Source organism: Dromiciops gliroides, chromosome 4 (genome assembly GCF_019393635.1).
Source record: "Dromiciops gliroides isolate mDroGli1 chromosome 4, mDroGli1.pri, whole genome shotgun sequence".
Taxonomy (NCBI): Eukaryota; Metazoa; Chordata; class Mammalia; order Microbiotheria; family Microbiotheriidae; genus Dromiciops; species Dromiciops gliroides.
Genome location: NC_057864.1, coordinates 190662323 through 190733834, shown reverse-complemented (window position 1 = coordinate 190733834; position 71512 = coordinate 190662323). Strand labels below are relative to the sequence as shown.

General features: G+C 43.7%; 2 protein-coding genes across 3 annotated transcripts in view; both read left to right on the top strand.

Annotated features, from left to right (window-relative positions):
* Positions 1 to 31524: 31524 nt before the first annotated feature.
* On the top strand, positions 31525 to 52367 carry KIF18B (kinesin family member 18B). 2 transcript variants are annotated; one of them, XM_044004641.1, is made up of 16 exons: positions 31525 to 31598; positions 37424 to 37753; positions 39936 to 40093; positions 41082 to 41186; positions 41449 to 41559; positions 41654 to 41851; positions 42155 to 42331; positions 42656 to 42730; positions 42900 to 43012; positions 43433 to 43625; positions 44477 to 44565; positions 46763 to 46968; positions 47334 to 47964; positions 51207 to 51296; positions 51749 to 51852; positions 52023 to 52367. In XM_044004641.1, exons 2-16 carry the CDS (start codon positions 37432 to 37434, stop codon positions 52148 to 52150), a joined length of 2700 nt encoding a protein of 899 aa, XP_043860576.1. In that variant the 5' UTR covers positions 31525 to 31598; positions 37424 to 37431; the 3' UTR covers positions 52151 to 52367. The 2 variants fall into 2 exon arrangements, with proteins under 2 accessions (XP_043860576.1, XP_043860577.1); XM_044004642.1 differs by lacking the exon at positions 41082 to 41186.
* An 18843-nt stretch (positions 52368 to 71210) lies between these two features.
* Positions 71211 to 71512, top strand: part of LOC122754279 (glial fibrillary acidic protein) — a 13344-nt gene continuing 13042 nt past the window's right edge. Inside the window, exon 1 of the mRNA XM_044002554.1 lies at positions 71211 to 71512. This exon is cut by the window's right edge and continues 247 nt beyond it. Within this exon, the coding sequence (XP_043858489.1) occupies positions 71308 to 71512 (205 nt within the window). The 5' untranslated portion in view covers positions 71211 to 71307.

The following is a 71512-nucleotide window of genomic DNA, read 5'->3' as shown; positions in this document are numbered from 1 at the left end:
TCCAGGCTAATTACACATCATTCCCCTCACTAAGATCTGGCCAGACTGTCCTACTGGCCGTTCTCAGTGCATGACCTTCTATCTCCTGATTCTGTGTCTTTGTACAAGCTGTCCCTCACGCCTGGGATGCTCTCCTTTCTCACACCCACCTTTGGAACCTGATTCACTTGAAGGCTCGGCCTAAGGGGCACCTCCTTCAAGAGGCCTTTCAGGATTCCGCTAATCATTGCATTCTCTGCCTGCCCCCTCCCAATCATGACATTATAATAATTTTTTTTTGTTTTTTTGTTTTTTGCAAGGCAATGGGTGTTAAGTGACTTGCCCAGGGTCACACAGCTAGTAAGTGTCAAGTGTATGAGGCTGGATTTGAACTCAGGTCCTCCTGAATCCAGGGCCAGTGTTTTATCCACTGCACCACCTAGCTGCCCCCAATAATTTTTTATATTTCCTAAATATGCCTATTTGTGAATATCTTATCCCCCCAATAAAGGTGACTGCCTCCTTTTTGTACTTGGATCCCTAGACCCTGGCAAAATAACTGGCATATACTCAAAAATTCAAATAGATCTGTGATCTCATAAATTCAGGAGTTCCCTCCAATGGTACAGATTGCCTCTCATCCACACCTAACCATCTTGTGTAGGTCTTGTCCACATTCTCACAAAAGTTCTCCATAGGAGATCCACTCCATATACTGGAGAGTTTCTCTTCTTCCTGATATCACTTGGGTACCAGAGGGGCACTCTAGCTTTGCATCTGCCATGCCTCATTTTTTTTGTTGGGGCAATGAGGGTTAAGTGACTTGCCCAGGGTCACATAGCTAGTGTCAAGTGTCTGAGTCTGGATTTGAACTCAGGTCCTCCTGAATCCAGGGCCAGTGCTTTATGCACTGTGCCACCTAGCTGCCCCGATACCTCATTCTCACAATGTGACCAAAGTATCTTCTCTTCCTATCTTACAATTCCTCAACAACATCCTTTACTCCTATTCTTCCAACAGCCTACTTGGTTGTTACAATCTGTTGTTCTTCCGACTCATGATGACCCATTTTGGGGATTTTCTTGGCAGAGATTCTTGGAGTGGTTTTGCCATTTCCTTCTCCAGCTCTCTTTACAGATGAAGAAACTGAGGCAAACAGGGTTAAGTGACTTGCCCAGGGTCACACAGCCAGTGTCTGAGGCTGGATTTAAACTCAGGAAGATAAGTTCCAAACCCAAAGCTCTATCCACTGAGCCATCTATTGGCCCTCACATTTGCTGTTGATAATGCCAGTTGCAGATTCAATAAAGATTCCCTCATGGGATAGCTCTTTAAAGGTGACCTCGAGATGACCTATCATCTCAAAATGGAGCCCTTCTATGATATATTAGTAATGAGCACTTGGAGTGTATTAGGATGTAGTGTGCATTATGCATCGTTGCAGTAAATTTCTATTAATAAAATGCCAGAACCAGAAAGGACCTTAGGGATATTCTGGTCCAACCCTCTTGTTTTTACAAGGGTGGAAACTGAGACCCAGGGACTTGAAAGGACTTGTCCAAGGTTGCACAATGGGGGAGTGACAGATTTTGCTTCAAGGTCTGGTTGCATAACAATGATGTCATCATTAAGATACTGCTTCTTCTTTTCTTTTCTTTTTTTTGGAAGATATTGCTTCTTAAACCCCCGAGGGCACACGTGACTGATTTCTCATTTGGCAGGAAAGAGAGACAGTATTAGTGATTACAAGCTAGTGCTTGGAGGAAGCCACAGTTGCTGATATTTCCAGTCCCAGGGGATCCAGTCATTTTTCTCCAAGTTTCAGCATCATTATCCAAGGGTACATTGAAAGCAACCATGACAATCAGCCTGTTGGAGGATGGCCTGGCAGAGATGACTCTGTATCCTAGGAACGTCTTTTTTCCCCCCTTCTTCCAATCATGGTGAATGCCTGCACACCAATGGTAGGGACTTCAACCTTCTCCTAAAAGCGGGGAAGGGGGAGGTGAGGCGGTGGCGGTATACAGTGAGGATTTGGGTATTAGAGCTGAGTTCTAATCCTACTTTGTTATTTAAGAGGCAGTGTGGTATAATGGGAGGAAGACTATTTGGAAGAAGCTAGGTTCAAAAGCCCAGGTCTGCTACTTACAATGATCCCTTCTTTCCACTCACTCATCTATCCTGCTCCAGGGCCTTCATCACCTCTCACCTGCTTTATTGCAATAGTCTACAAATTATTCTCCCTTCTTCCAGTCTTTCCCCTTTCAAATATTCCTGTCTTCCACATAGCTGCCAAATTCAAGTTTCTAATACACAGATCTGGTCTCTTTGTCAGTAGCTCCCTACTACCACTAGGATAAAATGCAAAATTGTGAGCTTGTAAAAGAGCCTAAAAGGCATGAATTTATTCTTCAGAATAAATGCCTTTAATTTGTGGGTGTTTTGTTTTGTTTTTTTGGTGAGGCTATTGGGGTTAAGTGACTTGCCCAGGGTCACATGGTAAGTGTCAAGTGTCTGAGGCCAGATTTGAACTCAGGTTCTCCTGAATCCAGGGCGGGTGCTTTATCCACTGTGCTACCTAGCTGTCCCCTATAAATGCCTTTTTTAAAAAATAAATGCCTTTTAATAATCAACAAACAAAAAGCACAATGGTGTTTTATATTCTCTACATCTTTCAGTTAATTGTGAAATAATAGCATTTACATAGGGATATAAGATTTACAAAGCACTTTACAAATATCTCCTTTGATCCTCACAATAACCTTTGGGAGATAGGTATTATTATTATTACCATTTTACATTTTCCCCAGAAACTGTGGCAGACAATTGTTAAATGACTTGCCTAGGGTACACAGTAGGTTTCTGAGTCTGGATTTGAACTCAGATCTTCTTGACTCTAGGCCCTGCTGCCTAGGAAGGCGGATGGCAGTCAAACTATGATAGCTGCTTCTCACTCTGGGTCTTGGTTTGCTGCCTTGGAAAGTGAGAGGCTTGAGCAAGATGGATTCTAAGGTCTCTTCTAGATCTAAATCATATCATTCTATCTATCTATCTATCTATCTATCTATCTATCTATCTATCTATCTATCTATCTATCTATCTATCTATCTATCTATCTATCTGCTTACTTACTTATTTGTTTGTTTATTCATTCATCTATTTGTTTATTTATTCATTCATTCATCTATTTATTTATTTAAAGTTTTGAGTTCCAAATTCTATCCCTCTCTCATTTCCTCCCTCCCTACCCTTCCCCCTCCCCAAGGTTGCAAGCAATCAGTATAGGTTATACATGTGCAATTATGTAAAACATTACCATATTAGTGAAAAATCATATCATCTCTATGCTGTAAATCATTTACTTCTCAGTAGCCCTAAATAACTTTCTTTTTTTAAATTATATTTTGTTTTTTCTAATTACATGGAAAAAACATTTTTAACATTCCTTTTTTAAAATTTCAAGTTCCAAATTCTCTCTCTCCTTCTCTTTCCTTTCCCCCCTCCTTGAGAAGGCAAGCAATTTTTTTTTTTTTGCGGGGCAATTGGGGTTAAGTGACTTGCCCAGGGTCACACAGCTAGTAAGTGTTAAGTGTCTGAGGCTGGATTTGAACTCAGGTAGTCCTGAATTCAAGGCGAGTGCTGTATCCACTGCACCATCTAGCTGCCCCAGCAAGCAATTTGATAAAAAAAAAATTATACAAGTGAGGGGCAGCTAGATGGCGCAGTGGATACAGCACTCGCCTTGAATTCAGGAGTACCTGAGTTCAAATCCAGACTCAGACACTTAACACTTACTAGCTGTGTGACCCTGGGCAAGTCACTTAACCCTCATTGCCCGCCCCCCCCACCAAAAAAAAATTATACAAGTGCCCCAGATAACTTTCTAAGACTATTATTCTGTTTATCGAGAGAATTTCCACAATGGGAAGCTCTCCCCAATTCCTGTACTCCCATACCAATGGAATCACTTTTGTTGTTGTTCAGTCATTTCAGTCCTGTCCGACTCTAAAAATAAAATCTCCTTCTCCAGCTCATTTGACAGATGAGGAAACTGAGGCAAACAGGGTTCAGTGACTTGCCCAGGGTCACACAGCTAGTGAGTGTCTGAGGCCAAATTTGAACTCAGGAAGAGGAGTCTTCTTTATTCCAGACATGCACTCTATCCACTGTACCACTTAGCTAGCTGCCCAGTAGAATTACAAGTCTGAATAAAAGAAAAAAAATCCACTGCCACCCAAAAGCATTCAACACCACTTGAAAATCGGGGTCTCTGGTAGCTTCTAATTAAGTTTGGCTGCCTAAAAGAAATTCACCAACTATCCATACCAGGACCTGTCTTACACACAACTATAAAGTAGGCCATGTGCCCCTTACTTTCCATTTCTCCTCTTCCCAAAAGCCCCCTTCCTCTCTAAGTGAATGGATAGTCTACTGCGGTCTATCCCATCAAAGAAAAGATGTTCTATAGTGGTCACATGGGCAGCACACCCCTTCAGCTGCTGAGGGAAACTGACAGAATCAGTTGCTCACATCAGAATCATAGATTGTTAGAACTGGAAGAGACTTCAGAGGCTATCAGATCCTCATCTTTACAGATGGGGAAACCGAGGCCTAGGGAGTTGATTTTCCCAAGGTTACATAGCTGAAGAGGAAGATCTGGGTCCTAAACTTAATGTGTTCTGGGGTTTTTTGTTTGTTTGTTTTTTTTACTTCAAGTTCAGTGTTCTTTCCATGATAATATTCTCCCTCTCAGAGTATTTGTATGTTGAGAGAAGGCTACAGGGAAAGGGCAATGAATACTTCCAAAAGAATGAAGCTCTACAGAACCAGGAAAACACTGTACACAGTAACAGCAACATTATGCGATGATCAACTGTGATAGACTTAGCTCTTCTCAGCAATACAATGTTCCAAGGCAATTCCAAAAGGCTCGTGATGAAAAATGCTCTCCACATACAGAAAAAGAACTATGGAGTCTGAATGCAGATCAAAGTATACTATTTTCGCTTTATTTGTAGTTATTTTTTCTTTCTTGTGGTTTTCCCCTTTTGTTCTGTTGTTCTGATTCTTCTTTTACAGCATGACTAATATGAAAATATGTATAACATAATTGTGTGTATATATTTATAAACTATATCCATTACTTGCCAGCTTGGGGTTGGAGGAAGGATGGGAGGAAGGGGGAAAAACTTGAAACTCAAAATCTTACAAAAATGAATGTTGAAAACAATCTTTACATGTAATTGGAAAACAAAATAAAATACTACCAAGAAAAAAAAAAGAATGAAGCTCTAATGGTGGCATTTCAGGCACTGTGGATTCAACCAATCAGTAAATACTTATTAAGCATCTACTATATGCCAGGCACTGTGCTAAATTCTGGGGATACAGAAGAAGAAGAAGAAGAAGAAGAAGAAGAAGAAGAAGAAGAAGAAAATGAAGCAAAAGATAGTTCCTTGCCCTCAAGGTGCTTACAATCTAATGGGGAGGGGGGCAGCTAGGTGGCACAGTGGATAAAGCACCGGCCCTGGATTCAGGAGTATCTTAGTTCAAATGTGGCCTCAGACACTTGACACTTACTAGCTGTGTGACCCTGGGCAAGTCACTTAACCCTCATTGCCCCGCAAAAAAAAAAAAAAAAGCAAATTCAAAACAATCTAATGGGGAGGGGGGAGACACAATATGAAAATAAATATATACTGTAACGATTGGAATGACGCCACCTGCTGGAGACTTACTGTAGAAGAGTTTCACCCATGAAGCGAAGGTCTTTGAGGGCAAGACCAGGAGTCTTTTCTTTGGCGTCACAGTTTAGCTAGAATTTTAGCCTTAACAGATGGCTGACCACGAAGAGGAAAGCTAAACCTCAGTCTTCTGATCTTCTGGTTGGGTAAGAAATTTCCCCTACCCTTTAAATTGCTAAGTACTGGCGCACTGGCTGTGTTTTCCTTTAAATTTTTTCAAATGGACCTTTTAAACTCCCTAATTACCCTATTTTTGATTTTAGTCTGTTTAACCAGACAAATGGGGAGATAAGATCATGTTAATGCTTTGTTTTTGTGGATTTTCTATTTTTCTTTTATTTTTGTTAAAAGAGCCAGTAACTTACTCACAGGAGGAAATATCTCTCCCTCTCCCAACCATGCTTTTTCAGAGAAACCTGAAGAGATTCCTGCTGCTTTTCCCAGTTCCAACACTAATTGTTGCTCTAATTTTGCATGCCTGGAGGCAATGACCCACCCTCTAGAAGCTTTTAATCCCCTAGCACCTGGAGGCAAAGTGGGGGAAGAGGAATCCAGGCCTGAGTTCAAAATCAAGTCGGATTCAAATTGCGCTGGTCCCTCCCCTCCTCCCCAGACCCCACCCTCTACTCCTCCTATGGCCAAGCCCATAGCTTCCCCTGCCTGGGAAGTCCAGAGATCTGATGCGCATGCTCAACTTTTTCTACCTGCATTTGCAGCTTCAGGCTCAGCCCTTCCCCGGCCTGGCTGTGCTTTTGAGACAATCTTAGAAAACTCTTTAAATTCTAGATATGCTCGTTTTGTTCATAATTTTGCTAACCTGCTTTTGTCTTTAATTAGTAATCTTATAAAGCATTTGTATGGTGAAAAGACTGACAGACAATATAAAGGGGTTAAAGAAGAAAAACTTAAGCTGAATAAGAATGACAACCATCAACATAGTTCAAGACTCCGCTTCTTTTGCCATGGAAGGGTATATATTTTACAGAAATGTAGAAGTAAGCAGCAAGGTATTGATATGAGTATTGGGGATTTTAGATATCAGAATCAAAAGTGTTCTGAATTCACTCAGAGTATTAATGTCAGTTCAGAGGTTACATAGGATTTCTATGCTATTATATATACATTTTGAAATTAATGGTATGGGTTTATTTTCATAGAGATTTTCATGCTTTTGAGATTGTGTCTTATACTTAGTTTCTAAAACAAGGAGAATATTTGTAAAAGCTTTTTATAGTCATGTGATCAAGTTTATATTTTATAATACTCTTATTGATATTAAGTTCATATTCATTTAGATTTCCTTAGTTTGAATTTCATTGTCTTTTATTGTTCCATGTGTATTTTTTTCTATTTATTCATCTCTCTAATTTTGAAACATTGCAACATGGTTTTGATTTCATAATACAATGTTAATTCTAGGAGTATTGTGCTCCCATATTCTGAGTTATTTGTTTTTGCTATTTTTTCTCAACTGATTATTTGATCAAACTCTTTAAAGTATTTCCCTGGCAAATTGTTTGCCATGGCAAGTGTAAATTGATTCTAGAAGTATTATTTTTGATAAGCATATTCAAAAAAAAAAAAAAGAGAGGAACATTTGTAAAAGTTGTCTTTGAGATTGTGTTGTGCTTTAACTTGTATTCAAATATGTTCTGATTTTTCACAAAAGTAATTGTATACTAAGTAAAAAAAAGGGGTATTATTTGAAATTGTTGCATAATTATATATTGTGTTCTGAGTCAAGATGTATTCACATTTTTTGCAATCATTTATTATCCTCAATTTTTAAATCCATATGAGATTTTAAATTATGGGAATTTATCATTTAAGACATTAATTGCCGTTATTCTGAGTTATCAGATGCCAGTTGGCCAAGATGCCATCCAATCACAAGAGGAATACGCAAGAGCAGACACTGAACTGTCACATGAGGGGAGACATGCATGAAGTCAAGGTATGGCTGAGGGAACGGCTTTTGACTAATGTTGAGGTTGGATTCTCTTGGTTTAATATTTTATTTTATTTTTCCCCACAATATTGTACAGATGGCTGGAAGTATTCATCCCACCCATCTCACTTCTACACCTGGCTTCTATGCTCCCTCCTATATGCCTGATGCCATGGACATCTCAATCCCATGCATCTGATTAAGTCTGACTCAGTTTCCTCCAATATGTTCGGTGGCATGGACATATATTCCATCCACCTATTTTAAGCCTGGCATACTGCATGGACAGTATATATTGCTCAAGTGTGGGAATGCTCATATCCCATCATTTCTCTGTTCTTTTATGGTAACCCCCATAATTATCTCAGATGTCATGATAAATAACAGTGTTGAATTTGGCCTTGACATCTGTTACCAATTATTTTAGATTTGTAATTTCTCATAATGGCATGAGGATAATTAGGCAAATGATGCAAAAGGTGATGAAACAAAGATAAAAATTATTTTTAAAAAATTAATATTGCAGCAGTTGTCTTCTCAATTACCCTCCAAAAGGGGGGACTATAGTAATATATAATTTTAAAGGATGTTTCAATTTTTGTTTTATTATATGTTTCATGTGTAACAACCAAGATTCTGAATTCCCTTAGACATGTTTTTGAGAACTTTCATTGTTTGATTTGATTATTGACAAAGCTATCTTAAAGTTGTGTTAAGCTCAATTTTGTAGGAAATTTCCTGGCTGATTACCAGCATCCACACATCAACCCCTGAAAAGACTTCCATTCCACGACTACACCTAGAGGACATCTGAGAAAAGACTTTCAGAGACTTTAAATGAACAGTTTTGATTTGTTGTTTTGTTGTTTTTTTTTTCTCTTTCTGTTATAATATACACCATCTGTAACATGTATTCTCTGCAGAGGCCCTCCCTTTGCAAGACTAATGTCAAAGCGTCGGTTCATGAGGACAAAAAAAATCGCCCCTCTGGACAAAACTTTCCTCTCTTCCTTTTCTATATTGTTGTTCACATATTATTAGTTAGCAATAGTTATTATATTCTTTTTACTGTTCCGTCAAGGAAACATTTTGTTTCTTGAGGAACAACAGGGCCAATAAATTATAAGCTTTAGCAAGAGTTAGACTTTTAAGCATTTATTAAGGAGAATAAGAATTTGGTAAAGAGAGAGAGAAAGGCCTAGATTTCTATCTATTAAGGGAGAGCACATTTTTAGCTCCCTTCTCCACCAGAGTCCAGAGGAAAGAGCGCGAGACTCAGCGCCAGTCTCTTCCTTCCTCCTCCCACTAGCCCGCGTCAGGAAGTGACGCCAAAGAAAAGACTCCTGGTCTTGCCCTCAAAGACCTTCGCTTCATGGGTGAAACTCTTCTACAGTAAGTCTCCAGCAGGTGGCGTCATTCCAATCGTTACAATACAAAGCAAGCTTTATACAGGATGAATAGGAAATGATTAACAAAGAAAGCACTAGACGGGGGCAGCTAGGTGGTGCAGTGGTTAAAGCACTGGCCCTGGATTCAGGAGGACCTGAGTTCAAATGCAGCCTCAGACAATTGACACTTACTAGCTGCGTGACCCTGGGCAAGTCACTTAACCTTCATTGCCTTGCCAAAAAAAAAAGGCACTAGAATTAAAGAGGGGTTGGCAAAAGCTTTTGTATAAGGTGGGACTTTAGTTTGGACTTAAAGGAAGCCAGGGAGTTCAGTAGTAGGAGCAGAGGGAGAGCATTTCCGGCACAGGGGACAACCAGAGAGAATGCCTGGATCCTAGAGGTGGAGTGTCTTGTTCATGGAGCAGCCAGGAGACCTGTGTCACTAGATCCAAGAGCACATGTCAGGGAGCAAGGTATAAGGAGACTGGAAAGGCAAGAGGGCTTTGAATGCCAAACAGAACATTTTGTATTTGCTTCTGGAGGCAATAGGGAGCCACCTGAGTTTGTTGATGGAGATGCGGGAGGAGAAGTGACAAGATCAGCCCGTGCTTTAGGAAAAATCATTTCAGTGGCTGAATGGAGGATGGATTGGACTTAAGGCAGGCAGACAACACCCCCCCCCCCTCCCCGCCCCAAGCAGGCTATTGCACTGGTCCAGGCATGAGGTGGTGAGAGGCTGGTGGTGGGGGTGTAACAGGAGAGAAAGGGGTATAGTCAGTAGATGTTGCAAAGATAAAATCCAAAGGCCTTGGCAACAAATTGGGGGTGGGGGTGATGAGAGATAGTGAGGAGCCCAGGATGACTCCCAGATTCTTGTCTGGAGGGGAGTCAGAAAAGAGGAAGCCTTCCCACTGATCTACCCATTATACCTCACAGGCTGCCAAATACTACAAGTGTAGAGTCAGTCCTACCCTCTGTGGTAGGGTCAGTCCCAGAAGAGTAGGGGGCATTTAAGTGCCTAGCACAAGGCCTGGAAGAGAGTAGGGGCTAAGTTATCATTGTCTCTACCAGTGAGAACATTATGCAAATGTTCTAGGCTTGAAACCTGGGTTACACTTGTTTATTGATTGATTGACCCCTCCTAACCCAGCTTTTATCATCACTGGAATGCAGTAGAGCTGTTTGCAACAGCAACCTCCTTTGATTGGTTTCTATATAGCTGTGCCCAAGGGCCTGGAACAATGGCCCTGGAATCTGGTGGAAGAACACATTTTTAGACATCTGGGAAACTTTTCTAAGTCAACAGGGCATGAGCATCATCAAAAGCCTGGTGGGAGAGTCATCAGGGATTGCTATGTGCAGACGATTCTGCCCTTGAAGTGTTCGAGACGGCCAGCAATTGGTCCTGAGAGGCTAGAGAAAGAAGCTGGAGGAAGATGGAGGTTCTGTAACTGAGCCGTCTTAGGGAGAAACTGCAGTCTGAGGTTTTCACAGGCAACTTTTTTTTTTTTTTTGGTGAGGCAATTGGGGTTAAGTGACTTGCCCAGGGTCACACATCTAGTAAGTGTTAAATGTCTGAGTCGAATTTGAACTCAGGTCCTCCTGAATCCAGGGCCGGTGCTCTATCCACTGCACCACCTAGCTACCCCCACAGGTAACTTTGAGCTGAAAGCTGTCAGAGAATTAAACAACACGCATTGGCCAATGAAATACTGACTAGGAAGGGAGGGAAGGAGGGAAGGAGGGAAAAAGGGAAGAAGGGAAGAAGAAAGGAGGTAAAGAAAGGAAGAAGGGAAGAAGGAAGGATTTATTAAGTATGTATTATATGCCAGACACTTTACAAATATCTCATTTGATCCTCTCAACAGATATGACCAATAGGAGTTATTATTATCCCCATTTTATATTTGAGGAAATTGAGGCAGAGGTTAAGTGACTCGCCTAGGGTCACGCAGTCAATAAGTATCTGAGGCTGATCCTGGCAGATAGGAGCTATTATTATCTCCATTTTCAGTTAGGAAACTTGCCCAGAGTCACAGTCAGTAACTGAGGCTCACTCCAGCCCAGCACCACATAGCTGCCATTAGTAGAATGACAAAACAGAAGAGATATGAGGAGGCTGATAACATAGGTAGGAGTAATATGTTGTTAAGCCCTAGACTAAGATAAACCAGCAATGTGTTTATTTGATGCAAGGGGAAAGAGCAATGAAATTAGAATGAGAAGATATGGATTCACTGTTTACTGCTATTCACTATTTGTGAATCTCTGCATGTTAATCTCAGTTTCATCATCTGCAAAATGAAGGGGGTGGATTATATATAACAACGCTTCTCATCTAAGCCTCATAGCAACAGATAGGTACTAGGACTATTATTATTATCTGTTTTTACAGACAAGGAAACTGAGACTTGCCCATTATCACAAAGCTACTGAATAAGAAGGGCAGCTAGGTGGCGAAGTGGATAAAACACCGGCCTTGGATTCAGGAGGACCCAAGTTCAAATGTGGCCTCAGACACTTGACACTTACTAGCTGTGTGACCCTGGACAAGTCACTTAACCCCCATTGCCTAAAACAAACAAACAAACAAAGCTACTGTTAAGGGCTAAAATTCTAGCTAAACTGTCTAAAATATTTAATGAGTGGTCGCCAATCAATTACAAGCTTTAGCAAGAGTTAGACTTTTAAGCATTTATTAAGGAGAATAAGAATTTGGTAAAGAGAGAGAGAAAGGCCTAGATTCCTATCTATTAAAGGGAGAGCACATTTCTAGCTCCCTTCTCCGCCAGCGTCCTCAGGAAAGAGCCCGAGACTCCGCGCCAGTCTCTTCCTTCCTCCTCCCACTAGTCCGCGTCACTTCCTGATACCAAAGACAAGACTCCTGGTCTTGCCCTCAAAGACCTTCGCTTCATGGGCAGAACTCTTCTACAGTTAGTATCCAGCAGGTGGCGTTATTCCAATCGTTACACTACTGAATATCAGGGACAAGATTTGAACCCAGATCTTTGGGACTCCAGATGCAGCCTTCTGTCTCTGATACTATGCCACTTTTTTTTTTTTTGCGGGGCAATGGGGGTTAAGTGACTTGCCCAGGGTCACAGCTAGTACGTGTCAAGTGTCTGAGGAGGCCGGATTTGAACTCAGGTCCTCCTGAGTCCAGGGCCAGTGCTTTATCCAATGCACCACCCAGCTGCCCCCTACTATGCCACTTTTAAGGCCCTTCCCCTCTTCTTCTTCTTTTTTTTTTTGCAGGGCAATGAGGGTTAAGTGACTTGTCCATGGTCACACAGCTAGTAAGTGTCAAGTGTCTGAGGCTGGATTTGAACTCAGGTCCTCCTGAATCCAGGGCCCATGCCTTGTCCACTGTACCACCTAGCTACCCCTCTTCCCCTCTTCTATAACTATGAGCCCATTATGGCTGAGATAAAGAAACCTTCCACATGGCTCTCAGCTAGATTCTTGAGCATTTCCATCTCCCTCACTTAAATCCAATTCACAGCAACTCATGACATCACCTGGTATCATGGTCCTCTTCAGGAACAACAAACAACAACAACAACATCCCCTATGGTCCCTAAATATTATGTTCTAGGTTCATTGGAACAGTTCTAAGGGTCAGAGAAGGGATTCAGCCATGCTGACTATTCTCCAGCATTTAGCAGTGTGGAAATTTATTTCGATTTGGGGACCCTGCCTTTGGGCTGAGATTAAAAAGCCTTAGGCCCTCAGGGTTTTTTTTCTGTGTAAGAGGAGCTAGGGCCCCTCCCCCTCCACTTCAGCTGGGGGGGGGGCCTCTGAGCCAAGTTAAACTACACAGATGAAAACCCCGAGCCACAGGTATGGCACAGTATGGCCCCATTCACACAACAGAGAGGCACACAAAAACCCTCAGAGACGCTGGGGTTTGCTTCATCCAGCCCCCAGCTTGGCCCAGGGAGCATGGTCTCGGCCGGCCCTGGGGGCGACCAGCTCCAGATTTCACCAGGGAGAGCAGGTTAATAAAAAGGGGGCAGACAATACAGGAGAGGGGAGAAGACAGTAAGGGGCTTTTCAGGGGTTCATCGCTAAGGTAATGAGAGAGCAGTAAAAGTGAAGCAGGGGAGCCAGAGTGAAGGAGAAAAAGAGTGAAAGTTGGAGAAAGCTGGAGCATACTCTAAGGCAAAAGGCGGCTTATTATATTAAAAGCAGACAGGTCGTATAATTTGCATTTCTTTACTCTTATCTTTTACATTGATTTTTATAAATAAACCCTGCTTTGATTATTTAATTAAGAGGCTTCTTTCTTTTTTTTTTTTTTTGCAGGGCAATGAGGGTTAAGTGACTTGCCCAGGGTCACACAGCTAGCAAGTGTCATGTGTTTGAGGTCACATTTGAACTCAGGTCCTCCTGAATCCAGGGCCAGTTCTCTATCCACTGCACCACCTAGCTGCCCGTCAATTAAGAGGCTTCTTAATCTTTTGTTTATCAATTTGGGAGTTTAGCAGTGGGAGGAACTTTATAAATGGCCCATATTAAATTAATAGCAGTCAGATAGCCAGCCAGTCAAAAGTCCACAGATTAGGCCCCCCAGTCAAATTAGTCCCCCCAAATTAGGCAAGTTAGTAAAAATAATTCTTACAGCAGCTATTGCTCTCTAAATGAATAATTAGGTGGTCAACTCTACCCCAGCAGTCTTACAAATCTCATGTATGGGGTGTCCTAAAAGTCTTAGTACAATTTTAAGTGTTAATAGCTCAATATTCCACTGAGTCTTTTGGGACACCCTGTATTCAGGTGAAATTTATTGAACAACATGAGTTAGAACAGAGATGAATTATGGCTGGAAGAATCTCAGAAAGATAGAGAGTGATGAGTACAAATGATGTTTTCAGCCCTCTTGGGTACTGCCTGATGAAGGGCACATTCTTGAGGGCCTGTAAAGTAGCTAGGTGGCTTAGTGGATAGAGTACTTGGCCTGGAGTCTGGAAGATTCTTCTTTCTGAGTTCAAATCCAGCCTCAGACACTTATTAGCCATGTGACCCTGGGCAAGTCACTTCACTTTGTTTGCCTCAGTTTCCTTATCTGTAAAATGAGCTGGAGAAGGAAGTGGCAAAACCACTCCATTATCTTTGCCAAGAAAGCCCCAAATTGGGTCATGAAGAGTCAGACATGACTGAACAACAAAAACAAAGCATCTTCTTGTGCCACACCAGTCTTCTTCACAGAAATATAAATATCCACATGAGGATGGAAGAATTTCTTCAGCAGCAATGCCAGTTGGCTGCTTTGTTCCTGCTATTATAGTGATAAAAACTCTGACAGTTAATCTTTATCAGTGAGGTCCCTCAAGCATTCTTCAAGATTTGAGTGCTGATTGCACCACCTGGTGCATGCCTGAACTCACCTGACAGTCTTTTCTGAGAGCTCATTGGTCAAAATAGACAAATATACAAAAAACTGTAAACAGTCCACTCCATACTCATGAGTGGTCAAAGACCTTCAGTAACCTGTTGTCTGGATGGAAATGCAAGATGAAGTGGGTATCATAATTAACCTAAGGATGAGATATATGATAAGTGAACTTATCTTAAGATGGGCAATCTGCTCAGTATGGATACTAATAAATATCCAGAGAATGACTGACAAAAGCTAGTGCCATTTTAGAGAGAGGAGGGCAAAACCTTTTGCAGAAGTTGAAAATGGAAGAAAAGCCTGTTGCGCTTTTGAAAAGCAAATTTATGGAACTATAAGCAAGCAAGCTTCAAAAGCAAACTGTTGTTTAGTTGTTTTCTCAGTAGTGCCTGACTCTTTGTGACCCTGTTTGGGATTTTCCTGGCAGAGATCCTGGAATGGTTTGCCATTTCCTTCTCCAGGTCATTTGACAGATGAGGAAACTAAGGCAAACAGGGTTAAGTGACTTGTCCAGGGTCACACAGCTAGTAAGTGTCTGAGGCTGCATTTGAACTTAGGAAGATGAGTCTTCCTGACTTCAGGACCAACACTTTATCTGCTGTGCCACTTAGCAGCCCTCAAAGCAAACTATTCACTCTTAATAACATGCAAGTTAGGATTTGCAGGTTTTCCTATGTATTGATCAGTTTTGCTAAAATTTTCTTCTTCCTTTGTTTCCAAAAATTCTTTGGCATAAAGGAAGTTCCTCTGGGAGAGAAGAAGTAGGATGGGGTGTGTGGGGGGGGGAATCTAGGCAATGCAAGGACCAAAGGATATCAGTAAAATCAATTTAAAAATTTTTAACATGCAAGTAAAAAGAATTACATTAAGCTTTATGAAATACGTTTTTCCATTTGGGAAAGGAGTGTCTCAAAATGGGGGTTGAATTTCCAGTTATAACAGTAAAAACAGCAAAAACAACAACAAAAATAATATAGGCTTGATACATCTCTGAGTCTCACTTGTGTAGGTACAGATTCATACATTAGCAGCACCTCAGATCATTAGGTGTGTCACAGCCAGGGGCATGCTGGTAAATATTTAACAACTAACTGGGGGTATGAATACATGACATACTTACAATAATAGCTAGCATCTATAGTGAGCTTACTATGTTCCCTGCACTATGCTGAGCACTTTACAAATATCATCTCATTTGATCTTCACAAGAATCCTGAGAAGTAGGTCTATTATTATCATCGTTCTTATTTTACAGTTAAAGTAAACTGAGGCAGCCAGAGGTTAAGTGACTTGTGCAGTCACACAGCTAGTAATATCTGAGGACAGATTTGAACTTAGGTCTTTGAGACTCCAAGGTCGAGACTGTATCCACTGAGTGACCTAGTTAATCTTTAATCTAATCTAATCTACATTATTTACATTTTCTTCTTAGATTTCTTAAATCTAGACAATTAACAGAACAATAAACTAGACCCTGATTTGTAGCATTTGCAGCTTTTTGAGGGGTAAATGATCTCACTGAAAACTTAACAATTAATTGGCTCTGGAAAGCCTGTTCAGTTTGACTCTGAACATTCCTGGCAGGGCAATCAAAATAAGGCACTCACTGATGAAAAGAAAGACCTCCTGGGGCAGATCTTTCATCGACAGGTCAAGATCAACCCCCACAAAGTCTTTTTTTTCCCTTTTTTTTTTTTTTTTGGTGAGGCAATGGGGGTTAAGTGACTTGCCCAGGGTCACACAGCTAGTAAGTGTCAAGTATCTGAGGCCGGATTTGAACTCAGGTCCTCCTGACTCCAGGACCAGTGCTCTATCCACTGCACCACCTAGCTGCCCCAACAAAGTCTTAACATGTCCCGAGCACACCAGCCAGCATTAATCAGGACAGTCTGGGTTGTAATCCTGGCTCTCACACTAATTCAGTGTGTAACCTTGGGTAAGTTAGTTCCTCTCTCTATGTTTAATTTTCCCTTCTCTGGAAAATGAGGGGGTTGGATTCTAAAGTGTTTTCCGGACTTACATGAACTGAAGCTGAATGAAGTGAGCAGAACCAGGAGAACATTGTAGACATTGTAGACATTGTATGATGATCAACTATGATAGAATTAGCTCTTCTCAGCAATGCAATGATACAAGACAATTCCAAAAGACTCATGATAGAAAATGTTCTCCACATCCCAAGAAAGAACTGTGGAGTCTGAACGCAGATTGAAGCATACTATGTTCACTTTTTTGTTGTTGTTGTGGGGGCTTTCTTTGTGGCTTTTCCCCTTTTGTTCTGTTTCTTCTTTTACAATATGATTAATGTGGAAATAGTTTTACATGATTACACATGTATAATCTATTTCAGATTTCTTGTCATCTTGGGAGGACGGAAGGGGCGGGGGGAGGGAGGGAGAAAAATTTGGAACTCAAAATCTTTCCAAAAATGAAAGTTGAAAGGTGTCTTTATATGTAATTGGAAAAAAGAAAATGCTATTGAATTTTTTTTAAAGTTGCTTTCCAACTCTGACATTCTGTGATCTTCATTTCTGATGACTTGGGGGAGGGAAGGGAGAGTAGTATGGAGCATTAATAAGAAGTGTTTGTTGTAGAATGAAAAGAACACTCTATTTGAAATCAAGAGGACCTGGGTTTGAATCCCAGCTCTATCACTAACTTCAAACTCTGGGCTTCACTTTTCTGTTCCTAAAATGGTTGGATGGGATGATCTCAAAAGTCCTTCTCTACCAGCTCTGACAATCTGGTTTTGTGGATAATCATAGCATAATACAGTGGACTGAGCACATGCAAAAGATGGATAGCTTCTGGATGCTCAAGCTGTTAGTGTACAGCAAACCAATGTGGTCATCGTCAGCAGAAAAATAGAAGTACTTTAAGAAGTCATCAATTCTAGAAGAATAAAGAGGGGAAAAGTAGGATAGAGGGAAATAAATAGTAATCATAACTGTGAAAAAATTTTACAGCAAGTTTCTCTGCTAAAGGTCTTATTTCTAAAATATATTGAGACCTGAGTCAAAATTTATCAGAGTACACATCATTTCCCAATTGATAAATGGTCAAAGGATGTGAACAGGCAGTTTTCAGATGAAGTAATCAAAGCTATCTATAGTCTTATGAAAAAATGCTTTAAATCACTGTTGATTAGAGAAATGCAAATTAAAACAACTTTGAAGTACCATGTCACACCTATCAGATTGGCTAATACAACAGAAAAAGGAAATGACAAATATGGGAGGGGATGTGGAAAAATTGAAGCACTAATGCATTGTTGGTGGAGTTGTGAACTGATATAACCATTCCATAGAGCAATTTGGTTGCAGGTTTTTTCTTTTGCCTGTATTTTCTTTCTTTCTTCCTTCCTTCCTTCCTTTCTTTTTTTTTTTGGGGGGGGGGCGGGCAATGAGGGTTAAGTGACTTGCCCAGGGTCACACAGCTAGTAAGTGGCAAGTGTCTGAGGCTGGATTTGAACTCAGGTCCTCCTGAATCCAGGGCTGGTACTCTATCCACTGCACCACCTAGCTGCCTCCCCCCCAATAGAGCAATTTGGAACTATGCTCAAAGGGCTATAAATCTATGCATACCCTTTGACCCAGATATTGCTACTAGGTCTGTATCCCAAAGAGACTAGGGAAAAGGACCTATATTTATATGTAGTTATACATATAGTAATTATATGTAGTTATATTTACAACAAAAATATTTCTAGCGGCTCTTTTTTGTGTGGTGGCACACCAGGCCTATTTCCTTGTGGTTTTATAGTATCTGTTGCAGTATTCCACTGCAGATGGAATCCTCCCCAACCCAAACTGTTGTTCCTCCTTTGTTTTTTGTTTTTTGGGTGAGGCAATTGGGGTTAAGTGACTTGCCCAGGGTCACACAGCTAGTAAGTGTCAAGTGTCTGAGGCCACATTTGAACTTGGGTCCTCCTGAATCCAGGGCCGGTGATTTAACCACTGTGCCACCTAGCTGCCCCTTCCTCCTTTGTTTTTTTTGTTTTGTTTTGTTTTTTGTGGGGCAATGGGGGTTAAGTGACTTGCCCAGGGTCACACAGCTAGTAAGTGTCAAGTGTCTGAGGCCGGATTTGAACTCAGGTCCTCCTGAATCCAGGACCAGTGCTTTATCTACTGCGCCACCTAGCCACCCCCTCCTTCTTTGTTTTTGAAGAGGATCAATGACATCTAAGGGTAATGGTTAGTACATGTATTTTATTTCAGTGAGGCAGAATTACACAAAGCCCTGAGCCTCACTCTCTCTTCCAGTCATCAAAGTCCACTGGCAAGACAAAAACCAAGACAACTGACAGATGGCTCGGGATACATTGGATGACCTTGGCATCTTCGATGTCTGACCAAGCTCCGAGCTCTCTACAGCTCCTGCTTTAGTTGCCTTCATGGCTGTTGGAACAAATTGTTCTTATCTACCCATCCCACCAGGGGAAGTCTTTATGTGCTTGGGGTAGACATCCCTCTAACTCACCAAGGGGTATGAGCCCTGTCAGGTTACCCTCAACCCTTAGCCCATCTGCTAAGATGGTTTTACTGGAGTGTGGCCACTTCTGCTACAGCCTCTTGGAGCTACAGGTGAGAGTTGGGTGACAGGTAGACACCAAAGGTGGATGAGCAGCCCTGAGAAGTGCTCAGCAAGCCTTCATACCAGATGAGGTGCTGGTCCTCAAATACCCCATATACCTCAACCCCAATTAAAAACCAGAAGAAAGAAAGAGGAGAAAAAAACCCTCTGTAACAAATAAGCTTTGTCAAGCAAAAAAAAAATGCAGTGTCGATGGCCATGGAGTTTCTGCTGCTTCATTGGACATGGAGTTTCGATGAGCTGCGGCTCTGCTCTGCTGGTTGATATACTGCCTCCTGTTTCTAGCTCAGCTGAAATCCTTGGCTAGCTCTTCCTCAAGGAAAGAGCAGCTGTGGCAGGATCTTTCAGCTTAAAGCCATAGGCTTCCAATACATCCTGCTTCTTAGAAAAGACAGAAGGAGCAGCTAGGTGGCACAATGGATAGAGCACTGGCCCTGGAGTCAGGAGGACCTGAGTTCAAATCCAGCCTTAGACACTTGACACTTACTAGCTAAGTGACCTTGGGCAAGTCACTTAACCCCAATTGTCTCACTAAGAAAGAAAGAAAAGGCAGAAAACCCTTGCCCTAGGGCTGGCAAAAAGTATTTCCTCCTTTGCCCCTGAGAGTATTGGCTATTAAGGCTTCTATTTCCCAGGAAGAGATTCTCAGCCTCCAGTGCTCCCATCTAAGTGATGCTCTTCATATTATTAATCTTTTCTTTGGGCTTCTATTCCTGGTCCAAAGGCTTGGGACCCATTATCAAAGACCTTAGCCTACCTTATGGTAAATATTTCATAGACCTCCCAATTTTCAGTCTCTGAAGACATTTTTTTTTTTTTTTGGTGAGGCAATTAGGGTTAAGTGACTTGCCCAGGGTCACACAGCTAGTTAAGTGTTAAGTGTCTGAGTCTGGATTTGAACTCAGGTCCTCCTGACTCCAAGGCCGGTGCTCTATCCACTGCTCCACCTAGCTGCCCCTCTCTGAAGACTTTTTGTTTTGTTTTGTCTTTCCGGGGCAATGGGGATTAAGTGACTTGCCCACGGTCACACAACTAGTAACTGTCAAGTGTCTAAGGCTGGATTTGAACTCAGGTACTCCTGAATCCAGGGCTGGTGCTTTATCCACTGCACCACCTAGCCGCCCCCCTCTCTGAAGACTTTTTTTTTTTTTGGTGAGGCAATTGGGGTTAAGTGACTTGCCCAGGGTCACACAGCTAGTAAATGTTAAGTGTCTGAGGCCGGATTTGAACTCAGGTACTCCTGAATCCAGGGCCGGTGCTTTATCCACTGTGCCATCTAGCTTCCCCTCTCTGAAGACTTTTAAGCCAGGTAATGGTTATTTGTTTAATAACTACTGGACAACTCTGGGGTTCAGTATTCCTTAGTTTTAAAAATCTAGGCCCTTCCTATTTTCCAATGTAGAGTCTTCTTATACCTTATCTCACTTAACCTATCGCACCTCCACTCCGGGCCATACTGTGCAATCCAGTGACACTGGTCTCCTTGCTGTGTGTCAAACATGACACTCCATCTTTCCTTTCCATTCTTCACTGGCTGTCCCAAAAGCCTGGAGTGCTCTCCCTCCTTATCTCAGCCTCCCAGCTTTCCCCAGCTAAAAGCCTACTTTCCTCAGCAAGCCTTTCACAATCCCTCTTAATAATTCTAATGCCTTCCCTTTGTTTATTTTTTCCAATTTATCTTGTATATGGATTGCTGGCACATAGTGGGTTTACGTGTTATCTCTCCCATTAGATTATAAGCTCCTGGAGAGCAGGGACTCTTGTCTTTCTTTGTTTCCCCAGCTCTTATAACGGTGTCTAGCACACAGTAGGTGCTTAATAAATGTGTGGTTTTTTTTAAATTGACAAGTAGAGAAATGAGCTATTCTCTGCTGGAGATGGGCAAACAGCATTGTTTCTACCACCAGCCTAATCCCATTCCTGGCCTTTCATGGACAGGTATAGCTCAAGTCTGCAAGGGGCTTGCTGCACCCCTTATATCAGCAATAACTAAAGTTCCCCCTGAGTTTAGGAGTTAATCTTAGAGGGACCGATGCCTGGTATAGGCAAGGAGAAGAGGCTTCTGGTCTCAAAATGGACCTTTTTAGACACAGAATTTCTTGGCATTTTGATATTGTCCTATGATACACAGGCTGAGGAATGGATAGCCTAGTGGAGCGTAAGGAGCCCTGGGCTGGGATTCTCAAGAGTCAGGAAATCTTGGATCCAGTCCCAGCCATCATTAAACTATTATATGACTTTGAAAGGAGGTCATTCTTTGTATGTGTATCACCAATTTATAGCACATTCTTGTTCAGTTGTTTCAGTTGTGTCCCATTCTTCGTGACCCCATTTGGGGTTTTCTTGGCAAGGATACTAGAGTGACTTGCCATGTCCTTCTCCAGCTCATTTTACAGATGAGGAACTGAGGTAAAGATTGTTAAGTGACTTGCCCAGGATCACACAGTTAGTAAGTATCTGAGGTCAGATTTAATCAAATGCTTATTGATTGATTGGACCTGAGTTAACTCATCTGTAAAATAAGATTATTGTACTAGAGCTATCAGGTCCCTTCGACCTCTAAAATTTTTTTTTTAAGTGAGGCAATTGGGGTTAAGTGACTTGCCCAGGGTCACATAGCTAGTAAGTGTTGTGTCTGAGGCCAGATTTGAACTCAGGTACTCCTGACTCCAGGGCTGGTGCTCTATCCACTGCGCCACCTAGCCGCCCCCAACCTCTAAAATTTTATAACTTATGACTGTGCTAATGTACTAATGGGAGAAGTCCTCACTCCTCTGGTATGGTATAGTAGAACAAGAATTGAATTTGGAGTCAACGGACCCAAGTTTGAATTTTAACTCTGTCATTTACTAACTATGTGTAGTGCCTGCTAGGTGGCAAGTTGGATGGAGAGCTGAGCCTGGAGTCAGGAAGATCTGAGTTCAAATACAGCCTTCTACACTTCTAGCTGGGTTACCCTAGACAAGTCACATGAAATCTATTTGTCTCAGTTTTCTCAATTGTGAAATGGAGATAATTACAGCACCTACCTCCCAGAGCTGTTGGGAGGATCAGATGAAATAATATTTGTAGGGGCAGCTAGGTGGCACAGTGGATGGAGCACTGGCCCTGGAGTCAGGAGGACCTGAGTTCAAATTCGGCCTCAGACACTTAACACTTACTAGCTGTGTGACCCTGGGCAAGTCACTTAACCCCAATTGCCTCACTAAAAAAAATTTTAAAAATTTTAAAAAGAAATAATATTTGTAAAACAGCACGCAGTACCTGGCACATCTTTCTTTTTTCTTTCTTTCTTTTTTTTTTTTAGTGAGGCAATTGGGGTTAAGTGACTTGCCCAGGGTCACACAGCTAGTAAGTGTTAAGTGTCTGAGGCCGGATTTGAACTCAGGTACTCCTGACTCCAGGGCCGGTGCCCTATCCACTGAACCATCTAGCTGCCCCCCCCTTTTTTTGGTGGGGCAATGAGGGTTAAGTGACTTGCCCAGGGTGACACAGCTAGTGTCAAGTGTCTGAGGCCGAATTTGAACTCAGGTCCTTCTGAATCCAGGGCTGGTGCTTTATCCACTGCACCACTTAGCTGCCCTACATCTTTCTTGTTCAGCCATTTTTCACTCATGTCTGACTCTCTGACTTCATTCGGGGTTTTCTTGGCAGAAATACTAGACTGGTTTTCCATTTCCTTCTCCAGCTCATTTTATAGATGAGGAAACTGAGGCAAATAGAGTTAAGTGACTTGTCCATGTTTACAGAGTTAGTAAGTGGCTGAGGCTGGATTTGAACTCAATAAGATGAATCTCCTGACTCTAGGTCCCAGCGCTCAATCCACTATATCACCTAGCTGCCCTAGTACATATTAGGTACTTAATAAATACTTGTTTCTTTCCTTCCCATATAGTAAGTCACTTCCTTTCTCTGGCCTCAGTTTCTTCATCTGTAAAGTAGTTGGATTCATCTCTAAGTTTTCTTTCCAGTTCTATAGCCTTCTGTATCACAGTGGTCCTTCAGGGGTGTAGGGAATCAAGAAGTGCTAGCACCCCTGGTGTGAGGGCTTGCTGAACCCTTTTCAGTGGTGCTCACCCAACTTTGGTGTCCACCTGATTCACCCAACTCTCACCTGTGGCTCCAAAAAGCTGTAGCATATACAGTGGCCACACCCCAGTAAAACCATCTCAACAGATGGGCTAAACCAGGCTGAGGGTAACCTACAGGCCTCAGTTGACCCCACTGGTGAGTTAGGGAGTTGCCTACCCCAATCATGTGAAGACTTCCCTTGGAGGAACAGGTAGATGAGAACAATTTGTTCCAACAGACATGAAAGCCGTTAAAGCAGGTGCTATGGAGCCTTAGAGCTTGGTCAGATATGGAAGACACCAAGGTCATTCATTGTATTCCGATCCATAGCCAATGATCCTGACTTTTGTCCTGCTACTGGACTTCTTCCAGATCACTCTGGAAGAGAAAGTGAAGCTGATGACTCTGCACAATTCTGCCTCACTTAATTCCAATTCACGCACCAGTCAAGACATCACCCCATGATATCATTGGTCCTCTTCAAAAAATAAAGGACAAACAAGACCAAAATAACAACAGTGGTCCTTGAAAATCAAGGACCTAATCACAGAAAAGGTGACAAAAATGAGGTATCAAACTAACTATAAAGATGATTGCTGGGGGCAGCTAGGTGATACAATGGATAGAGCACTGGCCCTGGATTCAGGAGGACCTGAGTTCAAATCCAGCCTCAGATACTTGACACTTATTAGCTGTGTGACCCTGAGCAAGTCACTTAACCCTCATTGCTCTGGAAAAAAATTTAAAAGATGATTGCTGGGGGCAGCTAGGTAGTACAGTGTATAAAGCACTGGCCCTGGATTCAGGAGGACCTGAGTTCAGATCCAGCCTCAGACACTTGACACTTACTAGCTGTGTGACCCTGGGTAAGTCACTTAACCCTCATTGCCACGTTAAAAAAAAAGAAGAAAAAGAAAAAAGATGTTTGCTTTATGATATTCCAACAGGTTCCTTGAGAGAACTGGAAAGAGAGTAACCAACACGATGAACAATGATAGACCAATCATCTCCATGTGACATTTAAAATTCAGACCAGGTAGAGATGAGTCTGCAAGAAGAACCTAGCTTCTGATGAAACATGGTAGAGCTGGGAGGCTATAAATTCAAGGAGAAGTGGCCACTACAGAGAACAAGGCCTGGACTTTGGTAGTAGGACCAATTCAATCAGGTAGGAGGAATGCCCAAATAGATGCTGGGTTACTGAACTAACTACCCCCTGCCACTTACAGACTCCAAGACAGAAATTCATTCTATATCTCCTATCTTTGTTTAGACTCCTTCATGGGAGTATGAAGCCTTTTCTCCTGGATACCTGTTTACATTTCATTATTTTAAATGTTTACTTTGTCTTTATAAATGATGTTAACCGTTGGCATTTGCTAGTCTGGTTGTATTTATTGGGAATGCAGTTGAGAGGAGGCAGTCGAAAGGAAAATGTCTCCAGAGAAGAGAGAGTAAGAGATGTAACACAGGTGTTTAGCCGGAAGCATTGTCTCTACATGGCATCTAAGAGCTAGAAAAGATAAAGAGAATTATAGATCTTTTGATAGAAATTCCCCAAGCAGATAAGAAGTGTTATATTGGGAAATGAGTCAGTAGTAGGATGAGAGAGGGGCTTATAGGAAATGCTGAACAACCCTGTTCTTGGCAATCCACCAGTGCTACACCAGGAGCCTCCCAAGTCAATGATTTTGGCAGTGGACTTTTGGAGACAATCTTTCCTACCTCCATTGTTACTAATGATGACAATTCTCGGTCAAGCATAAGGCCGGGAAGGCAGCAGCATGGCAAACCAGTGGATAAGATGTTTGTGGACAGAGAATTTTGCAGAAAAAGATACACTGACATTATCAGCTATTTATCTCCATACTCATACTTTGCTTCTTTTCTCTTCTGATGAACCTCTTCCTTGGTGAGAGTCTAGGTCCAGATAGAAGGATTGCAAGTATGGGGCCTAGAATCTAAAATCTGTGAATTTGGGATAGTCTTGGCTTCTTGGAATCACTTCAGGAAATCTATTGGCAAGCCCTAACTGCTTCTGATAAAGAGTTGAGCCCTTAAGTTAATAGTCAAGGAGGAATTTCCTTATTCTAGTCCTTGTTCTCCCACTGATTTCCAAACTATATAACAATACTTCCTTTTTAAAAATTGCTGGGGCAGCTAAGTGGCACAGTGAGTAGAGCACCAGCCCTGGATTCAGGAGGACCTGAGTTCAAATCCAGCCTCAGACACTTGACACTTACTAGCTGTGTGACCCTGGGCAAGTCACTTAACCCCAACTGCCTCTCCAAAAAAAAAAATTGCTTCATCTCCCATTTTTCATCAACCAATTTGTACAAATTTTTAATCTTTTAGTTTATTCCAATAAAATTAAGAATTTATTATAATTTCTGTAATAATCCATAAATCTTAAATGTACTATAAAACTATATAACATATGTATAGATAAAATCCTTTACAATTTTCATATTTGTAACTTCTACAGGGTTGGCCAAAAGTCACAAAGGGGTTTCAAGATTTAATAACTCCTTTATTTTTTGTTTTTATTTTATAATACTATGGCATCAAATGCAGTATATATACAGAAAAACATATATATATGAATATATATAGCATATATATGAAATAAAGGAAAAATAATTTTCAAAAAATATTAAAACAGGGGCAGCTAGGTGGCACAGTGGATAAAGCACTGGCCCTGGATTCAGGAGGACCTGAGTTCAAATCCGACCTTAGACACTTGACACTTACTAGCCTGTGTGACCCCGGGGTGAGTCACTGAACCCTCATTGCCCCGTTCCCCCCCCAAAAAAGTATTAAAACATCAGAACCCTTTGTGACTTTTGGCACACCCTGTATAAATAATAACCATAACAATCATACTGGTCTTGTGATGGGTGAGCACAAAGCTTTTCAAAATGTAATATCATTGATGGTATTTCTATTTGTAATCTTTTTTTGACCACTAATTAAGACTGATGGTTTGTCTTCATAAAAACTATAGAAGGAAAAAACCTACTTCATTCAAACAAGACCTTATAAATAATTTAAAATATTTCTTTGTTTGATAAATCAGAAATTTATTTATTTACCTGTAATGAGGATTAATCAAGGGAGCCCAAATAATCAGCTGAACTGGGGACCCTGGCCACATATGCTCCAAGGATGTTCTCAGTAAGATTTTCAGGTTCAAATGCTTGTTTCAATGCACTGTCACAAGATGAGCATATTAAGCATTCTTCAGCTGCAGCAGGGACAAATGCATCCCATTTGTCAAATGAATTCCTTATATTTAGAAATATGTAGGCTTTGAAAATAAAATAAAAACTGTTTTTCTGTACCATTCAGATTATTAGCAAGCAGGTCTTTGTTTTATTTCATTTTAAAGGACATTTTTAACAACTAAGAAATATTAAAAATATTATTTTATATATAGATTACCCATAGTCCTAACTTTACCCCACAAATTCACTCACTTTATCTTTCTGGATAGAGTATAAATTTGGAGATCTTACATTTATTTATTCAGAAGATCCCATTTTTCTAAAACATACAGCAAAGACAAGTTTCAGAAGGAAATGTTTATTGATTTGCTTTCTCTTTATTATTATCACATATAATAAAAACAGCAATTTCTTCTTTTAGCTTTAAGCCCTTTGAAGTATGCTAGCATGAAAATTCTCCATCATTGAATTCTTTTTTTTGTGAGGCAATTGGGATTAAGTGACTTACCTAGGGTCACACAGCTAGTAATTGTTAAGTGTCTGAATCCGGATTTGAACTCAGGTCCTCCTGAATCCAGGGCAGGTGCTCTATCCACTGCGCCACCTAGCTGCCCCTCCATCATTGAATTCTGAGTCATCCAGAAGTCTTCTATGCTTTGTCCCCAATTCATCACACAGTTGTTCAAAGAGCCTTCCCTTTAATGAACTGGGTTTTTTTGTTTGGTTTGGTTTTTAGGGCAATGAGGGTTAAGTGACTTGTCCAGGGTCACACAGCTAGTAAGTGTCAAGGGTTTGAGATTGGATTTGAACTCAGGTCCTTCTGAATCCGGGGCTGGTGTTTTATTCACTGTGCCACCTAGCTGCCCAAACTGTTTTTATAAAGTTGATTTCTCTTAAAACAACTTGAAAAACTGTAGGTACCTCTTCCCTCTTTGTTTCTCCATGACAAGTGTTTGTCTCAGAAGCACATTGTATGCCCCAATTGCACAAAGGCTGCATTTTAAATTTGTGTTTTTAGACCTGAGTTTTGTCCTGACATTGTATGGTTCAGTACAGTTCTCCTATATTATAAAATTTTCATTAAAATTCAATTCAGTTGAAAATTTATATTGATGTGGAAGTACCATCAATAGGTTTGCAGGGTAATCAATCTCTGCTGGCATCAGTTTCAATAGTACATCTCATGTCTGATCAGATGAGCACCTTCATTAACTAGAATCATTGCTTCATCTACACAAAATGGGAAGATTTTTGTTTCTCACATAATTGATGGCAAAGATTTTCAGATATATGAGCAATCCTGTTTCCCACCATGTTATCTGAATGTGGAACCATTAAACTCCTTTTCATATCATCAAGCATTATTTAGATTACATCAATAGCTGCGGGTCACAGCACTATTTCTTCTATCAAATGAGGCTTTTTACACTTAGCCATTCTGTAAGTCACCTTATTCCATGCAAACGATCCTTTTGATGCCATGGACATGGTTTTGGAAAAAAAAATGGTTTTGCTTAGTATCTAAGTCTCTCTATAAGGGAATTCCCTCTGTGCAATAAACGTATTCCACACGCACACTTCATGCTAGCATATTTCTGCTACTTAGACTAATATTTCTAATGTCTTTGTGTATATATTTCAAAAATCTAATGGAGATTTTTCTCTTCAAACGGCCTATATATTTATCTATTATGAAGAGACAATATTCTACTTTCTAAAATTAAAGGCAATTTAAAAAAATCTAATTTATATTGTGTATTACTCATCTAAGATATGTTATAGCCCCACGGGACGTCGAAACATATAGACAGTAGCTTGAGGAGATAGTTATTGCTAGTGTACTGCTCACCTTTCTCCAAGGAAGACTGTGATTTCTGCCTTGAGGGGAGCAGGAAAGAGGCCATGAGAGAGGCTGGTTGGCCTCTCCCTTCTCTGAAAGAGGGGCACCAAACTAGAATGATATCTTTTCTCTCCTCTTAATATTGCTGGCCTAGGAACACAATATTTAGGCTTGAAAAGCTACTTTCTTAGCCATTATCTCTTCATCACCAGATGGTCAATATAGAAGTCAAACTGATTATATACTTTGCAGGCAAAGTTGGAGAAACTCTAGACCAGGCCTTCTTAAACTTTTTCCACTCATGATCCATTTTGCCTGAGAAATTTTTACATAGCCCCGGGAATATAAGCATATAAAATAGGTATACATAACCTTTCACTGTTGCCAATTTTTTCTCTATCCCCCACATTTAGTTACTCAACCCCACATGGAGTCACAACCCACAGTTTAAGAAACTTTGCTCTAGACAATTAAAACAAGACCTAGAGCTGACTGTGTTTTGGATCACGAGCTTCTCATTACAAAATTCAGACTTAAATTGAAGAAAGTAGGGGAAACCATTAACGTGTGTAGGTATGACCTAAATAGCATGCCTTATGAACATGAAGTTGAGTTGAAGAATAGATTTAAGAAATTAGGTCTGGTAGATAGACTGCTTGAAAAACTATGGACAGTAGTTCATAATAGTGTGCAGAAGGCAGCAATAAAAACACCCCACAGAAAAAGTTGAGCAAGAAAAAGAAGAGCAAGAAAGCAAAATGATTACCTGATAAGGCCTTACAAGTAGGTGAGGAAAGAAAGAAAGCAAAAGTTAAAGGAGAAAGGGAAAGATGTATCCATCCAACTGAATGCAGAATTCCAGGGAATAAATAGCAAGGAAAGATAAGAAGGTTTTCTTAAATGAACAATGCATCTTTTGTTTTGGGTGCTGTTGGTTTTTTTTTTTTGAGGTTTTGCATCACTGCTCTGATTTTTTCTCTTGTAACAGGATTAATGCAGAAATAGGATTAATGTTATTATGTGTATATATATGTGTATATATATATGTATATGTATATAGATATATAGATATAACCTATATCAGATTGCCTGCTGTCTAGGGAAGGGGGGAGGGAGGGGAGGGAGGGAGAAAAATCTGAAATTGTAAAGCTTGTATAAACGAAAGTTGAGAACTATCTTTACATGTAACGGAAAAACAAAATACCTTATATGAAAAAAAAATGAACAATGCAAAGAAATAAAAGGAAACAATAGAATAGGAAAGACAAGAAATCTCTTCAAGAAGATTAGAGGTATCAAGGGTTCATGCAAAAATGGGTATGATAAAAGTAAAAAATGGTAGGGACATAACAAGCAGAAGAGATTAAGAAGAGGTGTTGCGGTGGGGACAGCTAGGTGGCGAAGTGGATAAAGCACCAGCCCTGGATTCAGGAGGACCTGAGTTCAAATCCAACTTCAGACACTTGACACTTACTAGCTGTGTGACCTTGGGTAAGTCACTTAACCCTCATTCCCCCCCACCCAAAGAGGTGTCAAGACTACACAAAAGACCCATACAAGAAAGATCTTAACATCATTAAACCACAATGGTATGGCTACTGATCTAGAGCCAGACTTCCTGGAGAATGAAGTCAAGTAGCCCTTAGGAAGCATTGCTAATAATAAGGCTAGTGGAAATGATGACATTCCAGCTGGGATATTTTTTTGGGGGGGTGAGGCAATTGGGGTTAAGTGACTTGCCCAGGGTCACACAGCTAGAAAGTATCAAGTGTCTGAATCCAGATTTGAACTCAGGTCCTCCTGAATCCAGGGACAGTGCTCTATCCACTGCGCCATCTAGCTGCTCGGATATTTAAAATTTTAAGAGATGATGCTGTTGAAGTGCTGCACTTGATATGCCAACAAATTTGGAAAACTCAACAGTGGTGACTGGATTGGAAAAGATCAGTTTGTGAACCAATCCTAAAGAAGGGCAATGCCAAGGAATGTTCAAATTACCACACAATTGAGCTCATTTCATATGCCAGCAAGGTTATGCTTAAGATTCTGCAAGCTATATATACATATATGTGTCTAATGGTAGCCTTCTGTATGGCGGGTTAGGGAGAGAGGGAGGGAGGAAAAAAATTTAGGTACACGGGAGAGAACAAAAGAAAATTTAGAAGGAAGCACAGAAGGGCTGAGGAGCTTTGAAAATGATATGTAGTGCTTATTATATAGTTTTTCAAAAAAGTATACAATGTGAAATGGAAATTCATATTTAAATTCAAAATGAATAATAAAAAAAATTCTGCAAGCTAGCCTTAAGCAATATATAAACTGAGAACTAAGAGAACAGCAGGCTGGTTTTTGAAGAGGCAGAGGAAGTAGAGACCAAATTGCCAACATTTGATGGATTATGGTGAAAGCAAGGGAGTTCCAGAAAAACATCTACATCTGTTTCATTGATTACACTCAAGCTTTTGATCACAACAAAATGGGACAAGTCCTCAAAGTGATAGGAGTTCTAGATCATCTTACTTGCCTCCTTAGGAATCTGTATGAGGGTCAAAAAGCAACAGTTAAAACTCAATATGGAACAACTGATTGGTTTAAGATTGGGAAAGGCTGTATATTGTCACCTTATTTAACTTATATGCAGAGTCCATCATGAGAAATGCTAGGTTGGACAAATCAAAAGGCAGAATTGTGGTTGCCAAGAAAAATATCAACCATCTCAGATATGCAGGCAATACCGCTCTAATGACAGAAAGTGAAGAAGAATTAAGAAACCTCTTGGTGAGAGTGAAAGAGAGTGCAAAAGCTGGCTTGAAGCTTGACATTAAAAAAAACAAAACCCACCAACTAAGATCTTGGCAATTAGTCCATCACTTACTGGCAAATAGAGGGAGAAGAAATTAAAGCAATGTAAGATTTTATATTCTTTGGCTCAAAGATCACTGCAAGTGGATAAAGCACTGGCCTTGGATATTTATGAACATTGCTTTGCGCCCCCAATGAACTTTCCTCAGAATTTGGGAAATTTTACATCATTCCCTCCCCGTGGTATGCTTGTCTCAGGAAGCCCAAAAGAAAAAAGAAAAACAAGTTTTGCGCATGTGCAGAAGGGGGAACGAACCGGCTGTGTCTTTAAGACTCTTCTTCCATTGGTCACAAATGACCCAATCAGAGGGCTGAGAGGTAACCAATAGGAAGAGCGAGAGCACGAAGCCGGGCTAGTTTGAAAGGGAGGACTGAGCGGAAGTGGCGGTTGGCGCCAGGGGCGGGGTGGGAGGGTAGGGGTAGGAAGTTAGAGCTTGCGCGCGAGCGGTAGGGTTAGTTGGGGGGGTGGGGAGGGAAAAGTGGGGGGGAAGCTTCTGTCGAGGCTGAGAGAGACCGGGGCAGTGGAGGCGACTGCGGCGAGGGACAGACCAAGGGTAAGAAAACCCTGACCTGCCTTGCAGGCCCCGAACCCGCTCCGGGTGCCTCGGAATCTAACCTGGAATGGTGACAGGTCCGGTCGTTTCCCTCCCCCACCCTAACATCTGCGTGGAGGGAGAGGTGGAGGAGGGCCAGGTCCTCTGGGCACATCTGGAGGAGGGAGCATCTCCCCCACCCCCCATGGTTCTGGAATCAGAACATCTGGGTTCAGATCTTGCTGTATATCCTTGGGGAAGTTACTGTAACTTTTCAGGGTCTCAGTTTCTTCATCTGTAAAATGATTGGCTAGTTGGCCTCTGAGGACCCTCCCAGCCCTTAGTCTGTGATCTACCATGATCCGGATGAGGGTGGTTGAAAGTACATCTTCCTTAATGGAATCCCAAGTGTAGAAGTGAAACTGACACTGTCAAGAGGAAACATCTGTTTAAGGTCACATCTGGATGGAGAGGGATGTGATCCCCAAATCAATCAGTATTTATTAAACACCTAATGTGGACCGGGCTATCAATCCAGTTTGCGTTCTGTTGGGAGAGAGAACTGGAACTTATAAAAGTATATATGAAATAAGATCCTGACTTCTACAAGAAGCCTTTCCTGATCCCCTTAATGCTACTGATTTCGCTGTGTTGATTATTTCCAGTTTGTCATGTATCTGATCTTGTTTCTACATAGTTTGCTTGTCGTCTCCTCCATTAGTGAGTTCCTTCAGGACCTCGGACTGTCTTTTGCCATTCTTTGTATCCCCAGCTCTTAACACATAACACAGTGCCTGACACATAGTAGCATCTGAGTAAATTTTTTTTTATAGTTTTTTTTTTTGGTTTGTTGTTGTTGTTGTTTTGGAGGGGGGTGTTGTTTTATGGGGCAATGAGGGTTAAGTGACTTGCCCAGGGTCACACAGCTAGCAAGTGTCAAGTGTCTGAGGTCGAATTTGAACTCGGGTCCTCCTGAATCCAGGGTCGGTGCTCTATCTACTGTACCACCTAGCTGCCCTCCCCCAGTAAATTTTTAATGATTGATTAATGGGGGGAGGGCCCTAAGTTGGAGAAGAGGGACTCAATTAACAAGCATTTATTTATTTATTTGTTTATTTTGTCATAAAAGTATTTTATTATTTTCCAGTTACATGTAAAGATAGTTTTCAAGATTTGTTTTCCTAAGATTTCTAGTTCCAAATTTTTCTCCCTTCCCTCCCCCCTCCCCAAGACAGAAAGCCATCTGATATAGGTTATACATTTACCATCACATTAAACATATTTCTACATTAGTCATTCAACAAATATTTATTAAGCACCTACTTTGTGCTGGTCTCGTAGATTTTGGGGGTGCAAATACAAAGAATGAAACTACCCCCAAGTTGCTTACACCCTAATAGGGGAGACAGGAAGTATGGGTGTAAATATATACAGAATAAATATATATAAAGTAATTAAAGAAAAGGAAGGAGGGAGGATATTAACAATTGGGGGAAATCAAGAAAGGTTTCCTATAGAAGGTGAGGCTTGAGCCAAACTTTGAAGGAGTTCTAAGAAGGTGAGAAGGGAATATACCACAACCTTGGGGGACAACTAGTACAAAGACATAGAGAAGGGAGATATTGTAATATGTGAAAGGCAGTGACAAGGACGTTTGGCTAGTCTGTTGAGCACATGAAGTGGAATAATAGTTAATGAAGCTGGGGGCAGCTAGGTGGTGCAGTGGATAAAGCACTAGCCCTGGATTCAGGAGGACCTGAGTTCAAATCTGGCCTCAGACACTTGACATTTACAAGCTGTGTGACCCTGGGCAAGTCACTTACCCCTCATTGCCCCGGCCAAAAAAAAAAAGTTAATGAAGCTTTGAAGGCAGGTTAGAGTCAGATTGTAAAGAACTTTAAATGCTAAACAGAGGAGTTTGTACTTGATCCTAGAAGCAATTGAGAAACCACTAGAGTGTTATTGAGTAGGTGAATGACATAGACTTGTGCTCATTCAGAAATATCAATTTGGCCACTGTGTGGAGGATGGATTAGGGAGAGAAGAGATTTTAGAGGTGGGGGATAGAAAGACAACAATTTGGAGGCTGTTGCAGTAGCCAGGTAAGAAGTGATGAGGGTAGCTGGGGATGGTTCCAAGAGATGTGGAGATTCTATCAGACTTGGCAATTGATTAGATGTTTGGAGTAAGGAGTTAAGCATAACACTGAGGTCTCCTACCTGGATGACTAGAAGTTTGACTAAACCAGACTAGGGAAGAAATCAGTAAGATAATGTACATAAAGCAAACTTTTAAAGTGCTCCTATAAAGTAGGTACCAGCGAAAGTCTGTACATCTTTTTCTTCCTAACTTTAAAGGTGCTGGGGGCCATGGTGCTTGATTCTTTGTGACTGAACTCCCTTCCCTTGGCCCCATTGTCTTCCCTTTCCTTTCATAGTATCTTATAAACAGAAATGTGCTTTTATGACCCTAAGTCAAGCAGGAATCATTGTGAGTTTCCCTTAGAACACTAAGGTTCATAGAATTTGTGAGTGGATGGTGCCTCAGAGACCATCATTTTTCAAAAGAGGGGAAGTGATTTGTCCAAGGCCACACAGGTAGTAAGTGGCAGAGCCAGGATTCAAATTTAGGTTGTCTTACTCCAAATCTGGTGCTTCCCCAGTGCCATGTGGTTGTTTGATTCCAGCCTGTCAAGGAAAGGAATAAACTTTTGTACCAATTGGAGAGTTGGCAGAGATCATGATCCTGAAAATGATCTGTATCTCTGGCTCTCCTTCCTTATCTTTGCAGCTCACTGGCCTCCCGCTTTTAATAAACTGATATGGGTTGAAAATGACACACGATAGTAGCATCTTCCTAGTGCTTTGGGCTCAGATATTCTTTCCAGCTTCAAATGAAAGCAGCCTTGGCAAACATGCTTTCATTAATCTTTACAGTCCCCTTGGGGAAAGAGGGAGCAGCAGCTGTTCTCCCTAACTCAGAGAGGAACGCTGATGTCCCTGAGTGAGGTGACTTGTCAGGACACCCCCAACCCCACCCCCACCACCAAATTCCCCCAGTTAGATAGAGATTAGGGATAAAGACCTAGGCTTCTTGACTACATCAACATACATTGTCATACTCACAGCTCTGTCCCAGGGAGAAGAAAAACAGCTCATTAGACAAGCAGACTATTTCCTAGCCCCTTGGGAGACAGTAAGAGGAGGACAGGGATTATAAAAGTTACCAACACTCAGTTACTATGTCCATTTTAATTCCTTGATTATGAGATTCGGTTGCAGTATGACACCTTTTTAGCTGTGATATGGCATGTGGGTAGCTGAGATAGGCAGAGCCCAGCCCAGGTGGGCCTAGCCTCAGTAGTTCTTAGGCCATTGAGCCAGACACATCTTTTCCAATATATCATGTTGTGGTAGGAAAGGAATGGAACTATATAAGTGAAAGAACATTAATTAGGATATGTAGAGGGAATGTGGTATTTCAAAGGTACAAGGCTTCCCATACTATCTTCTACCCTGTCTGCTAGGTAGGAAATTGAACTGTACAAAAGTTTTGTTGGGTGTTGCCACTTTCATTTGGGGGAGGAGATGGTCTCACAACCATGTAAACAATGAAGAAAAACCTGGCTTTGGTCAGGATGCATCTGGACTGCTGTGTTCAGTTTGGGGCAATGAATTTTAGGAAAGCCATACATAGGCTTGAGCATGTCCAGAAGAGGGCATCCAGGTGATAAGAGGACTGGAAACACATGAGGATTGGTTGAAGAAACTGGGCATGTTTAGCCTGGAAAAGAGAAGACTTGGAAGGAGGCATAATAGCTAGTGGCCAGTGGACCAGGGATTCCAGTTATTCTGTTTGACCCCGAAGGGTAAAACCAGGAGCAATGACTGGGTAGACGCTGCAGAGATGCACATTTAGGAGCAAGGTAAGGAACAATGGCCCAACCATTTGAGCTGTCCATTTTGAAGGCTAGGCTGATGTCTCAGGAGGTAGTGAGCCCCCACCCCCCACCCCCCCAGTTAGAAGTATTAAAGCAGATACCAGCCCACCTTTGTTGGGATTGTTGTAGAAGGGTTTCTTGGTGGCCTCAGAAGTCCCTCCCCACTTTATGATCGTGTAGTCTCTCGACTTTAACAGGTGAGCTCTAGGGGTTAGAATGCCAACGTGGGGAGAAGCCTGGGTCTGAATCTCACTTTTTGACCAGAGCAACCTTGGATGACCTTGTTCTCTCTGTAACCCAGTCTTCCCATCTCTTGTTGTCCTTCAGTTCATTTTCAATTGTGCCCAACTCTTAGTAACCCCATTTGGGGTTTTCTTGGCAGAGATACTGGAGTGGTTTGCCATTTCCTTCTCCATCTCAGATGAGGAAACTGAGGCAAACAGAATTCAGTGACTTGCCCAGAGTTACCCAGCTAGTAAGTATCTGAGGATGGATTTGAACTCTGGAACATGAGCCTTCATTGACTCTAGCCCTGGTATTTTGTCCATTGTGCCACCTAGCTGCCCTTCTTATCCATCTACACAATAAGAAAAATCATTATAATATCTTAGAGCCAGAACAGATTTTTGAATTTGGCCTCCTTGTTTTAAAGATAAGAAAATTAAGGCCCAGAGAAGTTAAGCAACTTGCCCAGAGTCACACAGCTCTTTAGCAGTAGAGTTGAGACTAGAACTCTGGCTGCTCCCCACCCCCAAATCCATATACTTTCCACTGTACAATACAATACAATAATTCATTGCCTTGCTGATTTCATTCAGACATAGAATCCTGGCACATCTCCCTATTTTCTCTTCCGCCCACTACTCCTCCCATGCCCCAGTCCATTGACATATACTCTTTGAGTTAAGTACCAGATTCTCCCTGAAGCTTGCGTCATGTCATCTATGCTTTCCAGGAGAGACTGAAAGGCCAGGCAGAGAGAATATGAGGAAACAGAAGGACGAGTTCTTGAGGGCCTTGTCACACTCAATTGTGTGGTTCCCTCCAAAACAGGAGGGGCCATTTTCCATTTCATTTCTGCCTTTCAAAGTCTGGCCTGTTGCTTTGCATGTAGCAGGCTAGTGTTTTCTTTAGTGCCTCCTGTATAGAGAGATTTACTAGGTGTGGTGGGGGTGGGAATACAAGAGAAATAGAAGGCATGTTTCTTATACCTCACGGAGCTTACAATCGAGCTGTGCCTTTCTCAGGAAATTGTTGGGGGTTGGGGTGGCAGAGACAGGCATGCTCCCAGGGATCTGTTCCTGAGCTATTTAACACAAATGGATAGAGAAGAGAAGGCAGCTGGGTATGGAGTTATAGTCTCAGCTCTGCAACCACTGATTGTGTGACCCAGACAGTACATACACAAAGTTATTTAAGAATAGCACAAACCAACATACCAACAAGCGTAAAATCACATAGTACAAAGTGAGTATTGAGCGCTAAACAGCCGCAGGGCAAATGATCGATTGAAGTGGGGTTGAATTGGTCAAAGACTTTTTCCTTGAGGAGGCGAGTTTGAAGCCAGATTCTGAAGAGAGAAGGGTTTCACCGTGAGGAGAGAAAGGGCAATCCAGCCAGAGGAATGGCATCTAGAGGTATAAAGGGGGAAATAAACACGCCATGTGTAGAGAATCACAAGCACATTGACTAGACCAGGGCCAAAGGGCCTGGTTAAGGTATCACAGAACCAAAACTGAAACAGGCAACAGTTGGGGAACAATGGAGGTCCCTGAATGGGAAGCTTTTTGGAAGGGGGAGGGAGTAGAGCATTTTCCTGGTTCATACCTGTTGAAATTTGATCACAGGATTTTAGATTTGGAGCTGGAAGCAACTTAATCTTTAACCTTCTCCCGTTTCTTTCTAGGCATTGTCATGGTGATGTCAGAGGAGGACAGCACAGTGAGGGTAGTGGTTCGAGTACGGCCCCCTACTCCAAAGGAACTAGAGAGCCACCGAAGGCCTGTGGTTCAGGTGGTGGATTCAAGAGTGCTGGTGTTTGACCCCGAGGAGCCAGATGGAGGTTTCCCTGGCTTGAAGTGGGGAGGCAGTATCCATGATGGTTCCAAGAAAAAGGGTAAAGATTTGAAGTTTGTCTTTGACCGGGTTTTTGCCGAGACAGCCACCCAACAGGAGGTTTTCCAGCACACCACCCACAGCATCCTGGATGGGGTCCTTCAGGGGTATAACTGCTCAGGTGAGTAGTCAGCTAAACAATATTGTGTCTGGGGCCTGATGTAGGTCTTGGGGGGAGATACAATAAAAGTACCTTAATTATATTTGTTTATTCACTTCTTGAGGAGAAAGGATTGTTTCTATCTGTTAGAGTAGTAGTCTTTAAAATGGGGGCTATGACATGACCTCAAGGGGTCATGATTAACCGATCAGAGAGAAAATGGATTGCATCCACCTTCCCTGTGATAGCCGGTTTTGGGCTTGTCTCCAACACTATGCCATCCTCTTCACCTATTGTCACTGAACACTTCCCCACTCCATCCCTCCCTGCTGCTGACCTCTGATAGCTGTGACTGAGCACCAGAGTCCCAACTTAACCTCAACCCTGACACCTATACTAGCTGTAAAAGAAAAATTCTCTGTGGAACATGCTAATGTTCTCCCCTTGTTAATATTCCCATACTCTTACCCCCAAATCACCTCATGGTGAGCCAGGTGATCCATGATGAGTAGGTGTTTCTCAACAGGGAGGCCTTGCAAGCCAGGGCAGTGGTCAGCAAGTAAGAGCCCTGCTTCCATCTATTTTCATTTTTCACGGGAAAGAGTAAGACAGGATGAACAGGCATGGATGGGTTGTGATATATGATATCCTGCATTTAGCACAGTGCCTGGCACATAGTAGGTGCTTAATAAATGTTGGTTGATTGATAAGCATCCTAGATCTCATTACATTATATTTCTCCCAAAGCTACTCTTCTGAACTTCCCTATTATTATTGAGGTAACATCATTCTTCCAGGCACCCAGGCTCGTTGGAGTATAGATTTAGGGCTGGCAGTCCTCTCATTTTGCAGATTTAAGAAACAGAGCACTATAGACTCACAAAGCTAGTAAGAGACAGACCCAGGTTTCAAATCCTGGACCTCTGATTTCCTATCCAGTGTGCTTTGCACCGAACCTTACTGATTTGGCACCAGTGTCATTCTGAACTCCTCTCACTCACCCCACATCTCCAGTCAGTTACCAAAGCTTGTAATTTATACCTCCACAATATCTCTTGGGGCAGGTAGGTGACATAGTGGATAAAGTACCAGTCCTGTATTCAGGAAGACCTGAGTTCAAATGTGGCCTCAGACACTTGACACTTACTAGCTGTGTGACCATGGGCAAGTCACTTAATCCTCATTGCCTGGCCCAAAAAACAAAAAAAACCCCATAATATCTCTTGTATCTGTTCCCCTTTCTCTACTCCCAAAGCCACCACCCTTGTTCAGGCCCTCATCACCTCTCCCAGGGACTATTGAAATATCCTCCTGTTTCAGGTTTCCCTGTCTCAAGTCCCACCCCTCCAATCCATCTTCTACACAGCTGCCAAAGTGATTTTTCTAAAGGGCAGGTCTGACATAACACTCTGCTACTCAAACTTGAATGACTTCCTGTTGACATTAGGATCAAATATTATTTCATCCTTATCTCATCCTTTTCTCTTTGTGTAAGTTTTATATCACACACACTTATTTGTATGGAAATACATGCATATAAGAGATAGATAAGTACATATTGGGGGTGCATGCTGAAAATTTGGAGACCACGGCCATCCATTATGTTCAGTTTATCTGTTTGACAAGGAGTCCGAAAGCAGAAACTTTTGTTTTTCCTCCTACTGTCCAACTCAAGAACTTTATCTACATAGGTGCTTTGTTTATGGCTCTGTCCAGTATTACCTTTGGGGAATTTATAATCTAGGGGAAATAAAATAGAGCAAAGAGTGGATAGGCAAATTCAGTAATAATTATATCAGTGTTAGGGATGGAAATTTGACCAAAGTGAGTGTCACCAGGAGAAAGGCAGTCAGGGAAACCCTCCAGAAGGAGGTGACAATTAGAAAGGAAGGGGGGGGCAGCTAGGTGGCACAGTGGATAAAGCACTGGCCCTGGATTCAGGAGGACCTGAGTTCAAATCCATCCTCAGACATTTCACACTTACTAGATGTGTGACCCTGGGCAAGTCACTTAACCCCCATTGCCCCGCCCCCCCAAAAAAAAGGAAGAAAGGAAGGAAGGGAAGGCCAGAGAGGAGTGGGAGGAAGAGATCAGAGCAAGTGGATTAGTTTATGGAAAGATTCCAAACACTGCACCACTTCCTGTGGAGAAGATGGAAGAGGACTAGCCCTTACCCTGCGGGCATCTCCTTCTCTCCCTGCAGTGTTTGCCTATGGGGCCACAGGAGCAGGGAAGACCCACACCATGCTGGGAGGAGAGGGGGACCCTGGCATCATGTACCTCACCATGATGGAGCTTTATCAGCGTCTAGAAGCCCGCCGGCAGGAGAAACACTTCGAGGTTCTCATCAGCTACCAGGAGGTATGGTAGCTCCATCCTATTACCCCCAGACTTAAGAGGAAAACCAGAGTCCCAACTAGACCTCTTTCTAACCTTCCTAAATCAGGTCTTCCCCACCTCTATCAGGTGAGACTTCCCGCCTAACAACTAACTCTCAGTAGATGAGTTGAGTGGATAGACAGTGAGAGTGGCGGACAGTGGTTGGGGCTGGGGGGCTCAAAGGCAGATGTGGGAAAGTAACCCTTAAAATCTCACCCATTGAAGGCAGCTAGGTGGCGCAGTGGATAGAGCACCGGCCCTGGATTCAGGAGGACCTGAGTTCAAACTTGACCTCAGACACTTGACACTTACTAGCTGTGTGACCCTGGGCAAGTCACTTAATCCTCATTGCCCCACAAAAAACAAACAACAACAACAAAATCTCACCCATTGAATTCTGTCCCTCCAAGTTCTACCTTCTAATCTAGCATTGTAGACATATATTCAAGTCCACTTCTCCTAAGCACTTCCACTGCCCTTTCTTTTTTCTTGGGAAAGAGGACAGTCTGGGTACCCAGATAGATGCTCATGCCTCTGGACAAGGAGGTGGACCTTTCCCCCTCCTCTAATCACAAGGAGGAGACAGAAAACCAAAATTCACGTTCCATACCTGTCACTGATTTTCTAGAGCCAAGTTCCTCTTGCTTCTCCGGGCCTTAACCTCAGTTTTCCCCACTGTCTAGTGGTAACATTAGCTCCTCTTTTGCCCTCCATCCTCCCCTATGCTACCTCCAAACCAAAACCACAAAAGGGTTAACTTCTCTTAATATCTGTGAAGCACCATATACAGAGCTGGTTAAAGTGATCTTTTTTAGCTCATTCTTAATACTCACTTTTTCTAACTATTCAGGTAGAGACCCCCTCCCCTGACCCCTCTCTGTCCTACCTACTTGATTGCACTCATACATCCTACTACCCCTGATTTCCCACCCACTTTCACCAACAGCTCTTGGTCCTTTTCTCTTTTCAGGTGTACAATGAGCAGATCTTTGATCTCCTAGATCCCAAGGGTCCCCTAGCTATCCGAGAGGACTCGGACAAGGGTGTTGTGGTTCAGGGACTCTCGTTCCATCAGGTTTGATATTGGGGAAGAAGGGAAAAATTGGTCCCTTCTCTCTTGGGAAATCCTAACTTTCGCCTTCCCCTTTCAGCTCTTTCTTGCTAAGGACTAGTTAGAAGACTATCTGGGGATACCATAGGCTTCAGCCAGGGAACGGGTCCAAGGAACATTCCCATGCTTGTCAGGAGGGGTCCTGGGGCTAGTCAGCTATTCAGGTGGAGACCAGGGACCTGGTTGTGCCAGGCCTACAAGCCTTTTATGAGTACTGTTTCCATAGCCAACCTCAGCCAAACAGCTTCTGGAGATGTTGACCAGAGGAAACCGGAATCGTAAGCAGCACCCCACTGATGCTAATGCCACATCTTCCCGCTCACACGCAGTCTTTCAGGTGAGGGGCATGAGGCTTTGAGCAGATATCTGGCATGCTTCTTTGCTTCCCTGCTACCTGGTCTATCTGCCTCTTGTTTTGTTGACTCCTCTAGATCTATGTGAAGCAGCAGGACTGTGTGCCAGGACTGACCCAGACCATGCAGGTTGCCAAGATGAGCCTGATTGATCTGGCAGGCTCAGAGAGGGCATCAAACACCCATGCCAGTGGGGAGAGGCTCCGGGAGGGTGCCAACATCAACCGCTCACTGCTGGCACTCATCAACGTCCTCAATGCTTTGGCAGATGCAAAGGTAACCCCTGGGCGCCATGTCCTCATGAGGTGAATGGATGTGAGAGCTGAACATGGGACAGCTGGGGTGGTTCAGGTGGAGGGTGGAAGAGAGCTGGTATCTGACCCTGACAAGCAGACTCACCTTCCCTGGCTGTTTTCCTGCCAAGTTTGGGGCTTAGATGGGTGAGGGGAGAAGCTTCAGGTCTCTTACAGTCTAGGCCTGAGCGCTGGTCTTTCTCAGATGCTGCTGCTTGCTCAGAACCAGAGAGTTCATTTGACTTGGCCACCTTGTACACATATGTCTCATCCTGCTTCCTCAAAGGGCCGAAAGTCCCACGTGCCATACCGAGACAGCAAGCTGACCCGTTTGCTAAAGGACTCGATAGGAGGAAACTGCCGGACAGTGATGATCGCTGCTGTCAGTCCCTCAGCCTTGGCCTATGAGGACACCTACAACACCCTCAAGTATGCTGACCGTGCGAAGGAGATCAAGCTCTCGGTGGGTATCTGCCCAGCAGATGGGACAGGCAGAGGTCACTGTAGTTAGAGGGGAATGGGGCTCAGAGAGTCCGTATGAGTGTTAGTGCAAGACAGAGGCAAAGGAAGGAAGACATGACCAAGAGGAGTTTAAAGACTCATTAAGAACACAGAGTATTCACCCTCATGGAGATCCCAGTGTAATGGGAGGTAGAGAGTAGGTACCCAAGACACGGTGACAGAAACCCAAGGGCAAAACAGCCAAACTCTGGGGTGGCTGGAAAGGGGGGGAGGATAAGAGGGGAGGCTGCTCTCCTGTGTGTAACCACAGCTTCCCTCTTCCCAGCTCAAGAGCAATGTGATCAGCTTGAACTGTCACATCAGCCAGTATGCCACCATCTGCCAACAGCTTCAGACTGAGGTAAAGATCTGGGGGCTTCAGGGCTCCTGGATCTGGCGGGAGGGAGAGGGAATCCTGACAAAGCTGAAGACCTGCTTTCCTTGGCCCCTCCCTCTCTCCTCTTCCGTGCTAAACTTAGGCTTTCCAGCTGGATCCAGGGCTTTGATGGGTGAGGGTGCTTGTGTTCTAGGTGGCTGCCCTTCGGGAAAAGCTCCAGGTCTATGAAGCAGGAGCAAGGACTGCCCCACAGGAGCTCTTGGAGCTGCCCAAGCCATCCCTCTGCACTAGCCCTCGGCAGCCAGGGTAAGCGTCCTCCCTCTCCAGTCCCCATGTGAGCTGGGAAGTGGCGAAGCTCAGCAGTATTGCAAGTCCTCCCCCTTTTTTCTAGCATCAGCAAGAGGGTGTACTGGTAAACGTAGCTAGGGAACTAGGATTCTCTTCATAGCTAAGCTTGCAGCCCAGTCCTCATCTACCTAAACAGGCTTCTGGCATATACTGAACTTCAGAGAGCTTAGACTTTCAATGTCCTTTGAATAAGAAAATCACCATCTTCCTCCTGCAGAAGCAGGGCTAATGCCCATTGGCTGAGCGAGCTCTATCAATAGTCCTTGTGTGCTACCCTGGTGCCAGGGAGCTTAGCTAAATTTCCTTCTTCAGAGCCCACTGTTGTCTATTCCCCATCCTCTACCTTCCTCCTCACTTTAGCCTTTGTTTCCCCCTCAGCACCAGCCTTCCTGACTCTCCCTCACTGACCCAGCATCCTGGTCAGTCCTCTCCAGAACTCTACTCAAACCCTGGCACTCCCCAAGAGGAGAATATGGAAACCCAGGTGGAGGATCAAAAGGTGATGAAGCCCCTCCTCAGTTCTCAAGCTCAGGAACCATGGAAGGAAAGGGAGGAAAGCACCATTAAAAAGGTATTTCTGAAGCTTGGCTGAGAGAATTGAGTGGGGGGACGACTGACAAGAGCTTCTGTGACACTGGGAGAGAGTCCTCCTTCCTCTTTTTTCCCCTCCGGTGCCGAGAAGATCCCTCAGGTCTAAAGCCCCCTTAACAGGATTGCCTTAGGACAGCCTTAGGTTATAAAAGTGCAGCTGGGTCCCTCTACAGGGTAGAGCAACAAGACAAGGCTTCAGGTGCCATTTTTTTCTATCCCAGGGCGAATAATGTCAGCATCCTCCTAAAAGCTGTCCTGGGCCCAAATCTGTACAGCCCTGGCCTGAATAGTATAGGAGGAGATTTCATAGAAGTCAGGGAACAGATCGAAACCAAGACTTTAGGGGCATGACTGATGGAGGAATTTGTTTTGCTTCACTAAGAAAATTTCTTACGAGAGTTGTAGGGTTTGTTGTTGTTATTATTTTGTTTTTAATGGTGGAAGGAAGAGAAAATGATTTTTGTTAGTTGAAACAATTTAATTAAAACAAAAGAAGAAATTTCAGAGACCTAAGACCCTGCCCTTTAGGGTCTCACAGTCTCAGGAGACAGTTCTATACACCGGGCTGACATGCACCAAAGCCAGGCTGCTATATTTACGTTGTCTATAGATCAAGAGTAAATATCTAATGGGATAGAAAGTAGAATGAGTAGCTGAGGGAGATTAAAAAAGATTCTAGTTCAGTATCTAGATTGGGCTCTAATCAACCTAGGGAGGCTTGGAGGAAGAGGGGCTGGGTTTGAGGAGTTGCCTGGTTAATAGACTAGAGACAGTTTGAGGGGGAAAAGCATTATAGGCTCTCTGTGTCTGTAACTCCTCACCTTACATCAGGTACCGAAGCCTCCTGCCCTGGTCCCAGAGCCCAAACCAGGATTGGGCAGCCTTATTCTCCCAGAGGTGGACAAAGACAAGCCCAAGAGGTAGGTCTCTCTTTAAATCCACCCTAAAATGGGAGGTATAAAGGGAAAGGGAAGACTTGGCAGGATCCTGGATTATCCATGTTGTTAGTTATCTGAGGCAGGTCTTACTCTCCACTTCTTGTTGATATTGTCACCTACTCTGTTTACCTCTCACCATCTTTGTTTATGTTCACTCTTCCACGGAGCCTGCAGCTTAGCAGGAGATGCTGAAAGGAGAGGGCTTCTGTAATCTAAACAGTGCATTTTCTCTATCCTCTGAGAAGTTGTGAGCCAGGAAAATAGCAAGTTTAGAGCAAGGGCAGTTCTGCTTAGGCTAGTACTTGGCTTTTGGGGGGATTTGCGGGGAGGAGTGGGGAAGGCAATCAAAGTTAAGTGACTTGCCCAGAGTCACACAGCTAGTAAATGTCTGAGGCAGGATTTGAACTCAGGTCCTCCTGACTCCAAGTACTTGGCTTTTTAGGCTGGGGGGAGCAGGGGGTGATACTGTCCATCTTCAATGTACAATTGGGAACAAAGATGGACAACTTTTTAGTTCCTCCTGATTCAGGTCTTCACCCTGTGACTTCATGTTTGGATTTGGATTGACTTTGGATTCCCCAAATATCCTGAGTGTATTTATTTAAGCATAAATACAAAAACAGTCCCAAATCAAAGAAGAATTTGAATTATTTGTGCCATGATTCTCTTTTGTGAGGATCATGGATATGTGATTGTACTATTATTACTATTAATATTTCTTTTCTGGCCTCCAGTGCATCAATCCTGTGCCACTTGGCTTCCCTGCTGCCAACCCCTCCCAACATGCTTCACGCTTGGCAGTGTATTTAAAGCTTCCGGACAGAAGGGCCTGTTTAATTTTATTTCTTGTTGGGGAGTGTCTGTTCCCAAGTCAGCAAAAAACACTGCAGTCTGAATAATCAGTGGCTCATTATCTGTCTCCTGCTGTCAGCTCTGCAGGGCCTCAGGAGAGGGAGGGACAAGTTGGCAGGATGCCTCCCTTGGCCTTCTTTCTCTGAGCCCCCACCCTTCCATGCTACACAGAGAACTCCAAGTACTCACCAGTAGGGTAGTTTGCCTACTTGGTGTACTCTGGCAGAGAAGGCCTTGGGTTCTAATCTAATTCTGCCACTAAGTTGCTGAGTGAACTGCAGAAAAGTCACAGTCTGTCTTTAGGTCTTCCCCAGTAGGTATCAGTTTCCTCATCTATAGTGTAGAGAGAATAATCCCCATCACAGCTACCTTCCAGAGCTAATAAGAGGATAAAATGAAATGATAAGCATAAAAGCCTGTCCTCAAGGGGCTTACATTCTAATGGAGAAGATGGTATATAAATCAGAGGAGAGGCAGGACCTGAATAAGTTTGGCTTTTAAAAAATTCAAAGGCAGAGGCAGCTAGGTGGCACAATGGATAAAGCACTGGCCCTGGATTCAGGAGGGCCTGAGTTCAAATCCAGCCTCAGACACTTGACACTTATTAGCTGTGTGACCCTGGACAAGTCACTTAACCCTCATTGCCCCACATAAAAAAATTTTTTTTTAATTCAGTCATTTTGTTTATAGAATATAAAATTATGACATTTCAGAGGTTGGGGAGACCTTAAAAGGCCCATAACTTACAGCTGTAGAAACTGAGGTTGAAACTAAACATGACTTGCTCAGGGTCACACAGCTGACAAGGCTAAGATTTCTATCCTTTCCCCCATACTGTTCCTACTATACCATACTTCCAGTAATCCACCCATTCTCATAATTTCCCTTAAACAACCAAATCCTTTGATATATTTAAAATGGTATTTTCTGCAAACTGGCTTACAGAGGGCCATACCTGTTACCTGTTTTATAAAGTGAGGCACCCCCGCATCTTTATCCTGTGAAATCCCTGCTATGTGCAGAGCCTCATAATAAGCAATTGAAGTTATTGTGTTCTCATTGAGTTCATTGTGCATTGAAGACCTAGGCTTGGCCAAAGGAAAAACTGAGGCATGGTAAGGAAGGAAATGAGGTCATATAGCAAAGCAATGATCAAAATAGTGGTTATTCTAGACCAACACATACAGTCTTCTTGGCCTCACTTGGGAATTCCGGGCTAGCAAGTAGAAAGCATTTGAATGGGGTAGTTCTGAGTCTAAGGCTGGGGTGAGGTGAGGAGGATGGGAATGACATAACCCTTCCTTTTATATCCCCACTCCTGCCCCAGGCTGGCCCTGATGGTGCTGCATGTGGCCCAACGGCAATATTCTCTGCTCAGAGAAGCCAATCTCCTGACACCAGACATGGTCTTGGAGTTTGAGGCAGTGAAACGGCTGGTTCAGGATGAGAACACAGTGTCATGGGGGGAGGTAGCTAATACTCCCAGCCCAGCCAGAGGGCTACCTCTGTCCCAGGAGCTATCCCCAGAGTCAAGTGAGTATCATCTCAGAAGCCCAGGCCTCTGCCCCACCTCATCTGTACAGAAGGACTGGGTGCCTTCGTGTAGGACCAAAGTGGCCAGGGCAGCAAGTGCAGTGCTGGGGTGGAAAGCTGAGCCCTGAGTGGGGGGAAATGAAAAATGTGGTCATGTCTATCTGTAGTCAAATCAAAACATCCTCTGCCTGGACCTAGAGGGGAAAAGTGCTGGTATAGGGGAGACACTTAGACCTGCATTGTTCTTTGGTCTCTGTTGTGTTCCTTCCCTCCAGAGGCCTCCAGACTCTTCCTTACCCTACTTGTGCTCAGGCTCAGGCTCAGGCTCTGCTCCAGCTCTAAACTTCTCTCTTCTTTATGTCTAGCATCTCCAATGTATTCTGGCCCTACAACACGAGCCATGGCAAGACGTCTGAGTGGGATTTTGCCCATGCTGGGACTCCCACCTTTTTCAACCCTCTCACCCCAGAGTTCTCAGGCTCCAAGGAAAAAGAAGAGGAGGAGATCAGATGAGTCAAGCTCACCTGAGCTGAACAACCACTCTTCCTCTAAACTGGGGGCCAAACGGCAAAGGAAGTCCTTGCCCCATGCAGGGAAAGGTTCTCTGCCCCAGGCAAAGCCCTCCCCAGGACTCGGCACCCCTAAGATGGAGGTCGCATCTACCATTCCCTTTCCTCACCTTTGCTCAGCTACTGTTGTCAAAAGCCAGGTGCCCCAGGCAGAGCCTTCCCCAGGACTCGGCACCCCTAAGATGGAGGTTGCATCCACTATCCCCTTTCCCCACCTTTGCTCAGCTACTGTTGTCAAAAGCCGGGTGCCCCTGGGCCCATCCTCTATGCAGAACTGCTCTACTCCTCTCAGCCTACCTAGCCGAGACCTCAATGCCACCTTTGACTTGTCTGAGGGGACCCTCTTGAAGCCCACTGCTTCTGAATTCCTCAGCTGGGAGAATGTTCCTGCTGCCTTGAACAAGATGGATAAACCTTTCATCCCCAGGTAGGCCTCTTTTCTTCCTGTCTCTTCTGACCACCTGGGTAGAAAAACACAAGGATCAGGGACCTTTAGTGGGTAGAAAAGGAAAGGTTTGAGTTCAAAGTACCAGGCCCAGAAGAGCTTCATCCTAAGGCACTGAAAGACCAGACACACATGATTGTTGAGCTATGGTCAGTGATGTTGGAGAGCTCATTCAGGACAGAGAAAGGAGGCTCCAGAAGACTAGAGAGAACAAATGTAATTTTGGAAAAGGACAAGTCTACAAAGTGTATTGAGGCCAGCAAACTCCATTCCAATTCCTAGAAAGATTCCAGAACGTTTATAATTAAAGGAATGGTTTGTCATCATCTAGAAAAGGAATCAGTGCTCACAAGAAGCCTTCATCAAGAACAGAACATGCCAGACTAACCTTATTTCCATCTTGTATGGGGTGTCTAGGCTGGCAGATCAGGGGAGTTTTTTCATATAGTTTAAGGTTACAGAATAGTACTGTTGGGAGTATTTAGAATTGAATAGCTGGAACCAAAGAGGAGTCATTCATGATTTGGTGTTGACTTGGAGGGAGGTATCTAGTAGAGGTCTCCAAAGATCTCCGCTTGGCCTTGTGCCTTTAACATAGTTGTCCATGACTAGGATAAAGACAGAGATGGCATGCTTATTCAATGTGCACATGACACCAACCTCAGAGGGATAACTAACACTTTGGATGACGGTCAGGATCCAAAAAGATCTCCCCAGGGTAGAACACTGAGCCAAAGCCACTAAGATGAAATTTGACATAGGACTAAGTATAAAATATTGAACGCTTGGCTTCAAAAAGTCAGCTTCACAGTATGGGGCTAAATTGAAATTCACTGGGAGGAGAGTAGAAGTCAACCTTATGCTAAGATGCCCAGAAAAATCACTGTGATTCTGGACTGTGTTCAGAGAAGCAGAGGTCTGGCCCAGTGGCTGCAGGGCTGTTCTCAAGCCAGAGAAGGCCACAGCCAGTGTTCTGGTCAGTTCTGGGTGTCCTGTCATAGGAGAGGTGAGGCAAGATGGGGCAGTAGCCTTGAGATCATGCTACCTGGGGCATTTGACAGAACCGTTTAGCTTGGGAAATAGAACACTTAATGCAGACATGAGAATTATGTTTAAGTATGTAAAGGGCTGTTGTGGGAAATGGATTCCACTTGTTCTGTTGCCCCTTGCCTTAAAGTACAAACCTAGGAGCAATAAGTGGGAATTGCAGAGAGGCAGATTTTGGTTTGATGTAAAGAAAAATTTGCTCTGGTAATCAGAACTATCCCAAAAAATGAAATGGGCCACCTTGGGAAGATCCCATTTGAAGTTCTTTTGCAAAGGAGGGGTCACCACCTTGGCAAGTGTGTGATAGGGAGAGTCTTGTTCAACTACGCACTGGACAAGGGCAGCCTCTAGGATTAAGTCCAACTCTGGGTTTCTGGGATTCTACAACTGGAAGTAAGGAACAGGCTCATCTTGGAAACTTGCTGCCAAGTTTCCCTTTCTTTCATCCTGGTTTGTTCTGTTCCCCCTGTCTCAGGACACTGGGGTGTGCTGGAGGGATCAGTCTCCCTTGGGGCTTCTTTTCTTTCAAGCAGCAAGGCCATTGCTGCCAGCGTCTCAAAGCCCTTGGCCAAGAACTAGTTTCTAATTATTCCCTTGGGTGACTTATGGAGCCTCGACTTAGGAGGTGGAGAAGGGAGGGCAGGGACAGGCAGCATGGAGCTGAAGCAGAAATCTGCAAGGAGAACTAAGGAACCAGTGTGGCCCTTTTAGCAGACTTTTCTAAAACCTTTGGAACCTAGCCAGCACCATCCACTAAGCCTTTCCTGGTTTTACTCCTGCCAGCAGTAGTTTACATTTCTGTAGCACTCGAAGGTGCTCTCCTTAGAACTCTGAGATAAATGACGCAACCATGATCACCCGCCCTTTATAGATAAGGAAGCTGACCTTTGGTGAGGTTAAGCATCTTCTCTGGGGTCATGCAGCTAAGAAGTACTGGTACTAGGACTTGAATTCAGACCTTCAGGTGCTCTTCCCAATCTCCCATACTCTGTTTCCCTCATGAACACTGCCACAACTGCCATTTTCCTTTTCCCTCCCTTTGCAAGACTAATGTCAAAGCGTCGGTTCATGAGGACAAAAAAAACGCCCCTCTGGACAAAACTTTCCTCTCTTCCTTTTCTATATTGTTGTTCACATATTATTAGTTAGCAATAGTTATTATATTGTTTTTACTGTTCCGTCAAGGAAACATTTTGTTTCTTGAGGAACAACAGGGGGGACTGTAACGATTGGAATGATGCCACCTGCTGGATACTTACTGTAGAAGAGTTCTGCCCATGAAGCGAAGGTCTTTGAGGGCAAGACCAGGAGCCTTTTCTTTGGCGGGAGGAAGTGACGCGGACTGGTGGGAGGAGGAAGGAAGAGACTGGCGCTGACTCTGGGGCTCTTTCCTCTGGACTCTGGTGGAGAGCGGAGCTAGAAATGTGCTCTCCCTTTAATAGATAGGAATCTAGGCCTTTTTCTCTCTCTTTACCAAATTCTTATTCTCCTTAATAAATGCTTAAAAGTCTAACTCTTGCTAAAGCTTATAATTTATTGGCGACCACTCATTAAATATTTTAGACAGACTAGCTAGAATTTTAGCCGTTAACACACTTCCATCGCCACATATACATACAAGCAGGGTCAGGAGAATTTCACACTCTAGCAAAAGGAATTCAGCTGATTTTTTTCAGTGGGAATGCAAGGGACATCTCTCTTCCCCCAACACCCAAAGAAATGGGGTGTTTGCTTAGCCAGTGAGCAGCACCCAGATAGGATGGGTTTCTGATTGTTAAATCTAGTACAAAGTGATAGGATAATTTGGGGCCCCCAAACAGTGACAAGATTTTATCCTGGCTCAGCAACCCAACCCCCACCTCTAGCACTAACTCCATCAAAAACTAACCTTGGAGATGGGCAAGTGGAAAGGTTTTTTGAACTCCAGTTCCCAGGACTTGTCAGAAACTGACATCTGGATGTTCTCCCAGAATGGGCCTGTCACTCAGCTGTCAGCACAGGGAGTGAAGAAGAAGAAAGGAATCATAGCATCTTAGTTGAAAGGGACCTTAGAGGTCACCTAGTCCCATCTCCCACCCAGTGAGTCCTGGGCCAGGGTGTGGACAAGAAGGAAGAAACTGCTTAGTCTTTTCTTTTCCTTTCTGATCTGGGGCTCTTTACCATCCTTTTTCCTTCAGGGGGCCCATGCCAGTATTCACCATGAAGGGTCCCAAGCCAGCATCTTCCCTTCATGGTGGCTCTGCCCGCAAGAGGAGACGCCCTTTGAGGTAAGGAGGAGTAACATTATGCCCTGCTGGCTCTGATATCTGAACTAAATTATGATTGAACTTTGCCCCGGGAGCACCTTGTTTGGCAGACAGCCAAGTTCCCATATGCAGATGAGATTCTTGGGGCAAGTTATCTGTGTCCATTACTTGTTCAGGCTTTTCCTTGCTATTTGATGTTCAAACAAGATCAGATTGCATCAGTATTCTTCTGGTTGATTAGTCACTCTCTTTATAAGTGAGACATTCCATTCAAATCCTAATTGACTGAATCCAGTGACTGAACAATATTACTCCTTACCTTACTGGTTCTAGGAAACTTCTGCTAGTACCCAGGTACCCCCCTTCCCGGGGCTCAGTGTTAAGCTGGGCTGATGCCTTGTGGGGATTTTCTGTCCTCACTTTCGTGGAGAGAGAGAATGGTGTCTCTGACTTCCATTTCCTTTTTTTATCAGGTCCTCAAACTCCTGTACATTGGCTGCCCCCCGGGGCCAGAGTCGAATTGCCAGACTCCACAGCAGCACTATGAAAAAGCCAGGAGGTCCCCTTACTGTCTCAGGTAACTGGCAGGAGAAAGGGTGGGGAAGGTGGAAACAGTCAGTGAAAGACTGCCCTTCATCTCTCAGTTCCATAAATGAAAATCTCCAAAGACCCTAAGAAGAGAGCTGGGAGAGCAAAATGGAGCCTTGGAAGAGAGGCCCTCTATACATTCTCTTCTTTCTTCTTCAGAGCCCTCTTCCAGCCCCCGCTGGATGGGCAGCCAGAGGAACAGAAAGGACGCAGTGCTGGGGTTTGGAGGAGCCCCACAGGCTGGTATCCGGCCCAGCACAGGCAAATCCATCATCAAGGGGTCCTGACAGTGGGATGTGTCTCCTCTGCTTCTCACCTTGGCTCCTGCTCCATGCTCGTCCTGGCATTCTGTACTTCTTTATCAACAGAAGATCTATTGACAATTCAACTCCTTGTCTAGCACACCTTCCAAATTATCTCTACCTGATTCCTTGACACTGCCTCTCTTCCTCTCCCATGCTCTTATTGTAATCAGCTTATCCTTCTATTCACATACATGTATTAAAGAACTTCATTCTTATGTGCTTGTGTTCTCCCTCCTAAAGTAGACTGTAAACTTTTGTGTCTGGTATATTTTTATATATTTTGTTAAATATTTCCCAATTATATATAAAAATATTCTTGGGGGCAGCTAGGTGGTGCAGTGGATAGAGCACCAGCCCTGGATTCAGGAGGACCTGAGTTCAAATCCGGCCTCAGACCCTTGACACTTACTAGCTGTGTGACCCTGGGCAAGTCACTTAACCCCAATTGCCTCACCAAAAAAAATATATATTCTTAACATTCATTTTTAAAATTTTGAGTTACAAATTCTTTCCCTCCCTCCCACTCCCCTCCCCTCCTTGAGAAGGCAAGCAATTTGATATCAGTTATACATGTGAAATCATGTAAAACATTTCCATATTAACCATGTTACAAAAGACAAAACAATTATGCTTCAGTCTGCATTCAGAGTTCCTCATTTCTGTCTCTGGAGGCAGATAGCATTTTCATCATGGGTCCTTTGGAATTTTCTTGGATCATTGTCTTCATCAGAGTAGTCTTTCACGGTTGATCATCCTGACAATATTGCTGTGACTATGTACAGTGTTCTGGTTCTCCTCATTTCACTTTGCATCAATTCATATTAGACTTTTCTTTTTTTTTTTTTGGTGAGGCAATTGGGGTTAAGTGACTTGCCCAGGGTCACACAGCTAGTAAGTGTTAAGTGTCTGAGGCCGGATTTGAACTCAGGTCCTCCTGACTCCAGGCCCAGTGCTCTATCCACTGTGTCACCTAGCTGCCCCTAATTCATATAAGACTTTACAGATTTTTCTGAAATCATCCAGCTTGTCATTTCTTATATCACAGTAGTATTCTATCATAATCATATACTGCAACTTGTTCAGCCATTCCCCAGTTGATGGGCTTCCCCTCAATTTTCAATTCTTTGCCACCACAAAGAGCTACTCAATATTTGGTAGACAGTAAACTTTTAAATAGCTCCGCCCACGTACCTCCCTAGCACAGGGCACCACAGACAGACTAGGTGTGCTTAGTAAGAGATGAAATAACAAAGAAGAGTCAACTTGAAAACAGATGGTCTTTCTGGTCCCAGCTAGATTGTGAGGAAGGACAGCTTGTTTTATTTCCAGCAGTTTGCATGCAGTAGGTATTAGATAAATATTTGACAATTTAGAAATAAAAGCTGGCATCATGGCTAGAAGCCTGGTAATTTAGAATCCCAAAACCTTGGGCTCCAATCCTGCCTCTGCCACAGGATAATTGTGTGACCATGGGAAAATCACTTAAGCTCAGTGCTTCAGGGTAACTTAGCCTGTGAGTCACAGAGAACAGCTGCTCATCTGCATGGGGTAGAGAAAGCTTCAACCCCAACATCTTTCTTACCAATTAACGAGTTATATAGGGTGTTCAGGGAGGACTAGCACCCCCGGTGGGAGGGCTTGCAGAGCCCTTTTCAGGGTTGCACATCTTCCTTTGGGGTCCACTTGACATTCAACTCTCACCTGTGGCTCCAAGGGCTGCAGCATGTACAGTGGCCACATCCCAGTAAAACCATCTCAGCAGACAGGCTAAACCAGGTCAAGGGTAACTGAGAGGCCTCAGACCCATCCGAGAGTTAGGGGGATGTGTACCTCAAGCATGTGAAGACTTTCCCGGGTGAAATGGGCAGATGAGGACAATTTGTTCCAAGTCGGCTGAAGGAGGTGCTATGGAGCTTTTAAAGCTTGGAAAGACACTGAAGACATCAAGGTCGTCCACTGCATTCTGGGTCATCATCACTTTTGTCCTGCCACTGGACTTCTTCCTGATAACTGCAGGAGAGAGAGGATAACAACGTTGTGCAACTCTGCCTCACTTCAATTCACACGCCAGTCAAGACATCGCCCTATGATGTCATTGGTCCTCTTCAAAAAAAGGAAAAACAAAAAAGGGTCAGATAGGGAAATTTAAGTAACAAAAACAAAAAATCAAAAATCAAAAAAAAAATTTTTTTAATCATCCATTTGCCACTTGAAGCAATGTAACCTTTTTCCCCTTCCTGGGCCTATTTCCTCATCTGTAAAATGAAGTGATTGGAATAAAAGGTCTTCAGGACCTCCAACTCTTCCATAATTCTTTTTTTTTTTTAGTGAGGCAATTGGGGTTAAGTGACTTGCCCAGGGTCACACAGCTATTAAGTGTTAAGGATGTGAGTCCGGATTTGAACTCAGGTCCTGCTGACTCCAGGGCTGGTGCTCTATCTACTGCGCCACCTAGCTGCCCCTTCCATAATTCTTGAGTTCTAGAAATATTTACCTTCCCGTCTTCAGTCCCTTCCAGGCCAATGAAGACTTCTCTCCCTGATTGTCTTTCTGTGCTTTTGTTCTAGATCACTGCCTTTTTGGTACTATCCTAAACCTTTTGTGAGTTTAGGGGAAAGCTGTTCATATGGACTTGGAATTTAGCTTCTTTGAAGAACATGGTGCTGGGCAAAAAGGACACACAGCTAGCTTAGCCCTGCTGGTCAGGCCCAAAACTTTTATTAAACACCTTTCTTCACTCCCATAATTAATAAGCAATTATTGAGTGCCTGCCTGCTCTAGGCTGCAGTGATCCTCAAGACTGTTTGCTAGGATTCTTGTACTTAATGGGAGGGTCTCCCAGCAGAAAGCAGATGGCGGGGAAGGGGGGGGGGTGGAGTACAGACTAAAATCCAGCTAATTCAGTTTAGTTAAATCTCATTCATTTGGACTGAGGTGATTGAAAATTTGGGGTCATCCAACCAGACCTGGAATGAAGTTCCCCTTTGTTCTTTCATAGAGAAAGGATTTGTTTAGCAAATTCATGGTACAACCAAGATTCCAGGAGGTGTATTTAACCTATTTAATAAAACCAAAAAGATTTTTCAGAACATTGTTAGTATGCAAATAATGCTATTTCAAATGAGTTATTTATTTGGGCTCTTCTCCACTTGGCCACTTTTTGTTAGCCACTAGTTCCAGTTACTGTTTACACTTGAACGTAATAAAATTCCATTTCTTTAAAAAAAAAAAAAGGGCCAGTGCTTTTCCTCTTCCCTTACCCCATTAGTCTTAATGAGGCTTTATTGTATAGGATTGTTTACCAGTGTCATAACAGCAGAACATCTGTCCAGAAATTAGCATTGGTGCAATAGAGTGGGGTGGAATTGGTGGGGTGATCGGGGAGAGGGGATATGAGTGGCCAGGCTGGAGTGGTGGATGTTAGAATCCTGAAGGAGCAACTCGGGTACAGATTTGCTCTTGGTAATCCAAATGTGTTAAGATTCTTTATAAATGAACTTGTTTGTGTTTTGACTTCAATGCTAGGGCTTTTTCCACAGTCCCCTGCCTCCCAATGTACTTGGTAAGGGGCATGAGCTGGTGCCACAAAGTCTGGCTATTTGAAGAGCCTCACAGAAAGCTAGCAAGGGGCCAAGGGGAGCAAGTGCAAAGCAGGCATTGTGTTGACAGCAGAGTTCCAGCAGTGACATCTGTGGGTGGCTCTGGGGCTCCAAGATTGGATTGTTCTCACATAAAAAGAGTCATCTGTGAGATCTGTTGATCGATGCCTCACTCCATTCGCTGGGTGCCCCAGTTGGGCAAACTTGCCCTGTCTCATCCCACATCCTCATCTAATCTTGCTGTCTCCCACCTTGGGGCTTTTGTAGAGATCATTCCTTACATCACAGCATAATCACTCCCTCTTCTGACTAGCTTTGTGCCTTCTCTTCCTCTATTCCTTATCCATCCTTCCTAACATCCCTATTTCTGTTCAGGGCACCACCATTCTTACAGGCAGCCAAGTTAACAACCCCCAGCTCTTGCCTCTTCTTTATTTCTCACATCCAGTCAGTTGCCCAGGCTTGTCATACTACCCCACAACATATCTTGCATCTGTCCCCTCACAGAGTCCCTGTTCTAGTACAGTCCCTTATCAACTCTCGCCTGGACTATTTTAGTATCTTTCTAATTGTTCTGTCTGTCTTCAGTCTCTTCCCTTTCTAGTTCATCCTCCACATAGCTGACAGATTGACATTCTCATACCAAGGATCTGACCTACCCGTCACTCCCCTACTCAATAAATTCCTATTCCAATAAATTGCCTCTAGGAGTGTCCTCTCTTCTCCGATCCCATGGGGATAGTACTTTGTATCTGCTTTTCTATGTTCATGTTGTATCCCACCATGTGGACTTCCAATGAAAGCTCCTTGAGGGCGGGGACAGCCTTGTTTTTGGCCTTTTTATCTCTAGGTCCCAGCACAATGCCTATTACAATTGCTGTTTGTTGTTCAGTCATTTCTGATTCTTCATGATCCCATTTCAGGGTGTTTTTGGCAAAGATACTGGAATGGTTTGGCATTTCCTTCCCCAGCTCACTTTACAGATGAAGAAACTGAGGCAAACAGAGTAAAGTGACTTGCCCAGGGTCACACAGCTAGGAAGGGTCTGAACTGCTCATGAGTCATCTGGCTGATTCCAAGCCCTGTGGTCTATCCACTGCGCCACCTAGCGGCAGAACATGGCAGGCAATTAAGCTTGTCAAGTGAATGATCTCTTTTTATGATGCCTCTCAGTGATGAAGAAAAAAAAAAGCACTAGATTGGAAGTCAGAAGACCCAGGGTCTTGTTTCCTTGCTCTGCCACTCAACTTTGCTCAGATCACTTCTTTTCTCTGGTTCTCTTCTGTAAACAGAGAGGACTGGACTTAGGTGATCTCTTAAAATCCTTCTAGCTCTAAAATCCTATTATTCTACTGAGCATGGAGCTCTGCTCTCACTGAAGGGGAATAGAGGAGATTATGGGAGGCTTACTTGATTGACATAAGCTCAGGAGTTCTGATTCCCAGTCAATCCCCCCCCTCCCCACGCCCCCTCCGCCTCCTTCATACAGAGCATCCCATTCCTCAAGGAATTCTCAGTAGGATTCTTCTCCCCTTTGTGTTGTGCTCTGAAGCTGATGGTTGGTGGATTCTAAACAATTTTTACATCTTTCCCTCCACCTGCTGGGGAAGAGGCAGGGGCTGAGCGTGGGGGCAAGGGGAAGGAAGGGGGAGGAAGAACTAGGCTGGTGTGTCGGGGCTTCGGCGACCCGCCTTCTGGGAAGCCAAGTTTATCCCTTGGGCGGATGGGGTGCGTGAGCGAGACTCCCAGGCAGCATCGCTGGGAAGATGTATAGCAGCTTTTTTTTCCAGTTCACCCCGGAGACCTCCCTCCCTTGCTCACCCCCTGGCACTAACTTCCCCGCTCGCTCCTTCCTGTTAATTTGGAGAGCTGCTGGGTTGGAAATAACACGGAGGCTGCTGCCGCTGCCGCTACTGCTGTTCTCGCGCCAGTCGCACATCTGGCCCCCGCACCTCTCCCCCTTTCTGATGGAGGAAGGGAGGGAGCTGGTGGGCTAGGAAAGGAGAGGGGGAAGAGAAGCAATTAAAAAACTGAGCATAGGGTCAAAGGCTTTGGTGGAGAGGATGGGAGTGGTGAGGAAAAGTCACTGAGATTATTAACGCCCCCCCCCCCATGGCGTCCGTGCCCCCCCAGTCCAGCTCCCCCCAGTCAAGTTCCCCTCTGCCTCCCTTAGGAAGCTGCGAAGGTGAGTGAGCTCATGTGAGTGAGCTCTGAGAGAAAGGAGGAGAAAGAAGTGTTCCTTAAATCTTCCCTTCCACCTGTCAGTTCTGCGGGAAGTTCGGGGCCAGCCTCCGAAAACAAACAAACAAAACAACCCAGTGCTGGGCACTAGGAGAAGGGGATGGCGATCCAGAGGAAGGAAAAGACCTGGTCCCTTCACTAAGTTTGTGAAATCCAGTCCTCGCTCTCAGCAGGGGCGATGCGGGAGAGTCTCTCTAGCCTTGGAGAGGAGTCTCCAGGCATATGGGAGAGACTCCAGTTCTCCCATCAAGAAGCCCCAAATTTAGCGAATCCCTTACCTCTGGGAGATGCCAGTCTAATAGGACTTGAGAACAGCAGCCCAAACTGCTCTGGACTCGTAAGGCTCTAGGGATCAGGCCTCGGGTGGTGAAAGGGAAAAACAAGCCCAGTGAGGGGACCTGGAAAAAGCTTGCAGGAGGGAAGTGTGGGGCTGGAAGGAGAGAAAGGATAATACGGGACCAGAAGGATGCCACCCACCAAGTATACATAGATTTCAGCGAGGCATTGGGCAGAATCTCCCGGGGTATCTGTGTGGACAAGATGGAGGGATGTGGACCAGATGATAACACAATTAGGGGATTTCAGGACTGCTGGAACAATAGGACTTGATTGATGACGGCCTGGAGATCACTCTGAGGGAGATGGAGGGATCAGCCCTTGACGCTGCTATTCAACGTTTTCCCAGGGGCTTACACAGAAGGGATAGATGGCACGCTCATCCAACTTGTTAATGACACAATTCAATTCAACACGTGCCTTAAGTGCCTAATTTGTTTAAGGCTTGGAGGTGCAAAGGTAAAATAATCCTTTTCCTCAACGAGTTAGGGTTCTTAAAAAGATATGTGTTTACATTTATATGAATATACTTATACATATATAAACACGTATGGTTATGTGTGTGCACACACCGGTACAAACATATCTGTGCATCTACACATGCGTGTCTACACGCGTGCATACAGAGACATAGACATGTAAAGAGGCAGCCAGGTGGCCCAGTAGGTGGAGCACAGAGCCTATATTCAGGAAGATCTGAGTTCAAGTGTAGCCTCAGACACTAGCTATACGATTTGGACAAGTGACAACTTCTATTTCTCTTAGTTTCCTCAACTGTAAAATGCTTAGGGATAATAGCACCTACCTAACAGGGTTATTGCGGGGAATGAGATAATATTTGTAAAGCAATTGTGTCTGGCACATAGTAGGCACTAAAGAAATGTTCTTTATAATAGATACATACACATATACATATACACACGTATAGATGTATATAATATATACACTATAATACACTATATGCATTATGATAATATGGCACAATATGACATGACATAACATAATATTGTATTATATAGTATTATAATGTAATATCAGCATGGGAATTTTGACCTAATCCATTTCTAATTTGGATTGTGACCCTCCTTAGGCAACCTAGCAAGCCTACTCCCCAAGGGCTCAGCATATTCATGCCAAACTTAGTTTGGACACGATCTCAGAACTCTCTAGTTCAAAAGATCCTCAAGCCTCAGCCTCCCTAGTAGCTGAGGTTACAGACCCTCAGTTCCCTCTGCCCCTCTGACTAGAGGATGGGAAGGTGAAGCAAAATGTCCTCCCAAAGCCTCCATTTAAAGAGGCCAGCCAACTCTTCATTACCCACCAGCCACACTGCTTGGTTTCAACTGTACCATCATCATGCCCCCACAGAGTTACCTTCTCTCTACCCTCCACCCAGCTTTTCAGCTTCCATCTGTGTGTCATCTTCCCCCATTAGATTGTAAGCTCCTTGAGGGCAGGGGACTGGCTTTCTTTTTCTTACCGCTTAGGACAGTGCCTGGCACATAGTAGGCACTGGTATGAGAGTGTGCCACCATGCAGGTAGGAGCTTGCCCCCTACAGGAGTGAGTGGGATGTACATCACATATATGTCAATATTGTACCAGAAAAACTTGATATGGGAGAGAATACTAACCACTGGGTTGATTGGAGAAGGCTGCACGTGGGAGGTGGCATCTGAGTCAAGCCTTCAAAGGAAGACAAGGATCTTGAGAGGCAGAGATGAGGAGATATTACATCGGAGGCAGAGGCATAGGGATGACTTGTGTAAATAAATGGAAGCTAGTGATAGAAGCTGAATGAAAGTTTAGAAAACAGCTAGTAGTCTAATCTGGCTTGACTAAAGAATATGGGAAGGGGAGTAGTATAAAATAAGGTTGGGGTAAAGGAAAGTGTAGAGGGTCCTAAATGCTGGCTTAAGGCATTTCTCTTTTACCCCGTAGGCAGAAGTAATTCAGTGATGTTTTGGGGCCAGAGAATATATCAATCAGTCAACAGGCATTGATTAGTCTGGGCTTTACAGATCCATCACTTTGGCAGTTGTGGAGAGGATGAATTGGAAGGGGGAGAGGACGGAAGAGGGGAAACCAATTAGGATGCTGTTGTAATAGTCCAGGGAAAAGGGGGGTGGGAGCCAGATCAGGGGTGGTGCCTATTTGAGTAGAGAGAAGGTAATGGATTTGAAGATGTTATGGGAGGAAGAAAAGATAAGAGTTGGCAACTGAAATCAATCGGAGAGGGAATCAATCAATCAATCAATCAATCAACAGGCATTTCTTAAGTGTCTACTATGTGTCATTCATTGTACTAAAGAAGAGCAAAAGAGACCCTGTCCTCCAGGAGTTTATAATCTATTTGTGATGGGGGCGGCTAGGAGGCACAGTGCATAAAGCACCAGCCCTGGATTCAGGAGTACCTGAGTTCAAATCCGGCCTCAGACACTTGACACTTACGAGCTGTGTGACCCTGGGCAAGTCACTTAACCCCCATTGCCCCACAAAAAACAAACAAAAAAACAGTCTGTGATGATTCTGAAGTCACAAACCTGGATAACTGGGGAGATGAAAGAAATAAGGAGGTCTGGGATTTAAAACAAGTTGCTGCCTCTAGTATGTAACTTACAGAGGCCAGGATAGATAGATTTCTGACCCCTCTTCCTCCCCACCCCTCCACATCTACAAGGGAGACTTTAATTCCTTCCAGGAGGGGAAGCCAGAGGTGGAGGAGGTAGAGGTTTAACATTCCTCTCTCCTCAGAGAGGGAAGTACTTGGCTAAAATTATATCTATCTGCCTCCTTTAATATTTTTAGTCTAGGGGATATAAATTTCTAGTCCAAATTAAACTTCCGATTGTTGTTTCTTAATGAGAAAGGACTTCAAGCTTTATATCTAAGGCTTTACTCCTTTCTCATGAAGTGCCAAGAGCAAAACAAATAAGAGATAGGATACATATGAAAATAAATACCAGATTGGGGCAGCTAGGTGGCACAGTGGATAAAGCACTGGCCTTGGATTCAGGAGGACCTGAGTTCAAATCCAGCCTCAGACATTTGATACTTAACTAGCTGTGTGACCCTGGGCAAGTCATTTAACCCTTATTGCCCTGCAAAAAGAAAAAAGAAAATAAATACCAGACAAGACAGATTGAAGGAGCTCTCCCATTGGGAATAAAGTAACTCAACTCATCAAAGAGAGAGGGTTCCAAATCTCACTCAGTAGGAAAACGCCCCAAAGCTTCTAGTGTAGCAAACTGAGAACAAGGAGATGATCCAAGTTCTATATGTAAGCTTCTTCCCAGAGGCTTCCTCCCTTAATGGCCCTGAAGAGAGAGGTTAGAATCCCTTGAGTCTTCTATCTGGATGCTAGTGGCTAGAAGAGCCCTGAAGAGAGAGGAGAGCCCTAAGAGCTGGAAGAGACCACTCCTGTCTTCTGCTCTCCACCCACCCCTCCCCACTTTTCAGGGCAATAATCTCTACCAAAGAGGAGAGTCTCCCATACCAAGGGGCTTTGGGACTCAGGTCATAGGAGGAGCAGGTTTAAGTGGAAAGATAAGTACCATTTTGGACATGTTGAATTTGAAATGTCTGGGACTTCTAGGAGGTGACATACTGCAGGCCATTGAAGATGACTGCAACCGGTGAAAGATGAGGGCTGAATCTATAGATTGGGGAGTCATCTGCATAGAGAAGATCCTCAAATCAATAGAAACTGATTAGATCCTCAAAGAGGTGTAGAGAGGGAAGTGAAGAAGATCCTGGAAAGAGCCCCTACAATAAGGGGAAGGAGATGGAAGATGATCCAGCAAATGAGGCTGAGAAGAAATGCAGAGAAGGCAGCCAGGTGGTGCAGTGGATAAAGAACCGGTCTTGGGTTCAGAAGGACCTGAGTTCAAATCTGGCCTCAGACACTTGATACTTACTAGCTGTGTGACCCTGGGCAAGTCACTTAAACCGCATTGCCCCGCAAAAACAAAACAAAACCAAAACAAGAAATGCAGGAAGAGAACCAGGAGGATGTTACAGAAGCCAAAGGAGGAAAGAACATCCAGGAGGAGCAGATGGCCAGCAGTTTCCAAAACTGCAGAAAGGTCAAGGAAAATGAAATCTAGGAAAAGACCTTTGGCTCTAATAGTTAAGAGATCATTGGCAACTTTGGAGAGAGCAATTTTGGGAAATCAATGCAAAGGACTGAGGAGTGGGTGATGAAGAAGAGGAATGGAGGCAGGAAATATAGATGATTTTTTCCCAGGATTTTGGCAAATAAAGAGAGGAAAGTCTTAGGGGATGGCAGAGTCAAGTAATTTCTTTTTTTTTAAGAATGGGGTAGGGGCAGCTAGGTGGTGCAGTGGATAGAGCACTGGCCCTGGATTCAGGCGTACCTGAGTTCAAATCCGGCCTCAGACACTTGACACTTACTAGCTGTGTGACCCTGGGAAAGTCACTTAACCCCCATTGCCGCACCAAAAAAAAATTTTTTTTTAAAAAAAGAATGGGGTAGGGGGCATCTAGGTGGCACAGCGGATAGAGCACTGGCCCTGGAGTCAGGAGGACCTGAGTTCAAATCTCATACGCTTGATACTAGCTGTGTGACCCTAGGCAAGTCACAACACCAATTGCCTCACCAAAAAAATAAAAGAATGGGGTAGACCTAAACATGTTTGTTGGTAGTGAAGAAAAACTGGGGAAATAGAAGATGTGTAAGAGAGAAAGAGAATAGACAATAGAGAGATGGGATTGAAAGCACCGAATTGTCCTTGGCAAGGAGAAAGGCCAATTCTTCCTCAGAGATGAGGCTTAAAGAGGAAAGAGCATTGAGGATAGAGTAGGGGAGAAGAAGGAACTCATGGTAAATGGCCTCAGTTTTCTCAGTAAAGGAGGGCATCTGCTGGGGTGGGAGTGGGATCAAAGGTATGACCATTCCTGGGGGCTACTGAGGTAAAGGGAAGCTAAAGGTCATTGGAATCGATGAGGCTGATGAAATGGGAAGCCAAGATGTTGAGAAGACAACAAAGATCCCCACGTATTTGGACAGGGATTGAATTAGAGAGAAAAACTGTGAGCCAGGTACTAAGTTCTTTAGACAAGGAGCAGGAAAAAGGCCCTGGAGGGCAGTGGATCATAGCAACAACAATCTGGAACAGATGACACAGACAGATGGAGTGATTCTCAAGGGGGGAGTTATGGTAGCAGAAGATAAGTCTAGAATTGGCATCAAGGAACTTTTTCTTTCTCGGGCCCTAGTGTGTGTTGGAGGACATGGGAGATAAAAAGAGTAACCGGAACTGCATAGGTTGGCCAGTCATGCAATTTCTTCTAAAAAGAGCAGGGTTTCCATGGACTCAAGATGTAAAGAGTGTGAAAAGAAGAGGCGAAGGCAGAAGGAATAGCGAAGCCATGAGATGACAGAAATGAAATCCAGTAAGATCTTAATGGACTTTTTTTTTGTGAGGCAATTGGGGTCAAGTGATTTGCCCAGGGTCATACAGCTAGTACATGTCAAGTGTCTGAAGCAGGATTTGAACTCAGGTCCTCCTGAATCCAAATCCTAGCTGCCCCAGTTGTCAAACTTTTTGATCTCAGGACCCTTTTACATGCTTGAAAATTATTTAGGACCCCTGTTTATGTGGGTTATATCTGTCAATATTTATTATATTAGATATTAAAATGCCTTAGTTTTATTAAAAAATAGTTTTGACCTCATAGACCTCCTGAAAGGATCTCAGGGGACTGGCAGAACCAAGATAATGGATGAGGGCCAGCCACCCAGCTGAACTCTCCCAACATTCTCCTCCAAACTACTTTTCAAATAATGCCTCAAATCAAATTTTAGATCAGCAGAGTCAACAAAAGGTCGGGGTGAGACATTTTTCTGGCCTAAAAAAACTTAAGAGATCAGTACTAGAAGTCTGTGACACCAGAGTGGAGGCCTGTCTGGAGCCCACACATGTAGTGGTGCAACAGCAGCAGTAACTTTGTAAGTGGAGAGGGAAATTGGGTGGATGGGCAATGTTTGAATCTTACTCTCATTGGAAATGGTTCAAAGAGGGCAGAATCACACACACACATAACCACACACACACAGTTGTGTATAGAAATCTATCTTACTCTGGGGAAGGTGCTGGGGCATGAGTGAACCTTATTCTCATCAGAATTGGCTCAAAGAGAGAATAACATACACACTCAACTGGGCATAGTAATATATCTTACCTTTCAGGAAAGTAGAAGAGGAAGGGGATAATGGGGGGTATGTGAAAGAAGGGAGTGCAGATTGGTGGAGGGGGCAGTCAGAAGTAAAACATTTGAGGAGGGATAGGGTGAAAGAAGATAGAAAACAGTAAATATTATGGGGAAGGAATAGGATGGAGGGAAATACAGTTAGCAATAGTAACTGTGAAAAAATGTTGGGGGGGCAGCTAGGTGGTGCAGTGTATAAAGCACTGGCCCTGGATTCAGGAGAACCTGAGTTCAAATCTGGCCTCAAACACTTGACACTTACTAGCTGTGTGACCCTGGGCAAGTCACTTAACCCTCATTGCCAGAGAGAGAGAGAGAGAGAGAGAGAGAGAGAGAGAAGAAAAGTTTTTTAAAATGTAAAGCAAGTTTGTCTAACAGGCCTCAGTTCTCAAACACGTAGAGAACCGAGTCAAAGTTGTTTAAATAAGAGCCATTCCCCAATTTATCAATCATCATATCAAACAATATGAAGTTTTCAGATGAAATAATCAAAGCTACCTATAGCCATATAAAAAAATGTTCTAACTCACTATTGATTGGAGAGATTCAGGTCAAAACAATTCTGGGGTACTACCTCATACCTGTTGGATTGGATAATAGGACAGCAGAGGAAAATGACAAATGTAGGGGATATGGGGAAAATGAGACATTAATACACTCTTGTTAAAGTTGTAAACTGATTCAAACACTCTGTAGAGCAATTTGGAACTATAGACAAAGGGCTATAAAACCATGTATACTTTTTGGCCTAGTAATACCACTACTAGGTTGGTATCCAAAAAGAGATTAAAAAAAGTTGAATTTGAAATTGAGGAGGTGCCCATCGATTGGGGAATGGCTGAACAAACTGTCGGATGAGATTATGATGGAACACAGTTATGCTATAAGAAATGATGAGCAGGGTGCTAGCAGAAAAACGTGGAAAGATTTACATGAGCTGATGTACTGTAGTGGAATGTACTGTATATAAAATAACAGCAATATTGTAAGATGATCTGCTATGAATGACTTAATTATTTCCACCAATGCAGTCATCCAAGACAACTCTGAAGGACTTATGAAAAATGCAATCCATCTCCAGAGAAGGAACTGATGGTGTCTGAATATAATGGAAGCATAATTTTTTAGTTCCTTTTTCTAAAGTTTTTTGTCTGTTTTCTTTCACAACCTGACTAATGTGGAAATGTTTTGCATGACTACACATGTATAACTTATATTGAATTGCTTGAGTTCTTAAGGGGGGGGTGTGGTGAGGGAGGGAGGAAGAGAATTTGGAACATAAAGTTTTAAGAATTGACATTAAAATTTGTTTTTACATGTAATTTGGGAAAAAATAAAATTCCAAACAAATGGAAAAAACAAACAAAAAGAAATCTATCTTACTCAATAGGGAAATAGGAGGGGAAGAGAATAAGAGAAAAGAGAAGGGATGATAAAAGGGAGTGTTGATTAAGGAAAGCAGTAGTCAGAAGTAAAACAGACTTTTGAGGAGGGACAGGATAAAAAGAGAAAGAAGAAAAAAATAGAAGAAAATGGAATGGAAAGAATACACAGTAATCATAACTGTGAATATGAATGGGATGAGCTTACCCATAAAACAGGAGCAGAAAGCAAAATGGATTAGAAATTAGAATCCAATAATATTGTTTATAAACAGGGCTTGCCCTCTCAGTGGGTGGGAGAGCGGGTAGGAGGGAGGGAGAGAATTGGGAACTCAAAATTCAAAAAGAAAAAATATTAAAAATAAATAAACGATCATTTAAAACAACAAAACAAAATAGAATCCAGATCTCTGATTTCATAGGCATAGGGGAACTTCTGGCAAAACCTCTCCTGATGGGGCGGCTAGGTGGCGCAGTGGATAAAGCACTGGCCCTGGATTCAGGAGTACCTGAGTTCAAATCTGACCTCAGACACTTGACACTTACTAGCTGTGTGACCCTGGGCAAGTCACTTAACCCCCATTGCCCTGAAAAAAAAAAACAAAAAACAAAAACCTCTCCTGACAATATTTGCAACCTCCTGTCTTTGTTGCCTACATCACTGAGAAGTGACTTAGAGCCACACAGCCGTGTGTCAGAGAAAGGACCCGAACCCAGGTTTTCTTGACTCCAAGTACATTTTTTTCAATATGCTCAGTAGTGGCAAACCCTTCCTCGCCCCCCTTGAGGGTAGACTGGATTTTTTTAAAACAGGAAGACATCATACATTTGGTGATGAAGCTAAGGAATAATCCCCTTTGGAGTCAGAAACTGAGGGATTACTATAAAGGATGAAATAGGTTTTCTTTAAGGATGTTCTCTCTGCTCTAAGCTGGAACTCTGGCCTGGGCAGCTGGGCACTGCCATCTAGCTGCCAACTAGATGCTTCACTCTCACTCAGTGACTGGTCAGGAGATTGGCCCTAGGGTCAGCCTCCAAAGGGGCCAGGCCAACAGCTTCCTTACTTCTTGTCCTCCCAGTCAGGATCTCTGGCCCCTTTTAGTCCTATAGTCAGTAGATCTCTGTTGAGTTCCCTTCATCCCCAAGGGGATAACTCACTTGGGTCATAGGCCTGGAGCTGGAAGGACCCTCAACGGCCATCTTGTCCAGCTCCCTCATTTTACAGAAGAGGAAACTTTGGCCCAGGGAGGCTGTGACTCACCCACAGTCACACGAGTAATAAATTTTATAGTCAGGATTTGAACCAAGGTCCCTTGACTCTAGAACCAAGGATCTTTCCAATATTCTATAACAATGTCCTTAAGCCTCAGTTGTTGTTTTTTATTTTTAAAATGAGAAGGTTGAACAAGATAAGTCAGTCGATCAACAAGCATTGATTAAGTGTATGCCTGAGTTAAATGATCTCTAAAGTGCTTTCTAGCTCTATAAGAAATAACATTCTCTAAAAAAAATCTATAACATTCTATTAAAAATATAACCAAGGGTCCTCAGTCCAACAGCCAGACTTTTGATAGTTGACTGACTTGTCAGCTAACTTCAGCCTTTTTCCATGAGCCAACCCTCTGCTGGCCTGATGTTCATGAGGCGGGAGTTCTGGACTATAGAGGAAGTAAATAAATGAAGGGAGAATATTGTCACGATAAGATCTAAGTTGGAAGGCTGAGGATAGTCAGAAGGGAACTTGGGCAGAGGGAGAGTGGTCAGATGAAGCTGAGGGCCCCCAGCTGTAGTTTGGGTGCCTCTGTCCTGCTGAGCATATCTCAGAATCATGTGTCTCTTTTTGTAACTGTGTAGAGGGGAGTAACGGGGTATAGGGTTGGAGGCAGGAACAGGAACAGGGCTTCAGGGAGGGTTAGGGAGGAGGATGGGGGGGGGGTGAATCAGGAGCGGGCTGCTCTCAGAGCTGTCCCCTGGGTATAGTGATGGGGCAGGTCTTGGCGGATGGGCAGTGATTCAGAGAGACAGCAAGTAGCAGAGAAGGTGATTTCTCAAGGCTGGTATATGTCACTGGTCCATCATGATCATTACAAAAGCAAAGAAAGACCACCTAGCTTGTTTACGTGACTTCTTATTCCCTTCCACTGGCCTCCTGGCTGTTTCTTGAAAGTGGACTCCCTTCCAAATCTGTGAATTTCCACTGGATGTCTTCTGTTTCCTGATGTCCATCTCCTGGCTTCCTTGGATTCATATTGTCAGCTAGAATCTCTCTTCAAAGCAGCTAAGTGGTGTAGTGGATAAAGCAACGGCCCTGGATTCAGGAGGACCTGAGTTCAAATCCAGCCTTAGACGTTTGACACTTACTAGCTGTGTGACCCTGGGAAAGTCACTTAACCCTCATTGCCCTGCAAAAATAAATAAATAAATAGAGAATCTTTCTCCAAGAAGCTTTTCTGAGACCCCCTTAATGTTAGTGCCTTATCTCCAATTAAGCATAGATAGATAGATAGACAGACAAACGGACAGATAGATGATAGACAGACAGACATAGATGTAGACATGTATATATAGATATGGTTTGTACACGTTTGCCTGTTGTTGGCCCCATTAGAATGTGAGCTTCCAGATGCTCTCTACATCCAGAAAAAGAACTATGGAGTCTGAATGCAGATGGAAGCATACTATTTTCACTCTTGTTTGTTTGGTTTTTGTTTTTTCTTTCTCATGGTTTTTCCCTTTTGTTCTGATTCTTCTTCCACAATATGACTAATGTGGAAATATGCTTAACACGATTGTACTGTATAACCTATATCAGATTGCTTGCTGTCTTGGGCAGGGGGGAGACAAGGGAGGAAGGGAGAAAATTTTGGAACTCAAAATCTTACAAAAATGAATGTTGAAAATTATCTTTACATGTAATTAGGAAAAAATAAAATACTATTAAGTGAAAAAAAAAAAGAATGTGAGCTCCCCGAAGGCAGGGACTGTATTTTGACATTCTTTGTATCCCCAGTGCTTAGCACAGTATCTGGCACTGTATGTAGTAGGCACTTGATAAATGCTTCTTGACTGGACTTGATTGCAATCTTTAAAGTTCACTGGAGCTTTGTTTTCTCTTGGATGTAAATGGCAGGGTGTTGGTGGAAGGAATGCCGGTAGAAGTACACTGCTCTGGATCCTGAGCCCCAATGGAAATCTCCTCAGTTTCTCTCTTAAAAAATAAAGATGAGGGGTACGGCTAAGTGGTAGAGTGGATAAAGCACCGGCCCTAGATTCAGGAGGACCTGAGTTCAAATCCGGGCTCAGACACTTGACACTAGCTGTGTGACCCTGGGCAAGTCACTTAACCTTCATTGCCCTGCAAAAATAAATAGATAGATAGATAAAGATGAAAAATTCCAGACAGAGCCAAAGAAATCCAGCCTCACAGTCTTGCCCACTGCCTAATACCTCCCAGCCAGCCCTCTTCCTACCCCAGAGGCAGCCCAAGCCAAATGCTCCAGACCTAAAGGCCTTTGAGTAGTACAAGCTCTAGGACCATGGACATCATCTGGCTCTTCCTCTCTACTGAGGCTCAAGGGAAATGCCGAGATCTGGCCCCAGGCCAATTATAGAAGGCGTTTTAGCTGGGGACAATGCTTTGTGATACAGACTCAAGGTTCCTCTGAGTTTCCCAGAGTTTCCCAGAGAAACTGGCAGGGAGGGTCAAGTTGGCTTTGTGGAAAGGTTGGAGAGGGGGCAGCAGCTAGAAACTAGGGCCTCTCTCTGAAGATGATTTCTCTTAGCTTTTGGTCTCCCTCCTCCAGCCTCCCCTGTCTCTGCTCCCCTTGCCCAGCCTCTTCTGCCCACTGTATGACTCACCTTGGCACAGACACAATGGCTCCAGGGTGGGCACAGAGCCCACTGCCTACTGCTCATCAGCCCGACTCCACTTCTTTCCGAGAAGCCCATTGAGCTGAGAGCTTGGGCAGCACCCTGGTTTGGCAGTCTTGCATCCCTAGGATAAAAGCAGCTTTGCCTCCTGGGGGGAGGACATTTTCCTCCTCCCAAACCCCTCAGAACAAGAACCCTTTCAGCAAGTTCCCAGGCAAGTAGAAATCAGCAGCCTGAAAATAATTGGGGCGGGGGTGGGTTGGGGGGTTGGGGGGGGGAATGGTGTTGCCTATCTCACAGAAGCCCAGGAGTCTGGGGACTGGTGCTTGAGCCTTATGTTATCAAAGCAAGAACACTCAGGTTTGGAGACGGGAAAGGACCCAGTCATCAGAACTCCTGGTCCAAAGTTTACCTTCAAGGGTAACTTGTTCCCAAAGATCTCCTCCTCCCCATCTCCTTATTTCCCAGAGTACCAGTCCCTAGTTCCTCTGCCTGGGAACCTAGAGGATCTGATGTGTGGGAACTCAAGGGCTATAAATCTTCAGTGAGATATTGGTGGGGGAAGGGAGAGGATAGAGTGTTGAAGAAGGGACCCTGGGAACTCTCCCTGGGAGACAGCTCAGCACAGCACAGCAGCCTGGGCCATCTGTAATGGCTTTGTGGAGCTGTCCAGTCCTGGGCTCTGGTGAGGGGACTGATCCAGTCAGAGGAGGCTTGTGAACCAATGAAGCATGGCATGGTTGGGAAAGGCCCGGAGAGTCTTATGCTTTCCCTGGTTCATCCTTGACCAATCTCCCCCACCTCCCCAACTCCCCAAAGTCATTCCTCTCCCTTTCTCTCAAGAAGGAAAACCGAGGAGTCCCAAGAAAGAGCAGCAGACTCAAGAGGGCCTGAGTTCTAGCCCTACTTTTGTCACTGATTACATAACCAAGGACCTCTCTGGACCTCAGTTTCCTCTTCTACAAAAATAAGAGAGTTGGATTATAAGGTCTTGAAGCTCTTTTCCTGCTTTGAGATTTTAGGAGCCAGGTTTTTAGGTCCTAGCCAAGCTCCAGGTCCAAAGCATAAAGAAACAGGGGTAGAAGGAGAGTCTTGGGGGGAATGGCAGTATCCTGGCCTCTGTCCAGAGAAGGGAATGCCCTCCATAAGGAATGCCCTGTGTTTGGAGTGGGAAGCACTGTGAGGTGTGTCACAGTAGGACAATTTATTCTGATTCCCTGAAGAATACAAAGGCCCGCAAAAATACAGGGAGACTTTCTTCCCCTGTCTCCTCCCTTTAATAGAATAATGAGATGGGGAGGGGGGAGCGGGAAGAGAGGGCCCCCGGGGGGCTTTGGTCAGCGCCTCATTCCTTTCCAAGGGACAGTGCCAAAGTAAACATGGGCAGTGCCAAGCACCAACAGCTCAGGGTAGTGGAGCTGGGTGTGCCTCTCTATAAAGCCCCCTTGAGGCCCCCTGCTCCAGCCAGAACTGGGGCCAAGATGGACAGACGGCGAATCACCTCCTCTGCCCGCCGCTCCTATGCCTCCGAGGTGGTGGTACGCTTCCCGGGCGCCCGCCGAGTGGCTCCGGTCCTCCGGCTGTCCCCGAGCAGAATGCCACCTCCACTTCCCACCCGGGTTGACTTCTCAATGGCTGAAGCACTCAATGCCAATTTCAAAGAAACGCGGTCCAGTGAACGGGCTG

What these genes read in the sequence shown, in the direction of transcription:
- KIF18B (XM_044004641.1), top strand. Translation starts at nt 37,432, where the DNA reads ATGGTGATGTCAGAGGAGGACAGCACAGTGAGGGTAGTGGTTCGAGTA. An exon ending in ATGCTTTGGCAGATGCAAAG is followed by an intron (nt 41,852 to 42,154) that starts GTAACCCCTGGG and finishes GCTTCCTCAAAG; the next exon opens with GGCCGAAAGTCCCACGTGCC. An exon ending in GGAGCTATCCCCAGAGTCAA is followed by an intron (nt 46,969 to 47,333) that starts GTGAGTATCATC and finishes CTTTATGTCTAG; the next exon opens with CATCTCCAATGTATTCTGGC.